This window comes from Acomys minous, assembly GCF_964271855.1.
Source record: "Acomys minous genome assembly, chromosome: 4".
NCBI classification, from domain to species: domain Eukaryota; kingdom Metazoa; phylum Chordata; class Mammalia; order Rodentia; family Muridae; genus Acomys; species Acomys minous.
The window spans coordinates 20,768,797-20,822,166 of record NC_140486.1 but is presented as its reverse complement, the minus strand read 5'-3'; the positions used below and the strand labels follow the sequence as shown (position 1 = coordinate 20,822,166).

General features: G+C 48.0%; 1 protein-coding gene and 1 long non-coding RNA gene across 3 annotated transcripts; both read left to right on the top strand.

Moving 5' to 3' along the window:
* Positions 1-17,601: 17,601 nt before the first annotated feature.
* CIDEA (cell death inducing DFFA like effector a) lies at positions 17,602-40,016 on the top strand. Of its 2 annotated transcripts, none has more exons than XM_084778793.1 (5): positions 17,602-17,757; positions 30,766-30,910; positions 31,957-32,103; positions 38,412-38,593; positions 39,593-40,016. In XM_084778793.1, the coding sequence occupies exons 1-5, from the start codon at positions 17,720-17,722 to the stop codon at positions 39,732-39,734; spliced, it is 654 nt and encodes a 217-aa protein (XP_084634919.1). In that variant the 5' UTR covers positions 17,602-17,719; the 3' UTR covers positions 39,735-40,016. The 2 variants fall into 2 exon arrangements, with proteins under 2 accessions (XP_084634919.1, XP_084634920.1); XM_084778794.1 differs by lacking the exon at positions 17,602-17,757 and adding an exon at positions 18,017-18,162.
* A 9,233-nt stretch (positions 40,017-49,249) lies between these two features.
* Positions 49,250-51,527, top strand: LOC311596651. The gene is made up of 2 exons (XR_014778918.1): positions 49,250-50,762; positions 51,246-51,527. It is a non-coding gene; the product is annotated as an uncharacterized lncRNA (long non-coding RNA).
* Positions 51,528-53,370: the final 1,843 nt, after the last annotated feature.

The following is a 53,370-nucleotide window of genomic DNA, read 5'->3' as shown; positions in this document are numbered from 1 at the left end:
GTGGGCTTTGGGGTTTTGAAAGCCCGCGCTGTCCCTCCCTTATGTTTGTGGATCAGAGTAGAAGCTCCCGGTCAGCTGCTCCAGCGCCACACCTGCCCCCATGCTTTCCCCCATGATGCTCATGGACTCTCACCCTGTGAAACCATCAGCCCCAAATGAACTCTTCTACAAGATGCCTTGGTCACGGTGCCTTGTCAGTAACCTCAAGCGGTGATGCAGAACCACGTGAAGAAGTTACCTGTTGAGGCTCTGAGAAGATGGAGCCAGCATGGGGAAAGACTGGTCCTGTTATTCAGCTCCACTGGACCCATGCTTGCCAGCAGCTGCCCCCAGGACAGGTGGGAAACAAGAAGGGGAGGAGGAAAGCTAGGTGGGGGGGGGGGGGGAGTTAGAGTTAAAAGGGAAGTGGGGGGTTGGGGTGCACACCTTTAGTGGCAGACAGGTCTGTGAGTTGGAGGCCAGCTTGGCCTACATAGTGAGATCCTGTCTCAAAAGACCAAAAACAAAGAGATCTGCAGCACACCAGAGTCCAAGAGGTAGCTCATGGGAGGACTGAGGAGCAGCTGAAGAAAAGTGGAGAAGGAAAAGATGCAGCCTCAGGATTGGGGATGCCACTTGAAATGCTAAGTATAGCCTTTACTGGAGCCTTTTGTTGGTGGAAGTTCTGCTTGTGGCTACTGATGTCTACCAACTTCTCATGGGCCCAGACCCCAGGAAACCACTGAGTCTGCAGACTCACAGCACTCATCAGTGAGGTATTGGACAAGGGCACAACATGGACAAGCCTGCCAGGCTTTATAGGGACAGTGTGAGTGACAACCCAGAGCAGGCCATTAGATGTGGGGTGGAGTGGGGCAAGAGTTCAGGGGCTACAGAGATGGCTCAGAGGTTAAGAGCACTGGCTGGTCTTCCAAAGGTCTTGAATTCAATTCCCAGCAACCACATGGTGGCTCACGACCATCTATAATGAGATGTGCTGCCCTCTTCTGGCATACATACAGAAGACCTCCCAGGTATCAATATGGCTGAATGCTGCCGGCCATATGATAGATGTGTCCTCTCACCTATCAATACATAAAGTAAGCTGAAGACTCAACAATGTCTCTGAACAATGAATAAAACGGGCCCCTTCAGGATAACCGGGTTCTCCCAGTGTCATTAAGCTAACTGCTGCAGATATATAGATACAGTTAACATTGGGAAAGCCCCATTGGTAAGCTAACCCCTGGATGTTCCAGGGAAGAGGTGTGCAAGGCTGTGGGTTGCTCAATCAAGTACAACATCTTCCAACCACCCTCTGAGACTGGACCATCAGCAGGAGGAGCATGACTTGTCTCAGCAAGAGCACACCCTTCTCTGTCCAGCATCCACATGGTTTACTGAAACCATAGCAACAACATCAACAAAGACAGGATGGCACAAAGCCCTCTACCTGCCTGTCATTTCATTCCAACTGCTGGTGACTGCAGGAGGATCCACATCTCCCTGAAAGATATCATTAAGGGGCCACACCCACACCTATCCCTCTAAAGCTGAAGAGCTGCTGGGCAGAGATTATTGCCAGAAAGTTCTATGCACTCCAAGTCTCTGTAACTTATTGTCCCTAATACCCTTGGCTGGGCTGACGGTCTAGAGCTCGGCTTCCTAAGGGTGTGTGCCCTCTGTTGTCCATGTGACGAACTACACCACACGCTCCATCCACTGCTCCCTGAATGTCCAGGGTGTGTTGCACAAGATTATGTGTCCCTGGAAGTAAGGAGATCTTAGTGGCAGTGCTCCTCTGTGTCTATGACTGAACGGGCACACGGTGACAGGATTAATGACAGATTACATGCCATTTTGTGCCCTGTGATAGATCGTCTCTGGAAAAGCAAAAAATATCAGCAGAAGCCATTCCAAAATGTGTGAAATAAAAATTCAAGTCTAGTAAGAAAAAGAAAACTTGGTGGGCGATGGTAGCACACGCCTTTAATCTCAGCTAGGAAGGCAGAGACAGTTGGATCTCTGAGTTTTAGGCCAGCCTGGTCTCAGAGTGAGTTCCAGGATAGCCAAGGCTACACAGAGAAACCTTGTCTTGAAAAACTAGAGGTGGAGAGAGAGAGAGAGAGAGAGAGAGAGAGAGAGAGAGAGAGAGAGAGAGAGAGTTGTTGGTCAGAGCTCACTTAAGAGTTTGTTGTTGCTTTGTTTTCCCTGTTGTTGTTTGGTGGCTTGTTTATGAGACAGCATCTTTAAGGTAGCTGTGGCTAGACTGGACTTGCTAACTTCTAATTCTCAGAGATCCAGCTGCCTCCGACTCCTGAGTGCTAGAATTAAAGACTGCCCTCCCACACCCAGCTCTGTTAAATGTTGGATGTGTGTTCTGGTTTTGTTATTGTTTGTGGCTGCAGAAATGACTTGGGGGAGCTACTTCTTCATTCTGTGTTAAATGTAAGATGGAGGCAGAGCTGTGTGTCTGGGCACCCAAGAGTTTGGGGTAAGTGCACCAGGAATAGGAATTGTGGGTTTGACTTTTCCAAAACCTCCCCAGTATACTAGGAAAAAGAATCTTAATTTATCTAACTTAAACATACTAGCATTTAGCATAATCTAATGATACTGTTGACTAGTGTTTATATGGCCACAGCGTAATGAGCCTTAGGTAATGGCAACCATGTAGTGGTCACTGTGTTGTAACTAATGTGTGATATCACTGTGTGATGGCCACTTTGCAATCATCACCTTACGATGGTCACTTTGTAATGGCCACAGTGTGATGACCACTGAGTGATAGGCACTGTGTAACGCCCAACCATTTTAAGGTTACTCTGTGATGGTCATGCTGGGATGGCCATTGAGTTATGGACACAGTGTGATGACCACTGAGAGACTGGCACTGTATGAAAGCTCCTGTGTGATGGTCACTTTTTAATGGCCACAATGTGATGACAACTGAGTAATGGCCACTGTGTTTTGTCACTGTGAAACTCATTCTTTTGGGGAGAGGCAGGGAACAGAGTTTCTCTGTGTAGCCTTGGCTGTCCTTGTAGACCAGGCTGGCTTTGAACTCACAGCAATCCGCCTGCCTCTGCCTCTCTGAGTGCTGGGCTTAAGGCATGCACCATCACACCTGCCTTTCAATAGCATTCTTCTCCTACCTATGCCTGTTTTGTCGTCAGTCGGAATAAAGATGGCCGGCCTCCTGCAGGGCAGGGATCAAGTGAGATGCTTTGACTGACTGAAGGAGAGAAACCTGTTCTTTAGGATCCCAAGTGTGGGATTGGAACAGTCTAGTGAGAGAACAGGTGATGTTAATTCACTAGAAGAGCAACCACCCCATGCAGGAGCTGAATTGCTACCAGATGAAAAAGATCCCGTGAACAGACTCTGGGAGGAGACAGATAAATGGGCCCAGAACTGGCGGCGGGGTGGATTGGAGACTTGCGATAGATTTGGCTATTCATCGCTGCCCTTCAAGACGCTCCTAGAGAAAACTGCTTGAGGGAAGGCTTCAGAGCTCTGGCTCCTGCTGAGGCTCTGGGGTCTGGTTACCCCCGGTTCCAGTGGAAGAAATCCTGCACCTCCCGACTGGAGAATCCTTCCTCGGGACTGATATCCTTAAGGTTTTGTTGTTGTGTCAGTTAATCCTCATTTCCTACTGTTTTGGTTAATCAGGTTATAATTGACGTAGGCTTGGTCAATAAGTTGTTAATAAAATATTTTGGTTAAGAAAATTGAGCCTACAACTGACAAGAAAACTGTTTCCTCACCCATTCTGGGCTCAACTGATACAAGGCTCCAAATTACACATTAACCATTCACAGGAGAAAAGACGTGCCATTTTAGTAATATTTATATGCATGGGAATTGGCAGTTAGGTTACGTGATATACACCATTTAACAAAGCAAAGGAGATGCTGCGCTTCAACGCAATCATGAGAGTGTAGCTAGGAACTGCAGAGAGAGGGTTGTGTCCATCCGGCTTTGTCTACATGTATGCAACTTGGGGCTGATGCTCTTGCAACAAAAGTCACTTTCCTCCTCCCGGGATGGAGGAACAAGACACCAGCACAAGAGAAGTTTTAGCACCGTCTGGCTGCTATTATTTTGTTAAATGGACGTCTAGATTAGTGCAGCTCTCAGATCTACCTTACCAGAAGTTTCCTTGTGCTGTGAGTGATAGTTAATACAGAAACTCACAACTGATCAAAATTCAGAGAATAAGTGTCTGAGGGGTGTTCAGCCACAAATGGGACATCTGTGTCACATCTGCTTCCCCAAAGCTCAGGGGACATCAAGGAAAAATAGATAGCCAGGTGTGGTGGCACAGGCCTTTAATCCCAGCACTTGGGAGGCAGAGGCAGGCAGATAGCTGTGAGTTCAAGGCCAGCCTGGTCTACCAAGCAAGCCCAGGACAGCCAAGATAACACAGAGAAACCCTGTCTTGAAAAACTTTTAAAAAACAGTAGAGATATTGTTAGAGCCAGAAGCTGGGGAGAACTGGGGCAAAAGAGTGTCTTCTGGACATGACAAGGCCTTTGCACTCATGAACTCATAGCAACTTTGGTTTGTATTATAAACTCAAAAGAAGAAACAACAAAAAGAGGACAGAGAGAGAGAAAGAGAGAGAGAGAGAGAGAGAGAGAGAGAGAGAGCTGTACAAGATCAAGCCACTCGACATTCTAGCAGGGAAGGACCAAAGAGCCCCCACTGTGGTGGATGTGAGCATGTTTTTGTTTTGATCCCAAGTGTGGGATGGGGAACAGACTTGTGAGAGAATAGGTGATGTTTATCCACTAGAAGATGAACCACCTCATTCCAGGGACTTGGGTTTTGCCAGCTGAAACACATCTTAGTACAGACTCTGAAAGAGGAAATATATATATGTATAGGGCATTTTCATAATTAGTAATTGATGGGGGTGTCCCAGCCCATTGTAGGTGGGGCCATCCCTGGGCTGGCAGCTCTGAGTTCTATAAGAAAACAAGTTGAGCAAGCCAGTAAACAGCACCCCCTCCATGGCCTCTGCATCAGCCGCATCAGCTGCTGCCTCCAGACTCCTGCCCTGTTTGACTTCCTATCCTGGCTTGATGGACTACACTGTGGAAGTGTAAATCAAATAAACCCTCCCCCCACCCTACCCCCACCCCCACCCCACCCCACCCCACCCCCGGCTCCATTTGCTTTTTGGCCACGATATTTCATCGCAACAATAGAACCCCTAAGAAAGATACCGTGACCATTTAGCAAAACAACACTGGGACCCATGACCTCTCTAAGCCCTGGGTTCTTGAATAGTTTTACAGTACCAGGCACAATTTGTCTACTGTGGAGTGGTTCTCAGATTCAGTTAGGAAACAGTCGGTCAGCCCCGTCATACGGTCAGTCACTATTGTACCACAGTCTTGTCCCGCAGGTTGTCATTGCTGCTCAGAGTCCACAGCTGGGAAAGACTATTGCCTTTTCTCCCACAGCCGCCTGCAGCTGTAGTTAGACTCTCACCTGTAACATACCTCATTCCTCTCTTCACAAAGCTTACTTACCATTCTACGCAAAGGGAGACGTCAGGCACACAAATAGATGTGCGAGGTTACTGTGTCAGCCAGCTTCCCGTTGCTATACCTAAACACCGGAGGCAGGCTCCTTGCTGGAAAAACACTTTCACTTAGCTTACAGTGTTGGAGGCTGGAAGTCCAAACAGCGTGGCACAGATACTGGCCATGGGCACACTTGGCTTCATCACCTCATGGCAGGTAGCTTTGGGAGCACAGAGGACCAAGAAGTCATGTGGCAAGACCAGAAGCCAGAGGTGTGAGTTTCACGTCCCTTCCTAGAGCATTTTCCCAACTGACCTCACCAGCCCCCACGAGGCCCTACCTCTTAAAGGGTCCCTTGCCCAGTGTCACCACTCTGAGGGCCGAGGTCTCAAGATTTAAAGCTTTGGGAGCACAAAGCACAGTTGAGCCACAGCAGCTATTGACTGGCAACAGTGTAGAAAGAAATAAGCGTTAGATGGGGGAGAAGTGGGCGGCTGAGGAGAGACTCCCGAATTTAGGATGTTACATAAAAGATCACCTTTGCACTGGATCTTGAAGGGTAGATGACATTTAGACAGGATGAAATTCAGTTCTGAGAAGAAAAACTATCATAAATAATACAGAATCATGGGCTGGAAGAGATGGCTCAGCGGTTAAGCGCACTGGCTCTTCCAGACCACCCCGGTTCGATTCCCAGCTCTGATGCTGATATGGCGGCTCACAACAGTCTGTAACTCCCCAGGGGACCTGACATCCTCACACAGACATACATGCAGGCAAACACTAGTGAACATAAAATAAAAATAAATAAATTATAAGTAGTAATACTAGAATCATCTGGAACATATGCAATAAGCTGCGATCAGTGAGTCACCATGTGACTGGTGGAGAACAGCAGTGTGGCCGGAGGATTAAGGGCGTGTGCCACCACGCCCGGCTGAAAATTAAATTTTTTTAAAGTTAAAGATTTGAGGCCGGGCGTGGTGGCGCACGTCTTTAATCCCAGCACTCGGGAGGCAGAGGCAGGTGGATCGCTGTGAGTTCGAGGCCAGCCTGGTCTACAAAGTGAGTCTAGGACAGCCAAGGCTACACAGAGAAACCCTGTCTCAAAAAACCAAAAAAAAAAAAAAAAAAAAAAAAAAGATTTGAGGCTTATCTCAGAAGCCCTGAAAAACAAAAGATGCTGCAGGAAGCCAGTATCTTTGGTTTTGACCCCTCCCTGTGAACGATCATGTGACTGTAAGGCCCCTGAATATTGCTTTCTGATCCGGAGACAGTGGGGAGAAGATTAGCCAATGAATGTGACAAAAGGGAGGGTGCGGCAGGGGAGATGTGTGGTCTCCGTCTGGTTCTGAAGGTACAGGAGTGAAAAGTTAAATAGAAACTTGCAACTTCCTGAGCCAACTAAAGCCATCTACTCAGGGCGGACCTTCCGTTCGCTCCAGCTGGCTCTCAAGGGCTTGCTCGGGTACAGGGGCCGCTGGGACCTGTGAAACAGGCATAAGAAAATGACTCATTGTTACAATGTCCTGCAAAGTCTCTCCCACCGACTACACTAGCTATAGCTGCCTCTGCTCTAGAGTGGTAGAGAACACAAGCTTGCAAATCATCAGAGGGGTTCGGAAGTCCCCAGGCCTCCCCAGGGGTGACACTAACTGACAATTATGACTGCAAGTGGGTGAAACACAGAATGTGAGGCATTGGATAGTGGTAGGTGAATAACAGGCCAGAGAAAACCCAGCAAGCTACTGTAGTCACAACAACCAACCTACACCTAGGAAGGGTTAGAGTGTTGACTGCAGGCAAGTGTTGCACCTACTTTCCCCTGAGGGCTAGTCACAGGACTGGTCAGCAGCCTCTCCCTAGGGCTTTCTGCCCCCACTGTCCCACGTCCCCAAAAGAGACAGGGCCACTTGAGGAGCCAACCAGGCCAGGAGTGAGTGTTGCGTAAGAACGCCACCGAGCATTAGTGCCGCCACTCCACTTTGTCCTCTGAGAATGAATGAGGTTTGCATGGCCAGGGTCACTGTCAATCCTGGTGCTAACAGAGTGATCCCAAGTGTCCAGAGTCCAGAAGAAAGGAAAAGGTGACAAAGGACAAAAGCATGTGCTTCCCCTGTTTCTTATTTGCACAGTCACGCTCATGTTCCTGATAGCCAGGAGGAGGAATCAGTTCACATTCGGCTAGCCCTGGAGACAAAAGATAGACCCAACGCAGAGTGTGGAAGGCATTGTGCTGAGGGAAATAAGCCAGCCTGTGCTATCCAGAGCAGTCAGACCCAAAAAGACAGAATGTGGAGGGGTGGTAGCCACAGGCTGCATATGGAAATGGGGGGCTACTGTCTTGTGGATGAAACAAGTCCACTTGGGAACATAAAGGGCTTGGGCCACAATGCACAATTGGGCTATGCAAGAGGCTTTATATACCAAAGATGGCTGGTGGGCTGGGTGTAGCTCACAGTTTGTGAGGAGGCCCTGAATTTGAACTACAAGAAAAGAAAAATAAATATGATGGCCAGATTTATGTTATGAATTTTTTGTCACAAATAATAGATTATTTTTTTAAAATGTATTTATTGCCAGGTGTGGTGGTGCACACCTTTAACCCCAGCACTTGGGAGGCAGAGGCAGGCGGATCTTTGTGAGTTCGAGGCCAGCCTGGTCTACAAAGCAAGAACAATGCAGCCAAGGATACACAGAGAAACCCTGTCTCAAAATAATACCCAACAAAACGGGGGGGAAAAAAGTATTTATTTTTATTTTATGGGTATGGGTGCTTTGCCTGCATGTATGCAGAAGCACTGCACATATGCCTAGTGTTCACAGAGGCCAAAAAAGGTCATTGGATCACCTGGAACTGGAGTAACATATGCTGTAAGCTGACATATGGGTTCTGGGAATCTAACCCAGGTCCTCCGGAAGATGGCTCTAACCACTGAGCCATCTCTCCAGCCCAACTAAGGATACTTTTTTTTCTGAGGCAGGGTTTCTCTGTGTCATTTCTCTGTGTAGGGCTGTCCTGGAACTCACTCTATAGACCAGGCTGGCCTCAGACTCATAGAGATCCACCTGCCTCTGCTTAGTGCTGGTATGAAAGGTTTGCACCACTACCACCCAGCAGATTCTTTAAAAATCAGTTTTTAAATATGATGCCCATGTTGTGCTTTTTGCATTATTATTTGCTTTATATCTTATACTCTATTGTGTTAAGATGGAGTTTATCTGAATTACATTGTTATGTGTTTGGCTCAGAGGCTGGTTTGTTTGTTTGTTTGTTGCTTTTCTGTGTAGTAGTTTTTTATTGCTCCAAACTAAATACAAACATTTCCACTATCTTAGAAAGTGCCCTCTGCCCCAGTGCCCTCAGCTCCCAACCCAGGCTTCTGTCACTCATCCAGATGAGGTTTACAGTGATGCACACTGCTTGGCTCATGAGTTTGGGAACTTTAGTGTAGACCTCTATAATCCTGTCCCTTCCCAGGCTGTGCCTGAGGGAGACGCTCATGTCTCTCCTCAAAGGCACTGTCTGTGTCCACCCTTGAATCTGGCTTCCTTCGCCTGCCTGAGGTTCATCTGTGGAGTTCCACACGTCGGCAGTTCCTGTTTATCGCTGGGTGCTCTGTTTCCTAGATGTGCCGAGCTGTCTATCCTTTCCCGTAGGTTTGCTTCTGGTTTGGAGCCATCACGAATACAGCCTCTATAAATATTCACTTATAGGATTTGGGGGAAGCTAAATTTTTGCTTTACTTAAGTCAATACCTGAAAGTGGGATTGACGGGTTCTAGTCGAAGGCTTTACTTAGAAAGAAACAGAGAAATTCTGGTCCAGTTTGCATTCCCACTAGCCACTCAGCGCATCTCAGTGGTCTGCTTCTTTGTCAGCACTTGGTGTTGTTGGGCCTTTAGCTTCCCGTTTTACACAGCTAACAGGGGTAGCCCGCTGCTATTTTAGTCTGTATTTCTCTGAGTCTTGTTGGTCACCTCCCCATGCTCTGATTTGCATGCAAATGATCTTCTGTAGTGAGGTGTCTGTTCATATCCTGCTAGTTCTGTGTGGTTGCTCATTTTCTTACCACAGAATTAGATACGTCTTTCCACATGGTGCATGGAGGTCAGAAAAGCAACTCTGTGCTTTGTGCATTTACTCTGGGTTCATGGCCTGCCTTTCCCTTTTCCTCTTGGAGACTGAACAGTTTGAATCTTGGAGTGCAGTCTCCTTTTCACCCCTTCTATGAATTATGACTTTACTTTTAGATAGAGATAAATCTCCTCCTAAACTAAGATTTATTCTTAGTTTTCCTGTTGGCTCTGGGATGTAGCTCCTGAGCAGCCCTTGGCTAACATGTGTGAGGCCTGACTGCCATTGCTGGCACTAAAGGCAATAGATGGAATAGCAGCCAGTTGTGTCCGTGTGACCCTGTGAGCCCACACCCTACACAGACCTGAGGCAAGAGGGCTGTGAGTGACACCAGCCTGGCTACATAGTAAGACTCTGTCAAAAAACAAAGGGACAACTCTGCTGGTTTGGTTTGGTTTGTTTTTTGGCTTTTTGAGACAGGGTTTCTTTGCATAGCCTTGCCTGTCCTGGACTCACTTTGTTGACCAGGCTGGCCTCAAACTCACAGGGATCCACCTGCCTCTGCCCAAAACAAGAGGCTGAGGCTTTTTAGGTCTTGGTATTGTTTGGCTGTTCATTGCTCCACTTCAAGAAGCTTCTAGAGAGAACTGCTCCATCGAAGGTTTTGAGGCTTTGGGCTCTGCCTGAGGCTCCAGGTTCCCGTTGCTCCGAGTTCCAGCAGCAACTTTGGTGAAATTGCTGGTCTGCTGAAATCCTGCCAACTATGCCAGGGGAATCGCTCCCAGGAACTGAATCCAACAAGGTCTACTTCTCCTGTTCCCATAAACCTCCTTCCTCTCCTATCTAGGGTAGGTAGGTTGGAAGGGAGGTGTAAGCATTAAAGAACCCCAAATAAAGTAGGTTTGGAAAAGGTGAAGCCGACAGCAGTGTGTTATGGGTTCCAGCTTCTTCATATGTTCACCAACATTTGTGTTTCCCTGGATTAAAAGAAATCCCAGCAGCCAAGCATGGTGGCACACACCTTTAATCCCAGCACTCGAGAGGCAGGGGCACATGGACCGCTGTGAGTTTGAGGCCAGCCTGGTCTACAAAGTGAGTCCAGGACAGCCAAGGCTACACAGAGAGACCCTGTCTTGAAAATAAATAAATAAATAAATAAATAAATAAATAAATAAATAATAAATAAACGAAGAAGAATTGCAGTCCCAGTGGGTGGAAGTGGTGCCTTGTTAAGGTTTAGATTTTCATTTCTCTAATGACTTGCCCTGTAGTCAAACATTGTAACAATTGCCTTGCTCTCTGCTGTGACCAAATGTCTGACAAGATACACCTTAAGGGAGTGTTGCCTTTGTCTCACAGTCTAAGGAGGAATAAAGTATGTTGTGGTAGGAAGTCATCACAGTGACAGAGGTAAGGAGTGGCTGGTCACACTGCCTCTGTCATCAGAGGGCAGAGAGCAGAAAGTCAGGCCAGACTACCAAGCCTCAGGTCTAACCCCAGTGACTCACTTCCTCCGGTGAGGCTCCGCCTCCTAAGGGTTCCACCATAGTGTTCAATACAGGAGCAAACGGAGGTCACTTTACATTCACCCCAACGCCTAGTATATAGACAGGATGCAAGTGCAAACAGCACTGCTTATACTGTGGGCCAATGGAAACATCTCTAGTGTGTCCAATAAAAGGAGATATTGACAGGCCTGGATTATACATATGTGTAACTGGACTTTTTCTACTTTGTGGGTTTCTTACTCTCTTCCACCTTTCTACACCTTATTCCTCCCTTCCATCCCACAACACTAGGTCAAAGAAAAAAAAGAATAGAGGGAAAAGGCAGGATTATTTTTAATTTGTTTTGTTTTGTTTTGCTTTCAAGACAGGGTTTTTCTGTGTAGCCCTGGTTGTCCTGGACTCGCTTTGTAGACCAGGAAAAAAGGCAGAATTAAAAACAAAAACATCACTTGGGAGGCAGAGGCAGGAGGATAGCTGTGAGTTCGAGGCCAGCCTGGTCTACAAAGTGAGTCCAGGACAGTCAAGGCTACACAGAGAAACCCTGTCTCGAAAAACCAAACAAACAAACAAAACAAAACAAAAAAAGGAAACATATTCTCATAACATCACTGTGGGTTTTAAAAATATTTATTTATTTATCATGTATACAACATCCTGCCTCCATGGGTGCCTGCCAGAAGAGGGCACCAGATCTCATTATGAATGGTTATGAACCACCATGTGGTTGCTGGGGAACTGAACTCAGAACCTCTGGAAGAGCAGACAGCGCTCTTAACCTCTGAGCCATCTCTCCAGCCCATCACTGTGTTTTTTAAGGAAACCAGAAATTCTCACTATGCATAATGCTATGAAATAGTATGCAGTAGTCTAAAAGGCAGAGGTAAGTTCCTGCGTCCTCAGAGAGAAAGATACATACTGTTAGGCAGAGTACATTGCAGAATATGATATGCAATGCTACTTATATACACAAACAAAAGAAATAACACCACACAGAGTGTGTATATGTATCAATCATCAGGAGGAAAAGTAGCAGGAGTCCAACTGAACTAAGGTAGTGAGCAAGAAAGTGTCCAGAGCCAGTGCTGAAGATAGTCCAAGGAGACACTTGCTTTATCTGTAATATCTTCATGAAGGTGGCCAGTGATAGTACATTGCTTCTGCCACTCAGACTTTGATTAAAAACAAACAAACAAAAAAACACCAAAAAACATCTTTTAGCCAGGCTTGGCAACTCATGCTTGTAATCCCAGCTTTTGGGAGGTGGAGGTTTGATTTCCAAAACAGGCTAGGTCATAATAGATCCTGTCTCCAAAATGAAATCTCTTGGGGCTAGATTGATGGCTCAGCAGTTAACAGCACTGTCTGCCCTTCCAGAGGTCCTGAGTTCAATTCCCAGCGACCACATGGTGTCTTAAACCATCTATAATAAGATCTGGCGCCTGGTGACAGATAGCTCACTCATCTACATAAATAACTAAATCTAAATAATAGTAAAAATAATAATAATGAAGAAGGAGGAAGAGGAGGAGGAGGAGGAGGAGAAATCTCTTTAAAAGACCAAGACAATCATATAAGAAAGCTAGAGCTATGTGCTGGCCCAGCCTGCCTCTTTGCCCTTCTGCTCAGTTGAGGAAGGACCTAGAATTTCTGGACACATCAGAGATTTAAAAAAAAAAAAAAAGCCTCACACTGAATTCAGCAGCAAAGAGCATCACCCTTGTTCCTGTGCTTGGAAGGAAAACAAAAACCCAAGCCCAGCAACAGCAACAACCAGAGAGGCGCCAGGCAACACCAGGCCAGCACCCGAGGCTATTAATAGCGCTGGCTGAGGGTCTGCCAGCTGCCTGGATAACCCTTCTCCCAGCAGAGACGGCGTCCAGCTGGAGCTCCAGGGACTTGTAGATGCTGGCACACTGCTGGGGTAGGTCACACAAGTCCTTTAGGCAAGTGAGGGCATGGTGTCCATTAAATGTATGTGACCTTGAACCCCAAAAGGTTGCAGGGTATAAAAATCTCTAGTGCTTGTAATACTGGGTTTCAGTTTTGCTTTATTTATGGTTTTTCTTTGGTTCATACTCTACAGCATTTGCCTTGTGCACACTAGGCAAGTGCTCCATCACTGAGCTGTATCTTCAGCCCCAATATTAAGGTTTTGTTGCTGGTGTGTTTTTATTTGCTTTTGACACAGGGTCTCACTACGTAGCCCTTGCTGTCCTGGAACTCACTATGTAGACCAGTCTGGCCTCGAACTCACAGAGCTCCACCTGCCTCTTCCTCCCGAATGCTGGCATTCAAAGCATGCACCCCCATACCTGGCTCCCATATTAAGTTTTTAAAGCAGGCTATACACAAAATTGTGATGATACTAGTTCCCGTTTTAGACTCCATGGCATATTTGTTTCTAATCTAGTTGAAGAAATAATTATATAGAGCAAGGGCTCCCTGCACAAGTGTCCTGACCACCCCCCCATCCCCCACCCCCACCTCCCCACATTGCCTCCCTAGTCTTACTCACCCACGTTTACCCCCACCCCCAGGGCTTTCACTCAAATAGGACAGTAGAGGTGATTTTCTTCACATCTTCAGAATATACTCTGGCCTCAGGCAGAGTAAAGGGCTCGAACCTAGCAAGTAGCAAGCCGTTCACTCTAGGGCTCCCATACCTGATGGTGCCCCCCACTTCCAGGGTTGTCCATTCTGTAGTGGGACTGAGAGTTGCTATTGTAATCCCAGGGAAAGACTGTGATGTGGTGTGATTCCAAAGAAAGGTGTGACGGGATCACCCACCTTAGGACTTAAAGTGTAAGTAGGCTGTAAACATTGGCCCCACCCCCACCCACCCTGATCCTGCTCCTCTAACAGCCACACCTGATCTCACTCATCGACAATTGGGAAAGCTACCCTTCTACCTTCCTTGGGCATGCTCGATCACTCAGGAATGCACGTCTTCAATTGTTTTTTGCTGTTTTCAATCAGAGCCATGTCATCAAGTGTATGTGGTGACTTGGTCTCAGAGGCACCTGAAGCCAAACCAAACCTCCTCAAGCTGCAGGCATCAAGGCTAGACCCCCCTACCAGCCACCAACTCTTCCTCCCATGCCTGTTCCTAAGGGACTAGGCTTCTCTACCAAACCTGCATTCCTGAGACGTTTCAGTCATGTCCCACTTAGATGTGAGGGGGCAGTCGCCTTGACACAACTGCAGCCCTCTTTGTTAACACCGTGTCCTCGAAGCCCCCAGCTTCCCCTCCTGTCGATGCCCACAGCTGGCACCCAGGACGACACTTGACATTTTTATTTGGGTCACCAAAGTTCATCCCTTACCTAGCCCAGTCGCCTTGCTCCCACTCCATTGGCTTTCTCAAACCCAGATCTGAGCAGGTCACGCGCCATTGTGTGCAGGCTCTCCACCACTCTCCCAACGACCCACAAGTCCCTGCCCTGGACAGCTTTCCAGGCGACTGATGTCCCATGGTGCTTTTGCTGCCTCCCTGACCTCCACCTCCAGCCCCTGGAGCCTCAGCATCACGTCACCACTTCTCCGCCCTTGGCAATGAATTCTTCACTTTGCTCCTTTTACAGTTTGTACTCAGATACTGGATGGCACCTCATTCGTTCGATTTTGAGTCTACATGAATCAAGCAGCTCTCTAGGCCCTAGAGATGAGAATCTCCCTGACCTTGACCTTGAATGCTAGTGCCTTAGGTATTTAAATTAACTAGCCTGGATGGTTAGGGCATAGACTACAGACTATCTTTTTGTTTTGTTTTGTTTTTGTTTTTCAAGACAGGTTTTTGCCGGGCGTGGTGGCGCACGCCTTTAATCCCAGCACTCGGGAGGCAGAGGCGGGCGGATCCTTGTGAGTTCGAGGCCAGCCTGGTCTACAGAGTGAGTCCAGGACAGCCAAGGCCACACAGAGAAACCCTGTCTCGAAAAACCAAAAAAAAAAAAAAAAAACAAAGACAGGCTTTCTCTGTGTGTATCCCTGGCTGTCCTGGACTCAATATGCAGACCAGGCTGGCCTCGAACTCACAAGGATTCACCTCTGGCTCTGCCTTTCCAAGTGTTGGGATTAATGGGATTAAAGGCGTCCACCACCATGCCCTGCTTTTTTTTGGGGGGGGGGGGTTTCGAGACAGGGTTTCTCTGTGTAGCCTTGGCTGTCCTGGACTTGCTTTGTAGACCAGGCTGGCCTCGAACTCACAGGGATCCGCCTGCCTCTGCCTCCCGAGTGCTGGGATTAAAGGCGTGCGCCACCACGCCAGCTCTTTTTTTTTTTTTTTTTATCCCACTGATCTGTGGGAATGTTTTCTCATATTTTTTTAAGTTTTGTTATTTGAGAATTCCAGACATTATATAATATATTCTAGTTACTCTGTATTCCCTACTCTCTCCTGTCTCCCTCTTACCCGGGTCAACCCCAACCCAAACCCCCATCAGCTCCTTTCCAGACTCATGTCTTGGTTTTCTTCCGTGACCCACTTACTTTAAGCTGGGCCAACTGTTTGACAATCAGATCGGAGCTGACCTTCTGAGCCTGATGTGGCCGCCGATGGGTACCGGTGCTGTTATCAGTAGCAAATTGTTCAGTGGTGAAGACAGGCCCCTGAGGCCCTGCTCCATCCACGCCTGAGACTGTGTTGTGTGTGTACGGGGAATGTGTGTGGTGTGGGAACAGAGGGCAAGCGTCCTCCTCTACCACTCTCCGCCATATTTTCCTGAGCTAGGCTGCTGGCAAGCAAGCCACAGAACCCTCCTGTCTTTACCCCCCACAGCCCCACAACACTGGGGTTACAGGCTCCCAGGCTTCCCCCAGCTTTTGTTTTGCTTGGTTTGGTTGTATGCTTGTTTTGGTTTTGTTTGGTTGGTTGGTTTTTGCTGTTGTTTGGTTGCTTTGGGTTTTCTGAGACAGAGTTTCTCTTTGTAGCCTTAGCTGTCCTGGACTTGCTTTGTAGACCAGGCTAGCCAGCCTTGAACTCCTCTGCCTCTGCCTCTGCCTCCCGTGTTGCTGCGTTTACAGGTGTGTGCCACCATGCCAGGCTTTGTTCTGTTTTGTTTTGAGAAAGGGTCTCTCTAGGTAGCCCAGGCTGTCCTGGACCTCACATGTATGTAGACTAGGCGAGCCTTGAACTCACAGAGATCTTCCTGCCTTTGTCTCCCAAGTGCTGGGATTAGAGGTGTGTACCACTACGCCTGGTCCTTCCCCCAGCTTTTTATGTGATTGTGAAGTGAGCTCTTAGCCCTGAGAGTTTGCTGTGAGTAGTAACACAAACCTTTAAGCACAGTGCTCAAGAGCTAGAGGCCAGAGGGTCTCTATCTGTGAGCGTGAGGCCAGCCTTGGGGGGAGAGAGAGGGGGGGCAGGGAGAGAGGGGGGGCAGGGAGAAAGAGAGAGGGAGAGAGAGAGAGAGAGAGAGAGGGGAGGGAGGGAGGGAGCCTGAGCCTTGTGGATCTGGTCATTAGAATTTCTCTACAGTGAGACATTTCTGAAAAGGTGATTTGAATTGATTGGTCCTGTTTTCTCACCTCCTAGGTAGGTCTCAATAGGAGGATCCGCTAATGACCTCTGGTGGCTCTGTCTAGCCCCATTGCTCTGGGCAGGAAGGGTCTCTCTGTGAGCCTCTTGCAGGGCAGTCAACGGGAAATCGCTTTTGGCTTCTACTTCCCTGCAGGTCAGGTGAGGTTTGTTGACACTAATGACCCTGAAGAAGGAACAGTCTTTGCTCCTGTGAGACGTACTGGGGAAGAGGCATGGTGATCGGAACACAGTAACAAGCTCCTGGAAAGCCATGGTGAACAGAAAGGAGCTTCCAGCACCCCCTATTCCAGGTCTCTCTCTCTCTCTCTCTCTCTCTCTCTCTCTCTCTCTCTCTCTCTCTCTCTCTCTCTCTCTCTCTCTCTCTCTCTCTCTCTCTCTCTCACACACACACACACACACACAAACACACACACAGTGGCTGCTGCACACTGAGTTTACAAAACCTTCCCAGCGGGATCAACTTTGTGCTTTCCTTCCCAGCGGGATCAACTTTGTGCTTTCCTTCTGTCTCTCTAACCTACAGCTCTAGTAATTAATCATGACAGACCTACGCTTCCTCCACTCCCTTCACTCGACTGTGTTACTTACTCACCGGGAAGCCCGGGAATCTCCAAGAACCCGTAGTGCTTAGCTTCCGCCTGTCCCCAGCTACTTCCTCCTGTTCCCCGGGAACTCGCTGGCCAGCCGCCCAACCACTAGTTCGGGCTCTGAAGACTCGAGAATGAAGACAATTCGCTTGCCCCACGCACACCTGCTTTTCCACTGCCAAGTGATGTCGCTGGCACTGGCGATGTCACCAGTCACCCCCAACCCCCCCCCCCCGCCTCCAGAAGAGAAAAATAAACAACTTGACAATAGTCACTAACACCACCAAATCTGGGGTTCCAGGGTCCTCGGCACCGTTTGCCCGCGTAGGGGCGTGGCCCCGGGACCCAGGCGTGGGAGCCAAAATTAATTGCTGCTCGCAGAAGCTCAGCCTGCCGCTAAGGTCTGGGCTCGGTCGGGTCAAGCCGCCGCGGGGCGGGGCGGACAGGACAGGGCAGTGATTTAAGAGGAGCGGCCTGGGGACAGGAGGACCCGCGTCAATGGAGACCGCCAGGGACTACGCGGGAGCCCTTATCAGGCGAGTGCTGCCCTTGTACCCCTATGTCCCGGGTCACCCTTCTTCCTGTGTACTCTGGTCGTCTCTATTTCCTCTGCTCCCGGGTCCTTCTGTGCCCCAAGTCACCATCTCCCTGCGCGTTCCCGTGAACCCCGAGCCCCTCCTTCTTCTCACACCCTATCATCCACCCCGGTCTCCGCTCCTTCGACCATGGTCCCCTTGCCAGTCCGCACCGCCGGGCCTGCCCCCACCCTCGCCAGTCATCGCCAACCGGCTCAGCAACCCCGAAGTTCCTCCTGAAAAGGGACGCAGGTGCGGGGTAGGGAGCTTCCGAGGTGCGTGGAAGTCTGTTTAAAAAAAAAAAAAGGCGACAGTGGTGAACGCGGAGGGGTGGCCGCATCTCTCGCAGCTCCTACAGAAGATGAGGTACTGGGAACCCTGGAGTGTCTATGCTGGTCAAAGCTTCTCTGTTTCTTGGGACTTAGAATCAAATTGGGGGGATTAGAGGAGAGTCCAGGCATCGGGTTGAGTGCAGACCATGCCTATTCAGGAGAGGCTGCTTTATTCAGGTTTTTGAGGGGCAGATTTGGCCCTTTTAGAGTGGTCTTGCTCCAAGCCACTGGTATCTCTCTCTCTCTCTCTCACACACACACACACACACACACACACACACACACACACACACACACACCCCTCTTCGATTTAATCTCCATATATTAATAGAACACTCTAGTTCTTAGTAATATCCTAGACATTATGAGGCAGAGGGGTGTGTGTCTGGGTGTGTGTCTGTAAGAAAGAGGCAGAGACACAGAGGGACACTGAGGCAGAGACATTAGAGACAGAGATTTGGGGACAGAGACACAGAGACAGGGAATGAGAGACAGACACAGTGAAGATGAGAGACATAGAGAGAAGGAATTAGAAACACAGAGAGAGAGAGAGAGAGAGAGAGAGAGAGAGAGAGAGAGACTGACAGAGACTGAAGGACGTTTGGGGTCTCCTTCTAAGGCCCAGTCTAGTTTAGAACTGCAAGTTGGAGACCAGTCCAGGCTGGTCTCGAACTCAAACTGTTCTTGCCTCTGATTCTTTTTCTAGTCTAGATGACTGGCTTTTAGAGTCACGGCCAGTAGCAGGGCAGTGACTTCACAGAGCAGGTTCAACAGTGAGATCTTGGCTCTCTAAAGATAGTGAAAGTACCGCAGAAGGATGGAGAAAGAAGCCACAGGCCCCACAGTGACAGATCTCACTGTGTATCTCTTGAGAGAAATGTGGGCGAGGAAGCGTAGGGTCACCAACTGTGGGTGTCCAGCAGCTTATCAGACAGGGCCAGAAGGGAAACAGTGTGTCAGTCCACAAAGTTAGAATAGTAGCTACTAGAAGGAAAAAGACCGGTCTTCCTGGATGCTACCTGCTTCCTCTTGAAACAAAGGTTTAACTTTTGGGGGTTGGGAAATTTCTAAAAGGTTCCCAAAACCAGATGGTGGTGGCGCACACCTTTTATCCCAGCACTCGGGAGGCAGAGGCAGAGGCAGGTGGATCTCTGTGAGTTCGAGGCCAGCCTGGTCTACAAAGCGAGTCCAGGACAGCCAAGACTATACAGAGAAACCTTGTCTCAAAACAAACAAACAAATAAAACAAATGAAAACAAAACAAACTAACTAACTAACTAACTAACTAAAGTCTCCCAAATAACACCGTGGCAAACGATGGGTGGGAGGACCATCCACGTTTAAATGGGGAGGACCACTCACAACATGACACAGCTCTTGGCCAGATTTCTTAATTTCACCTGCGGCCTTCCACTTTAGCTCCCCCGCTTCCTCTGCTCCTGTCTGCCTGTGCCAAGAGCCTTATTTTCCCTCATCCATCTAGCCCTGCTGCTCAGACTGGGGAGTGGGGGGTGGGGGGCTTCTCTTTAGCATCTGCTCTCACCAGCACTTTTAAGGACAAGAGCCTCGGCTCTGTGATTCTCCTCCCCTTCTCCAAGGGCTGAGGTTCACCAAGCAGGCCCTGGTTTGCCTCAGAGCAGGAGGCGTGAAGGCTGCCTGCTGACCTTAGCCTTGTATCTGACCTGGCAATGGTTTACTGAAATCCAAAATGTGGAAACATGGGTGATGTCTCCACGGTGTCATCGTGTGTGAGGAGGGAGTGACTCAGTAAAGCAAAACACTGGAGACTGTATGATCTATGGCACCTCCATTCCAGACTGAAAAGTAACCAGAGCTCATGGCTTCTTCTTGTTAGTGACAAACTTGCTTCGGTTCTTTAAAAAAAAAAAAATCTACTTACTTGTTGACCAGGCTGCTCTAATCCTTTGGCCTGACTTGATTCCAAACAAAACCAGAAGAAAACAACCTATGATACTTGCTGGCTGAAGGGGAAAGATTTTTTTTCTCCCCTTCCCCACCCTTCTTTAAAATCCTATCCAGGCTAAAGAGCCACAGGCAAGGCGCACTATGTGTTCATTGTTAGTACTGCTGTATTTCTTTTTCCTGTCAGTGGATGCAAACAGCCCAGAACAGTTCACTGTAGTTGTCATTCATTAGTTACTAACTGGAGTGGGCCAGGGAGGGGACTTAATCAATAAACACATTATGAAGAAGCTAGATACTTGTCCTGGGGGTGGGGCTCCGTAGTAGAGTAGGCATGGAGGAAGCCCCGGGCTGAGGTGGGAGAAAGGATGCTTGTCAACAGGTATGAAGTCCTTGGGGCAGGAGAAACAGCTCAGAGGTTGGTGTGCTTCCTGCCTAAGCAGAAGTGTCAGTTCAGATGCAAGCCCCCTCATGTAAAGCCAGGCATGATCATAGGCACCCAGAACCTCAGCCGTGTGGGAGACAGAGGCAGGAGGGTGCTCGGAGCCCCTTGGCCACCAGTCTAGCTCCAGATTCAAAAAAAGACCTGGTCTTTCGGTCTTTATATATAGATGTACTATATATATATATAGAATATATATATATATTCTATAAGGTAAAAAGACTGATGAAGCAGATTACCCAATGTACACATACCACATTCACACAAGTTACAAAGTCTTCTTCAATGATATATATATTTTTTTAAGTTTTATTTACTTATTTGTTTATTTATTTATTTTTGTTTTTCGAGACAGGGTTTCTCTGTGTAATAGCCCTGGCTGTCCTAGAACTCTCTTTATAAACCAGGCTGGCCTCGAACTCACAGAAATCTGCTTCCCTCTGCCTCCTGAGTGCTGGGATTAAAGGCATGCTCCACTATGACCAGCTGGTTTTTTTATTTTATTTTATTTGTGTGCATATGTGCATATTTGTGTGTGGAATGCCTGAGGGGGAGAAAAGATGTGTAGGGTTTCCTGGAGCTGGAGTTACAAATCGTTGTGAGCTACCTGATGTGAGAACTGGGAACCAAACTTGGGTCCTGTGCAATTGCTGTATGCACTCTTAACTGCTGAGTCCTCTTTCCCACGCCTAACTGCAAGTTCAGAAACAGCTTGTCGACAAGCCAGTAACCGCTGGAGACCTTGGTAAGAAGGAAAGAAGCCTGGAGTCTTCCAGCAAAACTCTGGATATTTATAGGTGTTTATCATCACAGACAAAGTCTGCTTTGGCCAAACTATGAAGTTGTTACAAAGCTGATATTCACCCTGAAAGGGCAACATGAGCGTTCCTAATTATTCAGAAGATCTTCAATGGTTGGGTGCTGCTCAGTGGTACAGGGACTGCTTGACACCAGAGGCTCCATCTCCAGTGTCATTCAAAAAAGAATCAGAATGCCTTCCCTCTGATAAGAACTTGGTTTTGTACACCTGCTCTTTCAGCTCAGAATTTATCCTGGCTCCACTGGTGATGTTAGAAAGATAACAGGTTTGCCACAGCAAATCTCCAGGCTTTCTGTTTCTGGAACCAAACATCCTTTCACAATAATATTGCAAAATGCTCAAGGGCTTTAGTCTTGTGTCCTGCGCTCTTAGAGCAAGCATTCTGTTAGGTCAGTGAGAATAGACAAGGGTCAGGCAGCCTGGGTTCAGATGTGTGGGCAGGCGCGTTCCAACCGTATGTGCTACTTACAAGGGGCCGTGGTGTGGGGAGCCTGGTGATAGGAAGCCTAATTTGCTGGAATTTGCCGTTAGGTCCAGCTACCCTTGGACTCGGCCCTGTGTGGCTGTGGACAGCTCTCTAAGCCTGATGGGCACTTCCCAGTTGTCATCTCCTCTCTCTCTCTCTCTTGCTTGTGTTTGACCTCACATTGTCCACACATATTCTTGGCCCTGTGCTGTTTACCTGATCTTTTTCTTTCTGTTCTTTACTTCCCTCATGTGCATTCCCTGTTTTCTGAATGACTAACATACAGCAGCTATGGCTGATCCCTTAGCTTCCGTCACTAATAACAGCAAAAGAAGAAAACTACACCATGGCATCTGCCCCGATTCAGCCAACTGCAGGGGGAAAAATGGTGATTGATTTTGTTTGGAGAGGAGGTTGGTTGGGTGCTTTTCTTGATACTAAGACTAGATTCTCTTATGTAGCCCCGTCTGGCCTCAAACTTGTGACCTGACTGCTTCCGCCTCTTCAGGCAGTGAGAATGCAGTCATTCTGTATCATCTACAGTGTGTACCACCTGAGGGTGCAGATGTGTACCATCTAAGAGTGCAGGTGTATACCACCTGAGAGTGCAGGTATGCATCACCTGAGGGTGAAGATGTGTACCACCTGAGAGTGCAGGTATGCATCACCTGAGGGTGAAGATGTGTACCATCTAAGAGTGCAGGTGTGTACCACCTGAGAGTGCAGGTGTGTACCACCTGAGGATGAAGGTGTGTACCACCTGAGAGTGCAGGTGTGTACCACCTGAATGTGCAGGTGTATATCACCTGAGTATACAGATATGTACCACCTGAGGCTATAGATATGTACCACCTGAGGATATACATGTGTACCACCTGAGTGTGAAGTTGTGTACCATCTGAGAGTGCAGATGTGTACCACTTGAATGTGCAGATGTGTACCACCTGAGGGTACAGGTGTGTATCACCTGAGAGTGCAAGTATATACCACCTGAGAGTGCAGATGTGTGCCACCCGAGGGTACAGGTATGTACCACCATCTCTGGCTCTGGAAAATATCTGTATTTTTTCAGTTTCACCTGCACAGACACAGCCTTTCTCCTATGTTATAGAGTAGAGCAGCTACTTACATTGTACTTGGTTCGTTCAGTAATCTGCAGGTGGTCAAAACATTCAAGAGGATTCTCGTGGGTTCTACAAACATTACATCTTGTATAAGAGACTTGAGCATCTGTGGATGTGGGGACACTGGGGTTCCTGGGATCCACCCCTGAGGTTAATGGCAGACAGCTGTATTTCTCTCCAAGACCTAGTTCCAGGGCCTTTCCTCCAGCACTTTCAGGAGAGACATCAGCCCGTGAGTAGCACACGAAGAAAGCTTTTTATGGAATAGTGGGCAAGGCCAGTGGGCCAGGTGGTATGAGAGTTTACCAAAGGCACAAAGGACAGAGACCTGACTGGAATGTACCACAGAGCAGCAGCAAGCAAGCTCCTGGGTGCCTGAGAGGGAATAGAAGTCTTTCATAGAAGTTGAGGGGGATTCACTCAGTCTTGTCTGGTGGGCCCTTGGTATGAGGTCTGAATCTGGTGAGCATTCTATTATTTTGTGAAGCAATACATTTGACAGCATGCATTTTATTCCCCTTGAGACTGCTCTTGCTCGGGTACATTGAGTCAATGAGATGAGGTTGAGGTTTCACATAGTCATGGCCTTACTGATGATGAGCTGGGATTTTGATCTTGTTTTTGGCCTTTTCCCTCTGGTGTGTAAGTGTATGTCTGTGGGAAGGGGTAGTGATCTTTTGGGGAAAAGCTCACGTGGGATGTCAATCTATGGCTTCTGGCTTTGTGTCTCTCTTCTGGGAGATCTGATACATGACAATGTTCGAGAATATTCTATGAAATCTGATTTCTATTATTGTTTTGATTTCCTCTAACAATCTACTTCCTTAAACACCTCGCTTCCTTATTATTTTTCCTCAATGAGTTGCTTCCCTTCCTACTTCGTAGAATTGTCTGCACCCATTTTCCAAGGAATTAGGGAGCAACTGCTTTCACTGTTGGCGTGGTGGAAAGCAGAGTCCGGAGGCTCCTCGGTCCTCTTGCTGTTTTGCTTTTGGGGAGAGAGCGAGGAAGGAGAACTGATTTCTGGGCCCTATATTCTGCTGATGACTAAGCCACACCCTCAACTCTTCAGGTGCCCTATCTTACCTTTGACAAGTCAGAATTTTGAGGGGATGGAAACAGAAACCCCACTTTCAGCAGGGTGCCAATGGCCCCATGTAAGGCATTCTGTCTTTCCTATGGGACAGCGTGGCTAGGAACCACTCACAGCCTGTTCAGTAACACCCTGACCTGTTGTTCACTCACAGCCTGTTCAGTAACACCCTGACCTGTTGTTCACTCACAGCCTGTTCAGTAACACCCTGACCTGTTGTTCACTCACAGCCTGTTCAGTAACACTCTGACCTGTTGTTCACTCAGCAGCTTGGCTCAGTTGATCATTTAGTTGGAGATGTCAGTGTTCATACATGTCTGCTAAGCAGGTTTAGTGTGAATAAATGTTCATTTAATCCCTTTGTGTGTTGTTGAGACAAGGTTTCTCTGTGTTACCTTGGATGTCCTAGACGCGCTTTGTAGACCAGGCTGGACTTGAACTCACAGTGATCCACCTGCCTCTGCCTCCCAAGTGCTGGGATTAAAGGCGTGCACCACCACTGCCCAGCTGTTTTTTGATTTTCAATAGTTTTTCTGTGTAGCCCTGGCTGTCCTGGAACTAGCTCTGTAGACCAGGCTGGCCTTGAACTCAGAGACCTGTCTGCCTCTGCCTCCCAAGTGCTGAGATTAAAGGCGTGTGCTACCACCACCCAGAATAAGATAGTCTTGATTTGGGAGACAGACTGTTGTAATAGGGTCTTTCTTTGGGACCTCGGGCTGACAGACTAGAGTAGTCTAGGTCACAGTGAGCCCTGAGTATCTGCAAATTTTTGGGTTTTGTTTTGTTTGGTTTGGTTTTTTTGGTTTTTCGAGACAGGGCATCTCTGTGTAGCCTTGACTGTCCTGGACAGGCTTTGTAGACCAGGCTGGCCTCAAACTCACAGTAATCTACCTGCCTCTGCCTCCCAAGTGCTGGGATTAAAGGCATGTGCCACCAACACCTAGCCTGATTTCTTACATTTGAAACATTAAGGTATTCATTCTTGATATAAATGTTCGGATTTGGGTTGCGTGAGTGTCTGCGTGTCTATGTGTGTTCTGTATCTCCATGTGTGTGTGTGTTCTGTGTGTCTGTGTCTCTGTCTGTGTTCTGTATGTCTCTGTCTATGTCTGTGTGTGTGTTCTGTGTGTCTGTGTGTCTGTGTTCATGTGTTCTGTGTGTCTCTAGGCGTGTCTTCTGTATGTCTCTCTGTGTATGTCTCTCTGTGTATGTATAGTCTGTGTGTGTCTGTATATTCTGTATGTGTGTGTTCTGTGTGTCTCTCTGTGTGTCTGTGTATGTGTATATATACTGTATGTCTCTGTGTCTATGTCTGTGTGTGTGTGTATTCTGTGTGTGTGCGTATGTACAGTGTGTGTGTGTGTGTGTGTGTGTGTGTGTGTATTTGTTCCAAGAGTCTTATCTCAAGCAATGAACCAGTTCCTGGTGAGGAAATAGTATGCTAAGAACAAAAGACCCACTGTCCTTCCTAGCCAAGCAGGCTGCCCAGAGGGCAGGCAGAGGCTCCGAGGGCCACAGTGATTGCCAGCTCTTATCTTGTCAGATGAGAAAAGACAGTGGAGGCTTTTGAACTCTTCAGCTGGACCAGGTTACTGGAGTGGTTCTTGGGAAGACATGTATCTTTTTCCAGTGGGGAGAACTGGAGATATGGAGGCCAGTTAATTAGGTCAAAAACGTGCCTTCTGCTGCATGTGGTTAGACCAGGACTTTTTTTGGTGTTTCCAATACAGGGCCCTTGTTCTCTTGTGTCTCTTAAGTCATCCTGCCATGCTTTTGACTTAGCAAAAAATGGCATGTGTGTGCATGTGGGAAGGGGGATGCTCAGGCAGCCGCTGCAGCTTCCGGAGCCCTCGTGGATAATAGCAATGACTTTCTCTCAGAGTAGGACATAGACTCTCCACAGGGAGCTCAGAATCTCCTGAGGGACAGACACCAAGGTAAGAAAGTTGTGCTTAGAGAGTCAGGTGTGCTGACACAGGCCTGCAGCTATAGCACATAGAAGACAGAGGCAGGAGGACATGAGTTCCTGGTCATATTGAGACCCTGTTTCAAAAATGGGCCTGCCCTCCAAAAACTTTGGGTGTATGTTGAAAACTCCAAACTTGGCACTGCTTAGTGACCTTCCCCACTGCCTACTGTCCCTGGGTCACCATCTAACTCATGACTATGACCTACGAGTTTCTCGGTAATCCCTTAGTGTACACAGGTGTTTGCCTGATGGAGAACTTTGTTTTTCTCTCTTCCTTATGAGGACATGTCCAGATTAGAGTTTCACAGTACAGAGTAGGCTGAGGACAAAGCTGGGATGCTGGTTGGGAAGCATAAGCATAGCCAGTCCCTAACCGCTGCCTTCCAAGTCACCAGGTGTGACAGCACTGCGTGAATTCTGCCCTAGTGGTAGCTCAGCCATGTGTGAACATTTCTTCTGTGGGTTGTGCAACAGAAACCCGGTGCAACTCCTCCGAATCAAGGCAGAAGTTCAGGAGTCCTATGCCAGCAGGTCCACTGCTGTGCTGGGCCCATCTAGGTCTCTGCTCAAGGTTCCAAGGTCTTTCTTATGGGAGACCCAGGTCGGGGACCCTTTGGTCTATCCGAGTCCCCTGAGTGCAGCCTCATGGGAAGCAAATTGTGAAGTCACTTTCTACATGTGAAAGGAAGGAGGAATCCAGCATATAAATACAAACTTGCTGTGGGTAAGAGTACTTGATGCCCTTCAAAGGACCTGAGTTTAGTTCTTAGAACTCACCCCAGGAGGCTCACAACCATTTGTAATTTGTAGTGTCTGTCTTTCACATGCACCTGCCTTCACTTGCATACACCTGCATGTGAACATACACACCTATACTTAATTAAAAATAATAAAATTTGGCTGGGCATGGTGGTGCAAGCCTTTTTTTTTTTTCTTAAAGATTTATCTATCTATCTATCTATTTATTATGTATAGAGTACTCTGACTGCATGTATGCCTGCATGCAAGATTTAAGGCACCAGATCTCATTATAGATGGTTGTGAACCACCACGTGGTTGCTGGGAATTGAACTCAGAACCTTTGGAAGAGCAGCCAGTGCTCCTAACCCCTGAGCCACCTCTCCAGCCCAAAGTAGTGTAAAATTTTAATCCCAGAGGCAGAGGAAGGCAGATCTTCATGAGTTCAAGGCCAGCCTGATCTACAATGCATGTTCCAGGACATCTAGGACTACATAGAGAGACTCTGTCTCATAATAATAATAATTATTATTATTATTTATTAATTATTTATTTATTATATTTATTATTATTATTATTATTATTATTATATTGTAAAATACCTAGGTGTAGTGGCATACACCTTTAATCACAGCACTCAGGAGGCAGAGGCAGGTGGATCTCTATGAGGTTGAGGCCAGCTTGGTCCACAGTGAGTCCAGGACAGCCAAGGCTACACAGAGAAACCCTGTGTTGAAAAACCAAATAAATAAATAAATAATTAAATAATCATGTTTTAAGCTGCTATGCTTTTGACTTGGTTGCTCCAGAATGCTGTTGACTGCTTGGATCTGAAGCTCTCCCACCCAACAGAAAAATTTAGCTTAGAACAAATACCACAACCCATCCCATCGCTTACCTTTACCACTTTGGATGACGTTGAGAAGCCATGTTGAGAGCCAAGACCTCTCACCTGAGAAATGGGGTGTGATGGTGTGGTGACAATGGGGTGTCTGAAGAATTACCATGGCAGGTGCTCAGAAACAAGCAGTCTTGAAACCCTGGTGATGCTGATTGTGTGTACTTAAGACCATCCGGGTCTGATTCCAGAGTACCAACTTGTTGGTGGAGCCATAGAGAGAGGGATGGGGAGGAAAGGGAGGGGCATGGGAAGTTGCGTGGCAGGTGTTGGCAGTCAGTCCTCTTCTGCGCTTCCTCAGACACGTCAACCAGGTAGCAACAGGACTTAACCTGACAAGGTTTTGTTTGTTTGTTTTGTTTTTGCTTTGTTTTATTTTGTTTTGTTTAAAAGGTTGTTTACTTTTATTTTATGTGTATGGTTTTTTTTTTAACTTATTTATTTATTCACTTTATGTCCCAAATGCAGCCCCCTCCCTCTTCTCTTCCTGGTCCTGCCCTCTCACACTCTTCCTCCCCCCTCCCCCTCCCCCTTCTCAAAAAAGGGGGAGCCCTCCCCCACATCGACCCTCCCCAGAACATCAAGTTGCATCAGGACTGAATGCATCATCTTCCACTGAGGCCAGGCAAGGCAGCCCAGCTAGGGGGAAGTGATCCAAAAACAGGCAGCATACATGCATGTCAGAATGCATATATGTGCACCACATGCATGCAGTACCCACAGATGCCAGAAGAGGACATCAGATCCCCTAGAAGTGGAGTTACAGTTGTGAGCTACAATGTGGGTGCTGAGAATCAAAGCTAGGTCTTCTGAAAGAGCAGCTTTCTCTCCGGCCCCTTGGGATAGCCTCTTTAGGGCTTTGTTCCTAACTGAAAAAGAGCCCACAAGCCTGGGTTAAAACATCTTGTGTGTCACTCACCTGGTTTCCACAAAGCCTTAACCACTGAGGGTCAACAGCACTCTTGTCACCCCAATGGAGCTATTTTTAGGCAGGGTCTCAATGCTTCACTTCCCAGGATTAGTTCTCTAGTTTGTTAAACACTGTGTGTTACTTGAGCACACACAGTGGTATGTCAGAGGCAGTTTGGCGTTCTTTCACGGCAGTGGGTGTCCTGCATTGTCAAATACGCAGACTTTGCTCACCCATTCCTTACTTAGCCAATAGCACCTAGCTGACCTGTGAAAGGTGGTGGTGGGTGCCTGGGGCTCAGGGTCATCCTCTGCCACATAGGGAGTTGAAAGCTAACCTCTACAGGAGACCCTGACTCAAAACCACCAAGACAGAAACAACCACACTGAAGTTTGAAGATCGGGTTAATTAAACAAAGCCAAATAAAACAATAGTTTTTCCTAACTAGCTACTGAGAGAGCAGCCGTCTTCGTTCTTTCTCACCAACCCACCATACTGCTTTTTTGTAGTTTTCCCATTAACAAAAATTGAATAATAGAGGGTTGACTTGTTCTCCTCAGAAAATGTTGTCTCGATGTTGATGTTGTTATTTCCCTGATCCATGTTGGTGTGGTTTGGGGGTCCATTGTTTAAATTGTCAGTAGTAGATCTGCCTCAGCTGAAGTCTAGGACTTAGGTTTTGCTTAGAAAGGAGACTAGTAAATAATATCTCTCATGTCTAAGAGTACATATGCAAAGAGCATAACTGAGCACATGCTGTTTTACATGATGTAACCTGGCTTAACAGAAGGGGTATAATTCCACATTTTCCAAAGAATTAAAACTAAATGCAAGGCTTCATGTGACTTGGGACCTGGAGTTTTGTCTTTCTGGTCTTCCAATGACATTTATGATGGCTGTTCTGTTTATTCTGATCTCAAAACCTTGGTTGAGGAGCCGGAACCAGCTCAGTGGCAGAGCATATGCCTAGCAAGCACTGAGCCCTGAGTTCTGCCCCCTACACTAAAAACAAAACAAAAGAAAATCCTAAATTGACTGATACATTGACCAGTATCTGGTTTCTAAATTAATTCTGTGCCAGTATTATACAAATATGTACCATTTGTTTGTATACACCAACTCTCTAAATTGGTGTAGCTAATTTGTAATCACTAGAAATCATTTTCTTGAGTTTTTCCACTTTAAAACCCACCCAGCGGGCTTGCTGAGGTGCCTCAGTGGGGCAAAGGCTCTTGGTTCACTAGCTTGGCAACCTGCATTTGATCCCCAAAACCCACATAAAAGTAAAAGGTGAGGCCAATCTCCACAAAGGTGCCCTCTGACCTCTGCTCACACACTGTGACATGTGTGCCCAAGTGTGCACATCATACACATGCAGGCACGCATAAAAATGATATTAAGTAAGTATGTGTCTGGGGGCTGGAGAGATGACTTGGGGGTTGAGAGCACAGATTGCTCTTATGGCAGGACCCAGGTTCTAGTCTCAGCACCCACATAGTGGCTCACAATCCCCTGTGAGCCGGCTCCAGGGGATCCAATGCTCTCTTCTAAACTCCCGAGGTACCAGGCACGCATGTGGTACACATATATACATGCAGGCAAAATACTCGTACACTTACAAAATAAATCTGAAAGTTTTTGAATCAATAGATATAGAGTATGCTTTGGAGAGGGGCCAAGGAGTAAACTGAGGGCAGCCCCTGGGTGTGCTGAGTGTATGTGTTACTTGCTCCATGAAATTATGGATGTATGTAACATTTAGTAATTCCTAAGTGGTATGTTTCTTTCTTTTAGATGCAAATACTAAAGTTGCAGAGGGGCAGGTAGCGCACAACTGTAATCCCAGTACCTGGGAGGCAGAGGCAGGTGGATCTCTGTAAGTTCGAGGCCAGCCTGGTCTACAGAGTGAGTCCAGGACAGCTAAGGCTACACAGAGAAACCCTGTATATATATATATATTTGTGTGTGTATGTGTCTGTCTGTCTTTGTGTGTGTGTGTGTGTGTGTGTGTGTGTGTGTGTGTGTGTAACATCTTCTTAAAAAGCCTGGCCTTGGTGGTGCATGCCTTTAATCCTAGCACTCTGGAAGAAGAGGCAAATGTATCTCTTTGAGTTTGAGGCCAGCCTGGTCTACAGAGCAAGTTCCAGGACAGCCAGGACTGTTATACAGAGAAACCCTATCTTGGGGGTTGGAGAGGGATAATAATAGGAAACCCTTGTCTAAAGGATGGTTCTCCTCTGTGCCTGCTCCATAGGCCCCTGACACTCATGGGGTTGCAGACTAAGAAAGCCCTGCTGACACCCCTCATGCATCCAGCTCGTCCTTTTCGGGTCTCAAACCATGACCGAAGCAGCCGGCGTGGGGTGATGGCTAGCACCCTGCAGGAGCTTATCAGCAAGGTACTGTGGTCACAATCTTGGGTACCCTTTGCTAGCTCAGAGTCCAGGCCCTGGCACTAAGCCAGTGCCAAGACACAAGCGTTAAGAAAAAGCACATCAGGGCTGGCGAGGTGGCTCAGACATTAAGATCACTGTCTGCTGTCCCAGAGGTCCTGCGTTCAAGTCCCAGCAACCACATGGAGGCTCTCAGTCATGTAAGATGAGGTCTGGTGTCCTCTTCTGGTGTGCAGGTGCACATGCAGGCAGAACACTGTGTATGTAATAAATAAATCTTTAAAAAAAAAAAGATGCCAGGTGTGGTGGCACATGCCTTTAATCCCAGCACTCAGGAGGCAGAGGCAAGCAGATGACTGTGAGTTCGAGGCCAGCCTGGTCTACAAAGTGAGTCCAGGACAGCCAAGGCTACACAGAGAAACCCTGTCTCAAAAAGAAAAGAAAAGAAAAGAAAAGAAAAGGCACATCTCCCAGGCAGTGGTGACACACACTTTTAATCCTAGCACTCGAGGGAAGCGGATCTCTGTGTTTGCGGCCAGCCTGGTCTACAGAGCAAATACCAGGGCAGCCAGGATTACATAGAGAGGGCCTGTGTCAAAGAAAGAAAGGAGGAAAGGAAGGAAGGAAAGAAGAGAGAGAGGGAGGGAAACAGTGTTCTCAAATAAAGAAGAATCCTAGACACTCAGAGATGCCTGCAGAAATGAGAAATGGGCTTGCGGCATGCAGACCCTAAAGCAGGTGCTGCAGAAAGCCGTGTGCTTGAAGTACAAGATGTGCAGGGTCTTCTGCTTATTCCTCTGCATGACAGGCAACCACAGAGACTGCCAACATGCACTAGATCACCTATTCCCTGGGAAGAGAGAGGTCCATTCGAAAACCGTAGTCTGTTCTTCTGAGTGAAGGCTGGATTGCACACGGCAGTCCATGGCTTTCTTCACCGGCACAGCTTTACCCCAGCCAGCCAGCCCTCCAGAAACCTTAACATGAACGTCACTGATGGTCTGTGTAAATAGCTCCCTTCACCTCGTTTCTCTCCTCCCTTGCAAACCTAGACTCTGGATATCCTGGCTATCACAGCTGGCCTGGTCACGCTGGTGCTGGAGGAGGATGGGACCGTGGTGGACACCGAGGAGTTCTTTCAGACCCTGAGGAACAACACACATTTCATGATCTTGGAAAAGGGACAGAAATGGACGCCGGTGAGTACAGCCTTGCTACGCAAGCAACAACTGGCTAGACGTTCTACCTGTAAGTGCACTGTCTAGGTTGGTGTTGGGTGGCCACATCCTGATCATATACTGAATGTATTCACCTCCAAGCTACAGCCACAACACTCAAAAGGACTCTCAAGTGTTTCTAGAAATGTTGATGTTTCTGAATTTAGATCATATGACTTTTAAACATGAGCTTTGGCCAATGGCCTAAACCTTAGTGAGTGAGTGTGTGTGTGTGTGTGTGTGTGTGTGTGTGTATGTGTGTGTGTGTGTATGCTCATCACACACACTTCCATCACTGTAATCAAATATTTCCTCCTTGCTCAGGCAGTGGCCTCTTGCTGAGGCAGGAGCAAGCAGTAGGGCAGTTCCACTGATATCAGAACCATGGGGTAGAGAGAGCAAAGAGGAAACCAGAGCCCCATGATCTCTTTTTCCATCTTTAAGATATAGGAAAAGCTTCCCCAGCCTCCCACAAACTGCTATGTAAAAGAGCAGAGTTGAAAGGCAGTCTGTGGCCTGGGAACATGGATCCATCCCAGGACACGCACCTAGATCACACTAGCACCTCTACAGCAGATGTGTATCAGATCACCCGTGTCACCTTTGTGAGTAGTGGTAAATTCTGGCAACAAACCACATGTCCACTGCAGTAGGATGGAGATGTGCAACCATTATTGTATGTCCATTTGAGTTCGCATAGATTGACAGGTTACTGTATATTTGCTTGAACAAAATGCTTTTCAACCTTGAAGACACATGTAGGGCAGCTACAGGCATTGTCTGCGCAGATCCCATAACTGTGCCGTGTGAGAACAGCATAGAAGAACAGTGCATCCGGCAGCCACCTTCAGACGTTTTTATCTCAGGATTCATGAAAAGTAACGAAGACTCCGAGACCCTTTGTTAATGTGGGTTGCACAAACAGCTGTCGATCAGAGGTTCTCACCTGGGCATGTTTTGCCCTTAGGAGCCATGGAGTAATATCTGAAGACGGTTTAGTGATAAACTGGGGCAGAGGACACTGTTACAATCTAGTAGGGAAACTGCAACACACAGCCTTTGTGACAAAGGATCACCTAGTTCCAAGTGCCACTTGTACCAGGGTTGAGAAACTATAATCCATAAGTACAGACGTTTCCACTATTCAAGATTAAAACTGAGAAATTAAAAAATGTGTTGACTAATAACAGTAAAGGTGAGCTTAAGCCACATTTCTAATAGGAAAATAGTTTCCTAAAAATAAATGAACACTCTCCAAAAAAAGAGCAAGGAACTAGGCTTATTGTTTTTATTTATTTATTTATTTTGGTTCTTCGAAACAGGCTTTCTCTGTGTAGCCTTGGCTGTCCTGGACTCACTTTGTAGACCAGACTGGCCTCGAACTCGCAGCGATCCGCCTGCCTCTGCCTCTGCCTCTGCCTCCCGAGTGCTGGGATTAAAGGCGTGCGCCACCACGCCTGCCGGCTTTAGTTTTTAAAATTTATTCACTTTACATCTCAATCACAGCCCCTCCCTCTCCCTCCCTATCCCCCTCCCCTAGTCCTAAGAAAGGGAGATCCCTCCTCCCCTACCAACTTACTCCAGCCTATCCAGTTTCTTGAGGACCTGCCTGCATCCTCCTCTTCCTCTGTGACCTGGCCAGGGGGGCAGCGGGGTGGGAGAGAGGAGTAATTGAAGGCAACAGAGTCCATGGCCAAGACAGCCTTTGCTCCCCTTACTAGGGGACCCACTGCAAATCTCTTTAATGGCTAGAAGACAGTGGAATTCTTAGAGCTAGAGAGATGACTCAGCAATGAAGAGCATTTGCTGCTCTTGCAGAGGAGCTAGGTTCAGTTCCTAGCACCCACATGGCAGCTCACAACCATCTGTAACTCCACTTCCAGGGATCTGATGCCTTTTCTGTTCTCTGAGTAAAGGTATGTGTGCATATATATATACACACACACACATACTCATACACATACACACACAGACATACACACATATGTATGCACATGATATGTGCTCTGATATGAGTGGTGCTGCCCTACTGCTTGCTCCTGCCTCAGCAAGAGGCCACTGCCTGAGCAAGGATATAGTGATGGAAGTGTGTGTGATGAGTGTGCGCATGCACACACACTCACTAAGGATTAGGCCATTGGTCAAAGCTCATGTTTAAATATACACACACGAGCACACACTATAGGCATACTTCTGTGCTAAACTGCTATACTCTGTCACTTGGGTGGAACTAGGAAGGAAAAAATCTGGCCTGGCTGCAGATGGGAAGATGGAGAGGCCTGGGACACAGCATAACAAGTTGCATACTGCTGAGAATACTCTGCCTTGATCCTGCACTGAGAGTCGGCAGTTGCTGAGTCCACAAAGTACAACTGCACTGGAGAACTTGAGGGGTCCCAGAGTCTGTCACTTTGCTCCACCGAGCACGTCCATCTGTCTTGCATTTTGAAAGGATCTTCCATCAGAGTGATTCTGAGACATCATACTTGGGTCATTGGGGAAACACTGACTTGGAGCTGGGGCGTAGCTTAGTGGTAAACACACTTCAGGTGCACAAGGCCCTGGGTTGGATCCCCAACCCCAAAACGAAAATAGCAGAAAAATAAAAGAAAAAGAACAAAGAAAAAGACTAATTCCCTGAGCTACACGTTTTCTCCAAGTGTGCAGTAGAAAATCAGGACTTGGGAGAACAGAGATGCACAATTGTGTTTAGTATTTACCACCCGGAAGGGATATAAAGCTTGATCCTCTATCTCCAGACCACAGCGTGATCTACATTTAAACCATTTCCAGATAATTCAAAATTAGCAATATACTGTTCATGGGAAAGATGCACAGCCAAGGTAGTTTCCCCCTGAGTGTGGTGGGATAGCCAGAGGACACAGACTCACAGCACCTCTGGGGGTAGCTGTTTCACTTTGTCTTATTATAACATATATATCTATATATGTGTGTACATATGCCCAAAATGTGCCTCATAACTTTAAAAATTATTTTGTTTTCTATGTATGAGTATTTTGCCTGCATGTACGTATGTGCTAATTCCACAGATGCAAGGAGAAGGCCACCAACCCAATCATGGCCAAATTAAAGCAAGCTTTATTCAAGCCGGGTGGTGGTGGCACACACCTTTAATCCCAGTACTTGGTAGGCAGAGGCAGGTGGACCGCTGTAAATTCAGGCCTAGCCTGGTCTACAAAGCAAGTCCAGGACAGTCAAGGCTACACAGAGAGACCTTGTCTCAAAAAAACAAAAACAAAAAAACCAAAAACAAAAAAACAAAACAAGCTTTATTCATGTGCACAAGCTGTCTCCTCCTAAGGCGGGGCTCAAGAGATCAGTGCTGGACATGGGAAAGATAACTCAGGAGTAGGTGGTTACAAATGGTGGGGAGGTCGGCAGGTAAATAAGTGGGGTTGCAGCAGCAGGACAAAAACATAACATGTTGGTCATAGCAACTCCAGAAACAAAGGAATGGTTGCCTTTCCTGGAACAGGACCACCACAATAACCATTCCCTTAGAACAGGCAGATTAGAAAATCTTTAAAAGGACAGATTAATCTTGGGCTCTGCCAGTTTTTCTTTCCTTCCTCCTTTCTTTCTTTCCTTCTTTCTTCCTTTCTTTATTTCCTTCTTTCTTTCTCTCCCTTTTCTTCTTTCTCTTCCTCCTCTTCCTCTTTTTCCTTCTTGCCCTGACTACCCTGGAATTCAATCTATAGATGGGGCTGGCCTCGAACTCACAGAGATCCACCTGCCTCTGCCTCCCGAGTGCTAGGATTAAGGGTGTGCATCACCACCACCCATCTCCCAATTCTTTCTTCTTCTGGGCTTTCTTTTTTGACTATTTGTAGTGTGGGGGACAAGCTAGCCATGGCTTGCCACAGGCCAGGCCAGTATTCTCCCACACAGTGGCTCCTCCCCCGTGTGGTTTCTGTGTAAGGTGTGCACTTGCGTGACCTCCAGAATGTCTGCTTTCGTTCTCAGAACCAGAGGGTTCTTCACAGATGTGTGTTGTGAAATAGAGAGACCATCCTGTGTTATCCCAGAAGCCAGGGTCACCGCAGGGTCCTCATGGGGTAGGAGCGCAGGAGGAGAAGATCTACAATGAGATGCAGGGGAAGAGGAGGGCCAAGGAAGGTGGGGACACTGGACAGGATCCCTGTTCCCAGAACCGTCACAGCCTGAGCACGTGACTTCTAAGCTGAGGCTGTGGGTAACTTGTTATAGCAGCAATGGGAAACTGACACAATGGGAAAGGTGTTTCCTGTTTATGCAAATGAGACTTCAGAGGTGAGTTTGGAAGTGACACATTTAAGCCCTGCACAGTAATGGGACCTATGAAACGTAGCACAGAGCCAAGTCATGACAAGATGCAGTAAGTGTAAATGTTGTGACTGCCGTGTTCAAGGGCTACCTGAGGATTTGGGGTTGAGGGAGAGGATGGAACCCAGGCCCTCACAGATACACATAGCTCATGCTCTACCACTAAGCCCCATCAAACACTCTGGAGTCATCACCTGCTTTAATTTCTCAGCCATTTTCCTGTAAGGTAGACTGAGTGCTCCCTGCAGAGGACAGATTGTTACCTCAGGAAGGTTATCTGAGGCCCATTCTGACTGGAGCAAAAACCTCAACCAAGAAACAGCCACCAGATGTCTCCCTTGCTCAGTCTTGGAGTCCTAAAATCCCAAGATGCTTCCTGCCACTCTGGCAGAAGACAGGGCCCAGTCATGCCCTTCCTTTCCTGCAGGCTTCCTGCATACCCAGCTGGCAGGGCCCCTACGTTTAGCATTGTGAGGGCATCTTGGTTTAGCACTTAAGGAACCCTAAAGGGAGAGTCAGATAAACTTTGAGAAGCCAGAAAACAATGTGAAGAAGTGAAGAAGTTTAAGCCCTTCTATTCCTTAGTCTTGAGTTGCTTGTTTGTTTGTCTTGAGAAAGTGTCTCTGCATAGCCCAGGCTGTCCTGACACTTGCCTGTAGAGCAGGCTGGCCTCAAACCCACAGAGATCTGCCTGCCTCTGCCTCACACAAGTGTTGGGAATAAAGTTGTGTGCCATCATGTCTGACTCAGTTTGCGATTATTTTTCAAGATTTATTTATTTTCGTGTGCGTTAGGGTTTTGGCTGCATGTGTATCCCCTTGAACTGGAGTTACAGACAGTTATGAGCCACCATGTGGGTGCTGGGAATTGAACCTTGGTCCTCTGGAAGAACAGCCAGTGCTCTTAACCTCTGAGCCACCTCTCCAGCCCCAGTTTGGGGTTTTTTTGAATGACGTTTCTCCCTCGGAGAGTGGATAGTTGGTAGAGGGGAGGCACAGCCTCTTGGGCATGGTACACTGGGTGCCAACCAGAACCGCTTGTCGTTTATGATCTGGGTGGTTGGAAGAGGGAACACCAGCATTAGCTTCATCAAGAAAGGCTGGCACACTTTTAGGGGAACTTATGTTTTAATTTCAAGTATGTTTGTTTGTTTGTTTGTTTGTTTGTTTTTCATTACATAACATGCAGTTTTCAAGTCCTCCCAACCCCCAGGCTCCTGAGGCAAGGGACTCTTGCATCATCTAAGTTTGACCCTGGATACAGTGGGACTGGTGTGTGGAAAAAACAAAAAAACAAAAAACTTCACTTAGGAAAGCAACTCATGAGGCAGAATTGGTTCTCTCAGAGTCTGTTGTAGAGCTATCTACAAACGTGGGAGCATATGCCCCCCAGGCCCCGCCACAACCTGAAGGGTCACCTAGTGTCCCTGGTGGACAGAGAGTCGATAAGTGGCTAATGTTTCCAGAAAGTCATCTTTCCTCCTTGGGAGTTACTGGGAAATAGAAGATACCCCAAGACAGGCTTGTTCTATCCGTTCCCCAAGTCCCAGAGTTCCAGCATTTTCTCCATCAGGGCTACTTGTGAAATGAAATGGAAACAGTGCTTCCTGTTCCTCTATGGCTTTGTGACAATTAGAAGAGGGGGCTGACCATGTCCTCATATACTCCAGGGGTAGCCTCGGATACTCAAGAGGTAGCCTCGGGCCTCCATGCAAAGAAGCAAGCCTCAGCACCCTAAGCAGGCATACCTCTATGCCTCAGACATGAAGTCTTCACAGCCAAAGCAAACTCATCTGAGTCACTAAACTGGAGGTTGATGAGGGATGAGTATGTATTGCTATAAGTATGACCAGACTAATTACAGCTGACATTTAGGAGACTCTAACTTTGGCATAACCCCAGAATTGTGTGGTTCAAGTGTCTTGGCCAGCACCACTCCTAAGTCTGTCCCTTGCTTCAATGCTCTAGGGCACTAAGTATGTCCCAGTCTGCCAGCAACCAAAGAAATCGGGAATAGCCAGAGTTACCTTCGACCTGTACCGACTGAATCCCAAAGACTTCCTTGGCTGCCTCAATGTCAAGGCCACCATGTATGAGATGTACTCAGTGTCCTACGACATCCGATGCACAAGCGTCAAGGCCATGTTAAGGTAACAGTCTGCATGGGGCTATCTGTGGGGTCTGGAAACACCTAGGTGTGGCACAGGGGGTTCTTCCCGCCTTGTCTCCTGCCCCAGGGCCCCACAACAGGTCTTGGATCTTCTGTTGTCATCAGGTGTGTGCTGATCCACGTAGTCTTCAGTTTAACTTTTAGACCACAGACTCATATCAGAAAGTGCAAAGTTCAGCTGGGAATATAGCTCAGCGGTAAAGCACCTGCTTGGCATGTTAGAGCCCCTACGTCTAATGCCCAGCAACATGCACACATGGACGCTCACGTGCATACACACACTCACGCACAAACGTGCTTGCATGCATGTGTAAACACACATGTGTGCGCGTGCATACGCGTGCACGCACACATGCACACACATTGTCATCTTACAAAAAGCCGGAGCGAAAACTTCTGAGGCTAGGAAAATAATAAGAACTTGAAGGAACACATTTTGTTTGACTCAGCTTGAAATAACACTAAGTTCAGTCTTGGGACTTCAGAGGCTGGGACAGAGCAAAGTGTCCCCTCGCTCTGAGGAGCAAGCTGGAATGTCCCAGGTACCTTACCCTCCACAAGGCCCCATCAGAACGTCATAAGCCCAGTTCTTGCTACAACTTTCCTCAGCTTGACTGGTCTTGACCCAGGAGATGCAGCAGCAAGCCCCACCCACCCACTCAAGCTGCAGGAATCCTCGCATAGCAAAAATATGTTCTCGAGAGTGGCAGGGGCTCTGTGGGGCCCTTGAGGTCCTACTTAGGCAGTCTCCTGTCAAAGTGGCTTGAGGGCTATGCTGTGCCCCCAGTGAGTGTCCCTGGGCCTGGAGAGCCCTGGCAGCCTATACTGTGCGCCCTGAAAGTGGTATTCTGTGGATGCTACCACTCACGCGTGCTTGCTGCCTCCTTGGAACCTAGTCAGATGGGAGAGGATCTGCCATTTGAACTTTGTCCTGGCCAGAATCCCAAGCCTGATGTGTCTCCATCTTGCTGTGTTGCAGAAGTCTGTTGCGGTTTATGTCCTATGCGGCTCAGGTGGTAGGACAGTTCCTGGTCTACGCAGGCGCATACATGCTCCGAGCACTGGGCGATACAGAAGAGCAGCCATCCCCCAAGCCTAGCACCAAGGGCTGGTTCATGTGATCAGGTCAACCTACGTAGACCCAGAGGGCCCACCTTACATGTGAATTTACTACCTTCGTGTAGAGGCTGTGGGATGCCAATGGGAAGGAAGGGGGTTTGGTGGGACACAGTACGGGCTGAGCAGCAGGCTTCCTGCAGGGGAGAGGAGGGAGGGGGTCCTTTCAAGGGCCTTAGAAAGGGACTCACAGCAGAGTGTCTGGGAGCAAAAGGCATATGAATTAGACACTTTGGATGGATCCTTGCCAGTTGAAATAAACCCATCACAAGAACCGTTTTAATACATGCCCTACTTTCTTGAGACTGGTTCATCTCTCTGGAGATGAGTACTTTCACACAGACCGAAAACCAGAACCAAAGACAGAAAGAGAGTTGTCACTGCTGATTAGTCTTTCTTTTTTATTTATTTCATTTTGTGGGTGGGTTTTTGTTTGTTTTGTTTTGGCCTGTGTGTATATCTATGCAACATGTGCATTCAGTGCCCTAGAAGGCCAGAAGAGGGCGCCAGACCTCCTCAGAGGAGTCATAGACAGTTGTGAGCCTCCCTGTGGGCACTCGGGATGGGACCTGGAAAAGCAGCTCTTAACCACTGAGTCATCTCTCTAGCCCTGATGCTTGTTTAATCCTTATTGGTACTCAATGCAAAAGTCATGATCTGTCACATAAGCCAGGATTTTATTTGGTTTAGGTTTTCCTTCCAAAGGATCTTTTCCTCGTGTGTGTGTGTGTGTGTGTGTGTGTGTGTGTGTGTGTGTGTGTACATGATCATATAGTGTGAGTGCAGAAGACAACCTCAGGGTCAGTTCTGCCTTGTTGGGAAAGCCACACAGGCTAGCACAAGCGTCAGGAGTCTCCTGTCTCCGCCTCCAGCTGGCTGTAGGCGCACGGAGATGGTAGACTCACAGCACTGTAAACCAGTGCTTCTCAGCCTCCCTAACATTGTGACCCTTTAATACAGTTCCTCGTGCTGTGGTGGCCCCCAACCATAAAAGTATGTCGTTGCTAGTCCAGAGCTGTAACTGTGCTAGTTTTATGAATTGTAATATAAATATCTGATATGTGACCCCTGTGGGAGTCACAACCCATAGGTTGAGAACCACTGGTTGTTAAGTGGCCAGCCTTACAGAGGCTCCGGCATTCAGACTCGGGTCTGCAAGCTTGTAGTGTAAGCTCTTTACCCACCGAGCCATCTTCTGCCCACATCCCTGCCCCTGCCCCTGCCCCTGCCCCTGCCCCTCCCCCTGCCCCGGCCCGGCCCCTGCCCCTTTAAAGGCTTTTAATGAGCCCCCCAAAGGCCCTAAAGCTTAAGGACCTGCGTAAGGGGCCATCTGGGGGCGGGGTTGGGGGCGGGGTAATTTCATCCTTGATTTTAGAAGGAAACAAAACTGTTGGAACTCGGGTTGGAAGCCAAGCGCTGCCATGGCGCCAAGAGAACCCTTGTGGCAAGGTGCCAAGCTCTGCTTAGCAACTGGCCAAAGCAAACGCCTTGTTGGCCATGGGTTCTAGCTGATGCTCGGCTGGGTGTAGGCCCTCAAAGTACCTTACGAGGAACTTTTATCATTGGGCCACACTGCTCAACGGAAACCCAAGTGTCATCCTCAGCCCCTGGGGGGAGGCTCTCACTGTGTCTCCTCTACCCTGTCTTCCGAGGAGGGAATAGACTCCCCAGGGGAACTGAGGTGCTGCTCCCTGAGTGAAGAGTTAACAGCCCCTGGGGAGACACTTCAGTTCCTATTAAATTCATCCTGTTGAGTCAGCTTCCCAGGCTTAGACGTTGCTGAAGAAAACAGTGGCTCAGTTCTCATTCCTAGTTGCCTGTTCTAGCACTGTGAACAGACAGTAAGCCTACAAGTTCCCCCTCCACCATCAGGCATGCACACACGCACACACACACACACACACACACACACACACACACACACACACACGCACACACATATACATGCACACCCACACACATGCCCTCCTGCCACAAGCCTGTCCTAGACCTCCCTGTGTCACCATGTATTGGGTCAGGACCTCACACCCCAGTGGCACCTCCACCAGCGTCACTCTCCTGATGCTGTTTGGCTCTTTTAACTCTTCTAGAGAAGTGATATGGCTGGAGGAGGAGGGAGCCTTGCAAGATCTCACACACACACACACACACACACACACACACACACACACACACACACACACACATCTCCTGTGGATTTCAACCTTATAGCCCTAGGAGCAAGGTGCCTCACTCTGCAGTCCCAGCAGTGACAGGCCAGGAGGGAAGGGGTGTGTGCTCTGAATGGGAGGCCTCAGAACCCTAGTTTCCTGCCTCCTCACCCCCCCCCCCCGCCCCCCTCAGGCTTGCATCACTTCCCCAGGATCCCACCCTCCTAGGAAGCCACTGCCTGGCTTCCAAAAAAGGAATTTTCACTCGGGATTGATCCTGTTGAGTCAGCCACTTCTCTAGCTCTGGTGTTCTGTTGCCAGCCAGGGGTGGGGGGTGGGGGTGGGGGGCTGGCTGTCCTTTTCCTTTCAGAATGCAGGGGAGGGGGAGGGGGCCAGAGGATGCCACCAAGGGAGACATAGGGAGGGACAGAGCTCTGACCACCCACCCCCTCCCCGTGAGAAGGGGCTTGCAGCTTGGAGGACCACCTGGTGCTGGGAAACTTCTGAGCAGGTGGTGGTCAGCCTGCCTTTGTCTTCAGCTCCCCAAGCTAGTTCGTGTTCCCGGAAGGCGCAGCTTCTCCCAGAATTCTCCCGGGAGACCTGCTGGGAGAAAGGCACAAAGGTTGGTACTGACTCATCAAAGACTGCAGAGGGCTCTTTAAAGAGCCTTTGAAGCTGAGAGCGAGGAGCCAGTTAACAGCCACCCTATATAAGGAGTGGCCTCATCAAGAGACAGCTCTGTCTCTGGTTCAAATTAGGCAGCGTGTTTTCCAAATGTGACACTTTCTCATCCTGATAGTAGTTTTTCTACAGCTCGCACATCTCAGAGAGAACCAGGGGTAGAGGCTAGCTTGGCTCTGGCAGGAGTGCAGGGTATTGGGTGCTGCTGATACTCAAGTCCTTGGCGAACCCACCCATGTGGGTGTCCCTGTCAAGAGCTCTGTGTCCTGGATGGATAGGGCTACACACAAGAATACTAATTTATTCATGTCTAGAATAACAACTCAGGGGGGAAAAAAGAGGAAAAAGAAAAAGAAAGGTTCTCAGGAACTCAGAGTTGGTGGCTCTGGCGCTAAGTTGACCTTGATATTTCTTTTTTTTTTCCCCCTGGATTTTTAAAAAATTTTATTTATTTATTATATATTCAGTGTTCTGAATACATGTAGGCCTGCACACCAGAAGAGGGCACCAGATCTCCTTATAGATAGTTGTGAGCCACCATGTGGTTGTTAGGAATGGAACTCAGGACCTTAAGAACTCTTAACCTCTGAACCATCTCTCCAGCTGCCTCCCCTAGATTTTTAATTTTTATTTTATGTATATGAAGATTTCAACTACATGTATGTATGTGTCCCATGTGTGTGCATGGTGCCCATAGTGGTCAGAAGAGGGTGTCATCTGGGACTGGGGTTACAGAAGGTTGTGAGGGGAAAAAAAGGTTGTGAGGCACCATGTGGGTGCTGGGAATGGAACTCAGGTCGTCTGCAAGAACAGGTGCTCTTCAGTAAGTGCTGAGTCTCCTGGGTTGCCCACCTTGGTGTTTCTTAGTGGACCTCTTTTTTATTGTTTTATTTTATTTTATTTTTTGTTTTTTTGAGACAGGGTTTCTCTGTGTTATCTTGGCTGATCTGAACTTGCCTTGTAGACCAGGCTGGCCTCACACTCACAGTGATCCACCTGCCTCTGCCTCCTGAGTGCTGGGATCGTGGACCTCCTTTTTTCAAACAAACTAAAACAGATGCCCATGCCCACTGTGTCTGTCCCCCATATACACGAAAGCTAGTGGTTCTACCTTGTGGTCAGTGGGCCTGATCCAGAGCTTTCTGCCACAGCTTGGTCAGTGTGCCATCCAAATGCTAAAAACATAGAACGAAGTTATTACCTCATGGGCAAAATCAGGCTCCAGAGTAAACGCCCCTGCTGGGGGCAGATACGCTATCCACCCTCTAACTGTAAAATCAGGGTTCAGCTTAAGTGGACCAGGAATTCCATTCCTGGAGAATGCACTTTGCACACATTTTATTTTATTTTTATTATCATCATGGTCATCATCATCGAGACAGAGTCTCACCATGTAGCCTCGGCTATCCTGAAATTTACCATGTAGACCAGGCTGGCCTCAAACACACAGAAATCCACTGACTCCTTCCTCCCTTGTGGCTGGGCTTAAAGATGTGCTCCAAAGGCGTGGCACTTTGCAGAGATTTAAAATATGCAAACATCATGCCTTTGGTTGGCAGGCATCTCTCCATGGGCCACAATTCTGCTGTTACTCTTTTATCCACTCTTTGGAAAGCAACCGCTTCCCACCTGACACAGGGAACACCACTCAAGGACACCAAAGCCTACCGCTGGGATTTCACCTCATCTGAGTTCTTCCAACCTACACGGCTGCACACCTGTGCTTTTTTTTTTCCTTTACTTTTTATTTGATGTGTGTATTTGTTTTTGTTTGTTTGGTTTGGCTTGGTTTGGTTTTTCAAGACAGGGTTTCTCTGTGTACCCCCTGGCTGCCTTGGAACTCATTTTGTAGACAGGGCTGGCCTCGAACTCACAGAGACTCACAGAGGTCAACCTGCTCCCTGCTCCCCCCACCACCACCATCACCACCAACTGCTGGGATTAAAGCCTTGTACCACCACACCCAGCTAGTGTTTTTATTTTTTTCCCCTAAATGACACCCTTAGCCTTGCCTGTGTTTTGCACCAGATACTAAGAAACAACAAATACCTCCACACTCTAGAGATGCCCTGGGGCAGAGGCCACTCACCATGCTGGCTGCTTTCCCCCACAGCTCCAGGCTTTTAAAAATGTGGCTCCTCTTCAATAAGGAAGGCCTGCATGCTCTCAGCACGGAGGTGAGCCTCTGCCTGTAAGGATGGATGGCTGTCCTCAGCCAGGGTCCCTCAGTCTCTTGCACTGACCTAGTCTAAGTCACAGGCAGAGAGAACGTTGGGTAGTAATTCTCTTTTCCCTCCCTCCCACCTCCTGTGGGACTCCTGGTCTTTGTCACCATTGTCTTCAGCTCTTCTCAGGCGGGCTCCACAGTGAAATGTGTGAATGGGCTGAGCCTGGTTGGCAGCTTAAAGCCACAACCCTGAGTGGAGTGGCTACCAAAAGGAGGCTCTACTGCATTTAAGGGAGTTGGCTTTCTGTCTGCAGGAGCAAACACACACCCCTCCATGACAGAGCCCACCACTCATTCAGACTGTCTTGGTCAGGAGTGACTTTGAGGTTGTACACAATAGCATCTGCCACTTGTCACTGGGGAAAATTCCCTTCATTTCTCTGGATGAGTCAAACATGGGCAAAACCACAGTAGGTCACATGACAGAGGCCATTGAGCCGTCACCCTGCTTCAGCTGCGAAATGTCTCAGGACATGACACTCGATTATCTTGGTATTATACCAAGACCCCATAGTACCACAGACACAGGAAGGGCTTTTTAAAATATAATTTTTATCTGTATTGGTATGATCTCCTGGAACTGGAGTTACAGACAGTTGTGAGCTGCCATGTGGGTGCTGGGAATTGAACCCAGGTCCTTTGGAAGAGTAGCCAGTGCTCTTAACCACTGAGCCATCTCTCCAGCCCGGAAAGTTTCTTGTTTTGTTTTGTTTTGATTTGATTTGATTTAGACTTTCTTTCTTTCTTTCTTTTTTTTTTTGGGGGGGGGTTGTTTGTTTGTTTTTGTTTTGTTTTTTGTTTTTGGAGACAGTGTTTCTCTGTGTAACAGAACTTGCTGGAACTTGCTCTGTAGTCCAGGCTGGCCTCAAACTCACAGAGATCCACCTGCCTCTGCTTCCCAGGAGCTGGGATTAAAGGCTTGTGCCACCACCACCTGGCCTCTTTTTTTTTTTGAAAAGTGCATCTTATGGTCCAAAAAAAATACGGTAAAAAGGAGGGCTCTGCTTCCAGAGTAAACCCAGAACCATGCATCATCATTTGCCCTCAGATCTCTAGCTTTCCCCTCCTGGTTTAGGTATGTTCAGAATAACCCAAGTTCTGCACAGCACTGTTCACCTTGCCCCAGCTTCCTGAGTAAGAACCTTTGAGCCCAGGAGTGGAGGCCAGAAACTTTAAAAATAGTTTTTAAATCAGGCCGTGGTGGCTCACAGCTTTAATCTTAGCATTCAAAAGGCAGAGAGGCAGGTGCACCTCTGAGAGTCTACATAGCAAGTCTGTGTTCTACACAGCAAATCCCAGTACAGAACTATACACGGAGGACTTGATTATAAAACATTTACAGTCTGTTGATAACTGTACTTAATATTTAAAGTAAGACAGCTAAGGCCACCATTATGATGTTCTACCTGTGAGGAAGCTTTAGGCCTGGAAGATGCATTCACCAGTGACGCACATGCATGAAGTTGGAGCCACTCCAGGCGCTTCCTGTTCTTCCTTGCCTTCCAAGATCGAGCTGGTGATCTACGACAGAGCTGAAGGAAGCTTAGTCAATAGACACCATAGAATTTAACAGCTTCCCACTCGGGAGGCAGAGGCAGGCGGATCGCTGTGAGTTCGAGGCCAGCCTGGTCTACAAAGCGAGTCCAGGACAGCCAAGGCTACACAGAGAGACCCTGTCTCGAAAAACCAAAAAAAAAAAAAAAAAAAAAAAAAAAAAGAAATTAACAGCTTTCATTCTCTCTGAGGAGAAAAAATATGCCAGAGAAATTTGATATTTTTAACATATCTGACCCATTTTTCTTCTGTAAAAATGAGAAATAAAAACATTTACTATAATTAGATACAAGCAGTCTCTTTCTTTTACCTGTTTTTTTTTTTTTTTTTTAATTTTTCAAGACAGGGTCTCTCTGTGTATCCTTGGCTGTCCTCGACTCACTTTGTAGACCAGGCTGGCCTCGAACTCACATTGATCCGCCTGCCTCAGCCTCCCAAGTGCTGGGATTAAAGGGTGCGCCACCACGCCCGGCCCTGTTTTTTTTTTTTAAAGATTAATTTATTATGTATACAGTGTTCTGCCTGCACACCAGAAGAGGGCACCAGATCTCATTCTAGATGGTTGTGAGCCACCATGTGGTTGCTGGGAATTGAACTCAAGACCCCTAGAAGAGCAGACAGTGCTCTTAACCACTGAGCCATTTTTTAGGAAGTATATATATTAATAAATCTAAGAAAAAAAAACAAATAACCTTGAATGATGATCCATAGAGGTTCATTATTCTAGTTTCTAACTTGTATATGTTTAGAATGTTCTAGAATGGCCAGGCGTGGTGGTACACACCTGTAATCCCAGCACTCAGGAGGCAGAGGCAGGCGGATCTCTGTGAGTTTGAGGCCAGCCTAGTCTACAAAGGGAGTCCAAGACAGCCAAGGCTACACAGAGAAACCTTGTCTCAAAAAACCAAAAATTTTTTAAATTTTAAAAAATATTCTAGATTGAACTGTTTTTTGAAATTTTGATACTGCCTTCCTCCCAGGAAGCTGAGTAAAATAAGAATCTTTTCTCCTCAACTCTGATGACTACTGTCTCCCACCACCCCATCTTATAGTAGCCACTGGGCTTGGGGGATGGAACCACGCCCCGACCACACCAGGCTTTGTGGAGCTAGGCTTCAGGGCCTTGTTACCATTGAAGCCCCTGGCTTTCTGTAGATGCAGTTAGAGATTGGAGCATTCTCCTGAACAGTTGATGGCAGTCGGGGCAGCTGGATCAGCTGGTCATAGCACTGGCCTCCCTTACCCAGATCCCAACTTGTTCTAAGATGACTTAGGAAGGAGGTGCGGGCACACACACACACACCACACATACACATACCACACACACACACTACACACACAAACACACATATACACACTACACACACACACATACACACATACACCACACACACCACAGACACACACCACACAAACACACACACACTACACACATACACCACAAACACACACCACACACACAGACACATACCCCACACACATACACACACCCCCCACACAGAGACACACACCACACACACACCCCACACACAGAGACACACATACCATACACCACACAAACACACACACAACACACATACATACCACACAAACACACACGCACACACACACACACATACACCATGCTATGATGGACAGAGGACCCTTCTGCCTTCTATTCTCAGCCGCGTTTCCAGCATGCTTGGATCCATAATCCATGAAGGGGGTTGACCTGGGGTGCGGGAACGGGGAGTATCCTCAGCTGTCTGGGTGTCACCACCTGCTCTGGATTCTTCAGGCCTGTTGTTGCCTGCCAGACCTGGTCTAGGTGGCAGATGGTCACATAAAAATAGCCCCAGGGCCCTTAACGGGCCACTTCTCCAGCTGTTCTGAGTGGAAGGCAGATGAGAGGGTGGTGGAGGAGGACAGTCCCTGGCTAAGCCTGAGGGTGGTGCCCAGCTGCTCCCAGTGTGGTCACCGTTGGGCAGCAAAAGCTCTACCCAAGCAGAACACCTTAGAAGCACAGGCCAGGATTTTCATCTCAGGCAACAAAGTGTGGTGACCCCAGCTCTCCCTGGCAGAATCCTCTCCACGGTTATGGACCTAGACAACAGCTCCTTCTATTCCACTGAAGCTGAAGGCAGTCTAGTAGCTTTGCCAGCACAAAAATGCCTTGATCTATGTGATGCTAAGTGTGTTTAAAGATTGAGGGGCTGAGCATAAAGGAAGCCTTAGGTTCCATCCTCAGCACTTAAATGAAAAACACCAAAGAAGTGGGGGTGGGGGTGGGGGTGGGGGTGGGGGTGGGGGTGGGGGACACAGGTGGATTAAAGCCACTTGCGACCAAACCTGACAATCTGGGGTTGATCTCCAGAACCCACAACAAAGAATAAAAGAACTGACACTCCTCTGACCTCCACACATGTGTTGTGGAGCGTTTACACAACACACACACACACGTGCACACAAATGTAAAGGGAGGTCAGGGAAAGGAGTTGCAGCAGCGGGTTTCCAAATGTCTGGCTCAGACTAGGCTGCTTGGCTTGGACAGGATAATCATCAAAAGAGACGGACTCTTAGCCGGGTGTGGTGGCACACGCCTTTAATCCCAGCACTCGGGAGACAGAGGCAGGCAGATCACTGTGAGTTCAAGGCCAGCCTGGTCTACAAATCGAGTCCAGGACAGCTAAGGCTACACAGAGAAACCCTGTTGAGAGAGAGAGAGAGAGAGAGAGAGAGAGAGAGAGAGAGAGAGAGAGAGATGGACTCTTGACAGACACCACTTTCCACCACTTTGTTTCCCCCTCGACTCTGGACCATGTCTTTGGGAGTTAATAACAAATTTAACTTGGTGGGGGGAGGGGAATGGTTAAGGAATTGAGGGGCTGAGAGTCGCAGGGTGGGCGGGGGAAGATGTTTTCTGAATCACTAGGCCAGCTGAGAGCCAGGGAGTGGCTGCTGAAGAATTCCAGAGAACAGCTGAGCCAGCTGGGGAGGGGCCAGCCAGGCTCCCTTAGTTAGTGTTCCACACAGTTACAGCTTCACCTTCCCAAAGAAGTAGCAAGAGTTTTACATCTCTTCTCACTTGCCTGCTTGTCCCAGCAAACCCTGAAGGCAAAGAGCGCCTGTCCCCAGCCCCGGAGCCTGACCAAAGCAAATATTCCACCTGCCAAGGGAAAAAACAAGGGTGTAGGTAGGGTAAAAGTCAACACTGGCGCTTGTGCCTTTGATAGTGAGCACGTCACACAGCAGTGTGTGTCTCTAATCTCTTCACCTCCTAACGGTGCATTTGGTGATGGGGACATGGAGGGTGGGGTGGGGGAGGGGCTCAGAGACAGACAGATCCAAATGTTCCAGAACAGTCCAGGGGCAGAAAGAGCTGAGAGGGAGGGATGCAAGCAACCTGAAGGGTTCTTGCAGACGTTTTTAGAAGTTAATGAACACATAGTCAGGCATCCAGGCAGCGTCTAGAGGCTGGAAACTTGAACCCAGGGACAGATCATTGTGGCCATGGGGAAAGCAAGCAATAGGAAGTGGGGCTCCCCACCACCACCATGAGGGAGTGGCCCTGGAATTCCTGCAGGACCCTGGGAATTCATGGTAGGGAGCCAGGCAGGGGAATAGAGGTGTGTGTGGACCAAACAAGACTTGGAGCTGGGTCGAACTAAAATAGCCCTTCTGCAGATAACATCACTACAGAAAGATGAAAGCAGCCCATGTGGGCACAGATTCTGGTGTGCAGGACTTTCACCAGGAAAGGGTATCTGTAGCCACAGACCAACTGGCCCATCATGAGCACAGTTTGGGAAACCATGGAGAGCCTGGAGGTGAAAGGTCAGAGGTCACTGGGCTGCTCCAGACGACACGGACTGTGAGTGCCACTCAGGCATACGATGTGTGGTCTGTATCCTCACCAAGTGGTGGTGTATCAGCAGCTTCTCCAGTTAACAGACAGAGAGCCCACAGTGGCCCTCACCTCTGAGACACTCAGGATCCACTGGATCCGCAGGTCCAGTCTGTCCATTTCTAGCATCCCTGAAGAGTCTGCTGGATCCAAACAAATAGATTCCACTGAAGATCTCACCCAGGGTGCCTCCTACCGGTCCCCTCACATCCCTTCTGTGTCCACTCCTTCCTCCTTAGCAGTCATGTAAAATCAACAGACAGACAAAATGGCGCCTTCCATAATGACTGGATGGGTTGGCAAGTTCCTGTGATCTTAGCCTTTGGGAGGCTGAGGCAGGAGGACTCATTGGAGACCGTGCCCCATTCAAGCAAAGAAACAAACAGAAAACCCAAGTAAAGAAGGATGAAAACCATTGGACCATCTCATCACTCTTACTATTTTTCTATTCTGCCGAGAAACATAAAAATTGTGCACCTTGATGGGTCACTGTGTGACGTTTCGATTCGGGTGTTCATTGCATGATGTACAAACCAAGGTGAGTTCCAGTTTGCTTTCTATTGCTGTGATGAACACCACAACCAGCCTATCATGAAGGGGAATCAGGGCAGCTGAGGCAGAGGCCATGGAGGGGTGCTGCTTACTGGCTTGCTCCCTGGGATTTGCTCGCTCTGCTTTCTCATAGAACCCAGGACCACCTACGTGCCTAAGGGCGGCAATTCCCACAGTGGATGCTCCCACATCAGTCATTAATCAAGAAAATGCCCCACAGGCTTGCCCACTGACATCCACCTAAAACTGATGAGCAATCTTCCCCCGTCACTCCCTCCCAGGTGCTCCACCTAGCCTCTGGTACCCACTACCCTTCAGTCAACATCTTATAATTATACATATGGACACATATAATTTTTTCAGTGATGGGAATTAAAATAAGGGTCTTGGGTGTGCTAGACAGATGCTGTAAGGCAGAGCCGAGTTCCTGGCCTGACATCTGAGAGTTACTTTTTTTTATCTGTTTCAGATGTTCCCAACAGCCCCTAAGGAAGCCCATTAGCACCGGTCACTGGCTGGCATGTTGCCAGCACTCCCTAAGAGAGAGCAAACCATGAATCATCATCAAACCCTGAAAATAATATTTGATAACTGGCATGGTCCTGACCCTCAACCTTCTACAGAGAAGGCCTTTGAACTCTGGGTCCTGTCTTTGAGCGACCCAGTAGGAGATAGAGCTGTGGAAAAGACAATCTTCTGTTATCTTGGCTAGGTACTTGTTTCGTTGTAAATTAAAGGGCTTGAGGACATATCTCATATCTCTGTATTATGCACACAAGGGCACAACACAGCTACCACCCTGCAGTGACGGTATCCTGCATAGCCAATGTGGTTTTTAGAAATGTTTTATTATTTTGGGCGGCTAGTGGGGGGGGGGGCGGCGTTTGTGTGGATGTGTACAATTAGAGGACTTTCAGGAGTTGATTTTTCTCCTCCCCAGTGGGATCCAAAAACTGACCTTGGATTATCACGTTTATGTGATAAGTATTTCTACACATGGACCATCTCCTTGGCCTCTACTCTGGTCTTGATTCTGTGATGAAGTCAGTGCCCCAAGGGGGTGTCTCTCCTGAGGCCTGTCCTATGGAGTGTGGGCTCACAGGCCTCTTCCCCACACCCATTAGGAAGCTTGGGCCCCCTAACCCCATGAGTGATCCTCAGGGATACTCCCCATAAAGACGTGAGCTGTCCGCCAGAAGTGTCTCTCGTAGCGCGGAGGTTGCACAGGAGAGGACGCAGCAGAGTTGGCAACCTCCCTTTCCATTGCACTTGCTTCTCAGCAGCAGCGTTTCATTCTCCCTGAAGCTGCCCCTAACCGGGGGCGGGGGCGGGCCTGTGTGATCCCATGAGTCACATCCTCTAGCACCCTGCAGGCTATGCCCAGTCTCCCTCAGAAGAATCCAGAAGGGAGGTGGAGGCCAGAGTGCCACTGCCCTTTCTCACCAGGTAACTCTCAGCCTCAGGCTCGGTGAAGGTCATACACCAACACGGTTCCTTTTCTGGAATGTGGACTGACAGCTACCTCACTCTTCACACCGGTCACCCAGGAACCCGTGCTCAGTTCCAAATTCAAAACACACCAAGGGAGGGCTGGAGAGAGGGCTCAGTGGTTAAGAACGCTGCATGCTCTTCCAGAGGTCCTGAGTTCAATTCCCAGCAACCACATGGTGGCTCACAACCATCTATAATGTGATTTGATACCCTCCTCTACAGATAAGGTACTCACACACGATAAATAAATAAAGTAAAACAAACAAACAAAAAAAATCAAAACACACCAGGGGGACAAAGATGTCTGCTGAAACACTATAATGCTCCTAATAGAAACCTGGAAACCCTCCAACTGCCCGCATACACGGAACAACTAAAACAAACACCAGGGCCAGCGAGATGGCTCAGCTGGTAGAGGAGCTTGCTCCCAACGATTCGAGACTGAGGGCCTGAGTGTGACCCCTGGAATTCATGTAAATATAGGAGGAAAGAACCAACTTCACAGCTATCCTCAGGTCTCCGTGTGTGCTGTCACGCACGGGTGCACAGATTTAAAAAAAAATAACAATTTTAAAGTGGAAATGAACGCCAGCACACACAGTGAGGTACAGCTCAGCAGTGTGTCTTGCTTAACATCGATGGTGCTTGCCTGATATCAAAGGCTCTACATTGTATGTCTAGTAGCACATGCTCACACACACACACACACACACACACACACACACACACACACACACACACTGCAGAGGTGGGGTGGGAATAGAAATTAAAAGGTTAAAGCACTTTTTTTGTTTTGTTTTGTTTTTCGAGATAGGGTTTATCTGTGTAGCTTTGGCTATCCTAGAGTCACTTTGTAGACCAGGCTGGCCTCGAACTTACAGCGATCCCCCTTGCCTCTGCGGTTAAATCACTCTTTAGTTCCGCTTCTTTTTTATCTTAAATCACCGGATTAGGATATCCCAGACTAGACTTCACTGAGCTTCTCTCTGCCTGTGCTTATACCCCTCCCTCTCCTACAGCGCCTTCCTCGGTCCAAATGGATGTGTTCTCTCTCTCTCTCTCTCTCTCTCTCTCTCTCTCTCTCTCTCTCTCTCGTGTGTGTG

Coding starts and splice junctions, on each gene's coding strand:
- CIDEA (XM_084778793.1), top strand. CDS start 17,720: ATGGAGACCGCCAGGGACTACGCGGGAGCCCTTATCAG. Junction 17,758..30,765: donor TACGCGGGAGCCCTTATCAG/GCGAGTGCTGCC, acceptor CCTGCTCCATAG/GCCCCTGACACTCATGGGGT. Junction 32,104..38,411: donor AGGGACAGAAATGGACGCCG/GTGAGTACAGCC, acceptor TCAATGCTCTAG/GGCACTAAGTATGTCCCAGT.